Raw genomic sequence first — 71,887 nt, 5'->3', positions numbered from 1 at the left:
TTTCCCTTTTGCTTAACCTAGATGGTAATGAAATTATTTCAAAAGACTAGATAAGTCACAAGAGGGAAGGTTTCCTATATGCCGGCTAGCCCTTGTGCCACTCATCGCTCTGTAGTATCTGAGTTCATCTTCACCTAGTCCAATAAGGTAGGCACTATTTCCCTCTCACCTTTCAATGGATCAAGAAGCAAATCAAAGTGGATTAAATCATTTGTGCTGGGTCACTGCCGCAAGGAAACTGAGAATCAAACCCAGGATGCTTCAGGCCCACCACCCCTGCCAGATCAGGTGGATGTGAGCCACAAGGGAGAGGCAGGAGCCATGGTAGCTGCTGGCAGGTGACTCCAGTGAGGGGAAGGGGAAAGAGGGTTTTGAGAGGGTGCTCCCCCACTCTAGCTCTCCAGTGACCAACGATCAGAAGACCATGGTTGTGAGGGTCCCAAGTCTCTCTAGGGAGTGTAGGGTGGGGGGGTGGTATCCCAGAGATCCTCTCCAGGTGTCTGAGCCCAGGTGTCTGTTCTTAGCCCCTACCCTTACTCTTCCTGTGATACCCAGGAGTCTTGGGGAATTCACACAGAAGCCTTCTGGTTTTTGTTTGTTTGTTTGTTTGTTTGTTTGTTTTTACAGATTTACACAGAGGAGAGACATAAAGATCTTCTGTCTGCTGGTTCACTCTCCAAGTGGCCACCATGGCCAGGAGCTGAGCCAATCTGAAGCCAGGAGCTTCTTCTTGGTTTCCCACACAGGTGCAGGGTCTCAAGGCTTTGGGCCATCCTCTACTGCCTTCCCAGGCCACAAGGAGGGAACTGGATGGGAAGTAGAGCAGCCAGGACATGGACCAGCACTCATATGGGATCATGACTCTTGCAAGGCACGGATTCAGCCACTGAGCCATAGCATGGCACAAAACTTTCTGTCTTGACTTCTGTGATCCACATTGTGCGCCTTATACTTTACTCCAGCACCTAGCTGAGCACCACATGAATAACTAAGCTGTAGAAATATTCGCTAAAATGGACATATGTTCATAGGAATACCCCCAAAGCCTCTTACATGGAGTCTTGTCCTCTTACACGTTCAAAGGTTTTAAAAGTAGTCAAAACCTTGCTGGTGCTAAAGGGTGAATATTCCCAGTCCAAGGAGTCCCATTGCCAGACATCGTTGAATATAATTTCTTCCACCCATGGCACTGGTATCCCATAAGGATATCAGTTCGAATCCTGGCTGCCCCACTTCTGATCCAGCTCCCTGCTGATGGTCTGGGAAGGCAGTAGAGAATGGCCCAATGTCCTTATTAGGTGGGGGAAAGAGACTAAAGCAAAGCAAAGGGAAAAAAAAAACCTCTGCACCTCATGGTGGCATAGGGGGACATCCCTAACATTCCTGGTGCTCCTAGCCCACTTCAAGCAGTTTGGGTTCTGGGCCTGCAATAGAAAGAACTGCTTGCTCAGTGTTCTCATTGAGTTGACCCCATCCATGCTGCTGAGGACTTCTGCTTCTTTAAACCCATCATCAGCTTGGAGCATGCTCCAGCTTGCATCCCACCATGTCCTGTCAGCTCCAGCACCTGCCACCACAGGCCCCTGCTTTTCTCCATTCCTCTGCCCAGCAGGACCCTTTCAGAAAGTCACATCTACGCTGAAGCTCTCCCAGCCTCCCCCAGGCTCCTCTCTTTGCCTTGGGAGTTACAGCTGCCTGGAGATGAAGGAGCCTACCCTTAATTCTCCTACTTTCCCTGGGTTCAGAAGCCCAGAAGTTGCATGGCTGTCCTTCAGGCCCTCAGCACTCCATATGGTCAGAGGGCCTGTGCTCACTGCTCAGGGGCAGGCTGAGGACCATATTGTAACCCTGGAGGGACAGCTAGGACTCAGCAAGCATGGACAAGCCATTGTGTTGCCTTCTTTCCTCTCTCCTTCCTGCATGGGAAGTTCAAGGTGCAGGAGACATGATTAGCAGTGTCCTCCTGCAACTCCTCCCTCTTGCTGTCCTTGAGTTCCGCAGGTTGGATGAACGGATGTCAGTCAAAACTGTAGAAAAGCAATCCAAACCACACTACTAGCATGGGTCTATCTCTCTCCCCCCAGAGAAGAAAATTCCCAGGTTCTGAGTGTTTTGTTCTTTTACCAAATAAATAAATTAATGAAAAAGAAGAGAACAACAAAATGTGCATTGTCCTTATTATTAATACAGTTTCTCTCTGTCCCCCACAGAGGACATTCTGCACAAGAAACATAAAGTGTCACATTTGGGAAGAATAAATAGGCAGTTCCGAAGAAAAAATTTATGCCAACAATGATTGAAAGAACAAAATCTGAAAAGTGTGCGTGTGTGCGTGTGTGTGTGTGCGCGTGTGCACATTGGTCTCGTTTTTAAAGATGAAACAACCCCAAGGTCTTTGGCTACCTATTGTCGTAGGATTCTTGTCCTTCGAGGACCAAAAAAATAAAAGCAGACACAGGCTTGTGCTGTACAGCCATCCATCGCATGCAGAATGTCCACAAACTTCAACTTACTCCCTGTGACTCAGATTCCTCCCTGCCTCATGCAGATTTCCCACGCTGGATGGGAAATGATTACACCTACCACTTCTTCTAGTCAGTAGTGCCCACTACAGCCCCCCAGAGTCAGGTGCTGAGGAGGGAGAGAGCAGGAGAGCTGCCGGGCCGGGAGCTAAGAGTTGCCAGGGACTAAAGCTCAACAGGGAAGAGGGAAAGACATTCCTCTGATCCACGTTGGATCTGTCAACCTGGGGACCTTGCACAGGTCTCTTTACCTCTTAGTGTCTCAGAAGCTATAGGATAAAATGAGTCACCCAAGGAACATCAGAGATTTACCCCAAGGATCAACCAGTGTGTACTGAAATCACTTCCTCCACTCAGTGGACTCTCCCCATGTGATTCAACAGTTGCTCTCCTTGGTACTTAGTCCAGTGATCTGAAAACACACATCGACACAAAAAACCTGAAGATGAATGTCTATTGCAGCTTTATTCTTTTTTTTAACCAAAGTTTGGAAGCAACCATATTATCCTTGAGGAGCTGAATGGGTAATAAGCCGTGGTAATACAGACACAGGATATTGTTCAGCATCGTAAAGAAACGACGTCTCAAGCCGTGAAAAGCCGCAGAGGAACCTTTGATGCATATTTTTAAACAAAGGAAGTCAGTCCAGAACGGCTTCATGCTGCATGATTCTGCCAACATTCCGCAAAAGTGCAATTGTGGGAACAATAAAAAGATACATGACTTCCAGGGACCAAAAGAGGGATGAAGGAACAAGCACACAGGATGTATGCAGCTGTGACTGCTGAGTGACCCTATGAAGGGGCATACGTGTGTAACACGTTTATCCAGACCCAGAGGGTGCACAGCAGCGAAGTACAGACTTCAGTGATAAGTGCACAGGCCCTACAATGCACCATGTATGTACCAGCGGCGGGGTGCTCGTGATGGCAGGAGGCTGTGTGTGCGACGGGGAGGGAAGACATCGAAATCTCTGTAATTACCATTTCATTTTTGCTATGAACCTAAAGCTGTTCTTTAAAAAAAAAGGCTTCTCAGTTTTCTAAAAGCCCATGTTTTAAACTTTAAGGTCTAAAAATAATCTGGTAGCATGATTTTTTATTTCGATTGCTCCTGAGTGATGGTCTTGGTGGTAGATTCTGGCCAGTATGGCCTGATTGAATCTGAACACATAAATGTACCATTTTCTTTCTGCCAAAGCTTTGCAAGCGAATAGCAGTGTCTACAGAAATAAGTGACAGCTATAGCGTTCCACAGGCTGGACTGAAGATAACAATATAGAAGCTACTTTAAACAAAGCTTCCATTCACAGCTCTTGAGTCCCCTATGCCAACAGAAGACGCATGAATGTGAAGACCGCAGCCAGTTTCCTTGAATGACCCAGGCAGGATCATGGTCAATGCAAGCATGGTGGAAACACAGAGGATGCCGTGGAAACTACAGTGGGGTCTAGAACGGTTCAAATGGAGGAGACAGCCTGCAGTTCCATTCTTTAGTCCTGATCCCCAAGACCTCTCCAGCCACAGCATGCACAACTCCTATGGCTTAGGTTAAGTCTACAGATAAACTTGAGCTTCTGTCACTCCCTTTCCCCACCCCCATCCAGAAAGTCTGAGGTCTCTTCTTGCCGTACACCACATCTTGGTCCCTTTTTCCTTGCCCCTCCCTATCTTTGCCTGTCTCAATCCAGGGTGGTAGGCTGAACATTTTCATTGCAAGGGAGAGAAGCACAGCTCAGGCCTGATTGAGCCAAGAGGAGACTGTGGGAAGAAAGGGCAGAACTGACCCTGGGCCTCAGGAGCCCCAAGCAGCAGGCACTGCGATGCCAGCAAAGGGCTTCCCGTGCCTGCCTCAGCTTCTACCATGCTTCCCTCCTCTTACAGACTGTCGTATCTAGTTTGGAAAAGATTTATTGTTTTTACTGAAAGATAGATTCACAGAAAGATCTTCCATCCACTGGTTCATGTCTCCAATGACTGCAATGGCAGGAGCTGGTCCTGTTTGAAGCCAGGAGCCAGGAATTTCTTCTGGGTCACCAAGGTGGGTACAGGGACCAAAGCAGTAGGGTCAATGAAGAAACAGAGAGGGTAAAGGCCTTATCCAAAGACACAGAAGTTAAGGGACAGTCAGGCTTTGAGTCGGGATAGTGTGACTTCAGAGTGAAGCTGAGATGGATGAGGGTATATGGTCCTGATGGGACAGAAATTAAGCTAGCCTGAGGAAAGGGGTGCTGGGCAGACAATCCCACTAAATCAGGGCATGACCGCAGCCGTGTTACAGAAGTAGAACCCAGCCTGCAAGTGGGCAAAACCCAAGCTCACATGCAGAATGCTGCAGTTGCATAGCAAGAAACCAGGTTTCAAAAGAACAGCAAAGTCAGGTTAAGTGAAGAATGCCAGGTTGGCTCAATGGCTCAATTGGCTAATCCTCCACCTCCAAGTGCCAGCATTCCATATGGGCATTGGCTCATGACCTGGCTATTTTATTTATGTTAAAAAAACATAAAATTGAAAACTACAAAAAATGTGACAGGAAGTGTAATAAACTTTTGCATACCTTCTAATAAGAGTCACCAGAGTTGGTACGCTTCTTCAATCTCTTTTCATTTGTAATTGCCCCACTTCTCCTTTTTGTAAACAAAGCAAAACAAAAACAAACAAGCAAAACATTCATTTTAGGATAAAATTGGGTCATTTGCTCTATAGAATTTCCTATGTAGTTCATATATTTCTGATTAAGGAGTTGCATGGTTATTTAATGTATTTCTCTATGGCCCATATTTCCTGTGGACTGGGAGTCAGATCTAGTTTTATTACATTTGAGGTCTCTGGGGTTTTTTTTTAGGGGAGGGAAGAACAAGGAAGAATGATTAATGGGACCAGGCAAGACTCTACAGGTGCCACTGTGTCTTCCTGCCGCATCACATGAAGAGACACAGCACACCTGACTCATTTCACCTTGATCTTTGGGTTCAGGCAGTGCCAACGTCATCCATACATTATAGAAACCCTCAGTGGTTTTCATCCTAAAAGCTTTAACAGCCATGGGTGACTCCAACCTAGAACTGCTATCTCTTTAGGGATTTTCAAGCTGATGATTTCCAAAAGTTACCGTATTTACCAGTTGTTTCTTCTACTGAGCAACTATCTGATTGCCATTAGGTATTGTTACTCTGGGGAAGCAGGGTAATTATTTAATTCTTTATCTACCAGCTTTCAGAATAAGAAGTCAGTACCTTAGTGACTTCTGGAGATGACCATTGTGGAGTCACCTGCTTGGGGCTGTGGGTCAGCGGTGAACCTGGAATCTCTGATGTGCTCGATGGTTGTCATACCACTGCGGTGATTTTTTTTTAGTGTTCTCAATGTCTCAGCTTTGGTCAATGGGAGCCTTCATGTTGACCACTGCATCATCCTGTGAGCACAGTAATTTTGACAGCTTCCTCGCTTTTAAGCGTGACAAGATGTTCCAGCTCAAGAAGTCCGTGTTCCTTTGAGTGGGAAATGGCATCTAGCGACTACAATTTGGGAACTAGCGGTGTTTGTTGTTATTAAGTTATTGTGTCTTCTAAATCTTTCCCATTGACATACCTAAGAAATATCCATTTTTTTTAGAAGAAGAAACACAAAGCATGAGTCGATGTTTTCAATTTAAGGGAACAGTTGCAGAATTTTATTTAAACTTTCTGAGTGTATTATTTTAATTTCTATACTCTATCTCCTTTTATTCAAAGTCTCGGTTCCTATCTAATACTGAACACATGTATTTGCTTTCCACTCTTTTCAGACTGCAAAATAATGGCATCAGGGACCAGCACTGTGGCACAGTAGGGCAAACCACGGGCTGTGGTGCCAGCATCCCGTATGAGCACCAATTCAAGTACTGGCTACTCTGTTCCCTGTCCAGCTCCCTGTGAATGCACCTGGAAAAGCAGCAAAAAGATGACCCAAGGACTTGGGCCCTGCCACCCACATAGCAGACTAGGACAGATTTTAGGCTCCTGGCTTTGGCCAGGTGCAGACCTATTTGTTGTGGCCTTTTAGATGAGAATCAATATATGAAAGAATATGAAAGATTTCTCTCTCTCTCTCTCTCTCTCTCTCTCTCTCTCTCTCTCTTTCTCTTTCCACTCTGTCTTTCGGATATATTGAAACAAAAACTACCAGAAATAAGCCTGACATGTATTGGGATACCAGCAACCAGATCTGTAAATACAAATTTATCTCCTCTAAACGTCCCCTGCCTTTTTTCAGTTTGTTTTCTACTTCTAGGGAATCATTTGTATTTCATTAAAAACTGAATAAAAATATTACTGGCTCCACAATGGAGTTAAGAACAAGATGCCTGCAAAGAGTTCTGGTTTCCCTACCTCTCCATTCCTCCTTCCTCTCTTCCTCCTGCACCGTGAACTGGTTTTGAAAGTGTGTCTGTAAGAACATTGACCTGAAGCGTAGCCAGTCCTTCAGAAATCCAATAAAACTAAAGAATAAGTCCTATGTCTAGGAGACAGCCCAAGTAGGTCTGACTTGGGCCTTTCTGCATCGTCTCCATGGAGGCATTAGCTTCCCAACTCATTCACCTCTTTGGCATAAGGCTCTTGGGATACAGCGATAAATAAGCACCAGCCCCTGATCCCCAAGTCAGAGCTGGGTCTGGAGAGGTGGATCCCTTGGATGCAATGTGTTAAGGACGCTAACAGGTCATGATGTTTGAGGCTGTCAGGGTAGAACTAAGGGGCCTAACCCAGACCTGGAGAAGGTCTCCATCTGGAGGTAACACCAAGGCAGAGTCTTATGGACAAGGAGGAGTGGTCTGGGCTGAGGTTAGGAAAGGTAGGCAGTGACAGCCCATGCGGGGACCAGAGCAATATGAGGTCAGAACCACCTGCGTGAAGCAGCAGGGAATCTGCAGCTGGTTTGCTGTTTGGGGCTCGAGAAGAAACAGAAGAGGCGTGCCTGGGAGGGCCGTTACTGGGGAGATCTCAGAGGGTTCTGTGAGGGGCATGGTCTGTTCCAGATGTAGAGCCTGGTTCCTCTGACATATCCAGTTCTCAAAGACGGGCTCTGGATGTGCTCAAGTGGTGCTATGGAGGACCATAGCGCCAGTCCAGGGATTCACCCTAGGCCTGGTGATTTATTCCGTGCATCGCACAGAGCAGCCAAAATGCCAGGGTGTCCTGGGCCAGCCACCCTGAGTGTGCTGTTCTGTAGGGGCATAGGGGCAGGCCCGTTTTAGTGTCATCCAGTGTCAGTTACAAACCAAGAAGTAAGATTGGGATCAAACAGAACAATAAAAACAAAGACAACCACAAAAGACAGTGCTAGCTCAGTGTTTAGCAAACCTTTACATCCAGAAAGAAATACATATTGCATGACAAGCTTGTTCATACATCTCATTCACAATAATATATAAAAATAAAATGGATGTAATGAAGTAATACTTGCTCCTGCTATGAACAATACATTCTGATCTTTTGTACTTCACTCTGTTTCCTGAGGGGCAGGTGTTTGGCCTGGAGGTTAAGATGCTGCCTGAGACGCCCACATTCTATGTCAGAGTGTCCTGGCTCTGCTCTCAATCCCATTTTCCTGTTAATGAGCAACTTTAGAGGCAGTGATGATAGTTGGGTCTAATAATTGGTCGCTGTTACCCAAATGGGAGGCCTAGACTGAATTCCCAGTATCTGATATTTAAAAAGTGAACCAGAGGATGGAATCTCTCTCTCTCTCTCTCTCTCTCTCTCTCTCTCTTTCTCTGTGTGAAACTTTGCCTTCCAAATTCAAAATAAATGAATCTCTTTTTTTAAAGATTTACTTATTTTTATTTGAAAGGCAGCTTTTACAGAGACAAAGAGGGAGAGGGTCTTTCATCCGCTGGTTCACTCCCCAGAGCTGGGCTGGTCTGAAGATAGGTGCCAGGAACTTCTTCCAGGTTTCCCACATAAGGTGCAGTATCCTGAGGATTTAGGCCATCCTCTGCTGCTTTCCCAGGCCTTAATCAGAGAGCTGGATTGGAAGTAGAGCATCCAGGATACAAATCAGTGTCTATATAGGATGCTGGTACCACAAGGGAGGAGGATTAGCCTGTTGAGCCACCTCACCAGCCCCAATTATATCATTTTAAAGCCAAATGTTTGATGCTGCTTTATCCTTAGGACAGCTTCAACAGGAAGGTACCTCCATTGTCTCTGTGACAGATAAAGGGCAAGGGGTGTCCAGGCACAGCAAAGTTGCATAATTTGCCTAAAGGTAGCTCATATGTGGAGTGGGTAAGGATTTGAGTCCAGGCTCTCAGCTCTGAAATCAAAGCTCTTCAATAGCACATTCTACTTTCTGGCTCTGCTATAACTGGAAACTAATAAACATCTACTGTCTGTGGCCACAATGGTGCTGTATAAAAAGCAAAATACCTACAAAACTTCACTGGAGTACTATAAATAGTCGTAGAACTTGTAAGTCTGCAGGGTACTGCTCATACCACCTAGGCTTGCTGCTACACCTGCAGTTAGCTAGGGTTTCAAGACAACTTGGCTGAGCTTGGCTGCACTCACTGACACTGCTTGGGAGATTGGTTAGCTGTGAGCCTGGATAAATGGGGCCGGCGGGGGCACTTGGCTTTACATCTTTTGCCTTTTTTATGTATTCCATTTTCAGAGATTTGTTTATTTGTTTGAAAGGCAGAGTTATGGGCAGAAAGGGAGACATGATACATGACAGGGGCGGAGAAAGAGATCTTTAACTGAGGTCCTAGAGGTCAGCATTAGTCCCTGTCACCTTGCACTGCCCAGCCATGAATACCAATGCCCAGAGGCTTAAGCCTCTCCTGCACCCTAGCCTGTGGAGACAGGCAAAGCTGCCAGGAGCCTCAGTGGGCCAAGGCAACCTGTAGAAGTCATGTGGCACTTGTGTGAGCATTGAGCTATTGTTTTTCTTCCTTCCTTCCTGTCCTTGTCTCTAGGCACCTTTTTCTGATCAAAGTCTTGGTCCTGCCTGAAACATCCAGTTCTCCCTGCTCTTCCAGAACCTGTTCCTCTTCAGTCCCCATTCCTCTCCTGTGTCTGATCAGCACCTTGCAGTGACCTAGACAGGAAGTACCAGGCCAGAGATGTGCCCTCTCACCTCTAATCACAGAAGCTGGTCTCAGGGTGCAGGTGGGAGTGACTTCACTGGGCTGCTTGTCAATGAATGGTCTTTGGCAGCAGTTTCTAAGCTCTCAGGTTTGGGGTGTGCTTGTTCCCAGTGATGCTCAGAACCAACTCAGCCACAGTATTTCAGCCAAAGACTAGTGGGGAATGCTGGGCAGGGGGTGAGTAGCAAAGTCGTATCTGAAAAAGCCATTGCCTCATGGTATCTACAGGTCTTAGGGTGGTAGGCAGGCAGATTTCTTTCAATATGCTGGCATAGGGTGGCTCTGGCTCCTGTGAACCATGACCACATCTGGTTTACCTCCTCTGGCTTGATGGTGATTTTCAAGGCTTTGGAATCAAACATGGTCCAGATTGTCACAACTTTCTATTCCAAGTTGCCCGGCTGCAGCTGTGGCATCCATTTGGGAGAGTGAACCAGAAAATGAGTCTGTCTCAAAACCTTTCATATGTACGCACAAGACCTGGCATAGGGAGAGGTTCTGAAGGAGGAGCTTGGGAAACTCCTCTGTCGGAACACAGCCTCTACAGGTGAGCACAAGAACCACGATATGGAGCAACCCAGACCAGGCAGAGGAAGATACTCAAAATCAAACATATGGCATAGGTAGGGGGCAGACCAGGCTGAACCCATTCACATCAATCGCTGGCGAATCCGAGCACCAGAATAGAGTGTGGGTCAGGCCAGTTTCAGTTGCAATGCATACCAGTGCACATTAAGGAATGCCAAGGCGAGGTGAGCCATGCCAGATGTGGTTGCAGAGCCCAAACAGCACACGTGAGAACCAGGGAAGCAGGAGGCAAAGCCAGCAGGGCAATGTGGGCTCCCCTACTGGACAGCCACTCCCACTGGAGAGTGTGGGTGGGGATGGGGGCAAACCAGACCAGGCAAGGGTACAACACCTGTGGGCCTCATGTGAGCTAGATTGGGGAAGGGCCAGACTGAGCTGACTGTTCCGAATGGTGCAAGTTAAAATTAGAGTGGGCCAGGGTTGGTAGGGCTTTGCCACATCATCAGATGACAGAGGCTGGCACTGGGGACTTAATCTGTCAAGTTAAATGCCAAAACCACCTGAAGAGTGCAGAATCCAGAAGTTGGAGTAGCCTAGTAGGGAGATAGTGGGCACCTCCCTCTTGGGTAACCACTCCCATTGGAGAGCATGAAAACCAGGACAGGGGCAGGGATTGCTAAACAGAAAAGCACCTGCCAGTATGTGTGTGGGCTGGATAGTAGGCTGGTTGGGTTGAACTAGGCTTCAATGCCCACTGACAAGTACCAGAGCTAAATGGGATGTGGGGTAGACGGAATAAGCCTGTGGTGCATACAGGCATGCATGGCACCAGGGTAGGGAGCAGGCCTGGTGAGGGCTATGGGTAGTCGCCCCAACTAGGCTGAAGCTCCTACTGGTTTGCGTGAGGACCAAGTATGAAGTGGGTAGGATCAAGCTGGTTCAAGGGGATGACAGGGCTGGAAACAGAACTGACCTGGGAGTTGCAACGACCAGCATGTGCATAAGCTGACTGGGGCAAAGGATTGGCAAATTCACACAAGAATCAGGTTTGGGATCATCTCAGATGAAGTTTCTTTGGAGATCCCGCCAACTGAACTACTGATCTCAGAGCCCCAACCATGAAGAGACTATGTCAGCCAGTGGATTCTGAATAGGTTTCATCGTGCTTGGAACAGCGAGATTGGCAGCAATTCAGACCTGTTGATCTATCAAAACTGTTTGAGAAGGACCCTCAGAGCATGCCTCACATTGGGGACCTGGGATGGGTGGGAGACTGGGTGGGGCTTTTCCCTTTGTTTCTCCCCTGACCCCAGATACAGGGAAAAAAATGATTAGTGTGGAAACAATGGTATTACCCACTTTCCTGTAGCCCTTGACCTTTTGTACCCTAATCAACTAAGATTATTTTAAAAAATTAATAAATAAGAAAAATAAATAAATTTAATAATAAAAAATTAAATGTAAAGGAACAGTTACTAAGACCTCAATGGCTTCATATGCCATACTTGAGTTTATTTCAGGTTCATGCAAAGACCAGTGGGGATCTAGTCACCTGCCTTCCACCAGGTGACTTCTCAGTACAAGTAGTTTGGGTCTTGTACTTTAGAACGCCAAGCTTTCCAGGCACAAGAGGAGAGGAAATGCATAGCAGGCTCCCACTGCCTCAGCTCAGAAGTGACCCATGTGGCTGCCACTCATACTTCACGGACCAGAACATGTCTGCAGCCACACTCCCCACAAAGGAAGTGTGAAGTGTAGGTTCTTGTGGACTCAGAAAAGAAAGAAGAACCAGATAGGGTTAAATAAGAGGAATGCTTACTCCAGGCCCTGATGCTCCAGGAACCCTGTGTCCCCTCACTAGTTCTGTATGTGCCTTTGCACACACTCTCTGGTGTACCTCTCTCCTTCCTCTCCTTCCTACCTCTCTTAGCCTTTCTTCCTCTGCAAAAACGCATTTCCTAGGAAACTCAGTTCTGCAGAGTCTTAGTTCCGGAGGCTCTGAAGTCTTCCATAACATTTCCATTCAGTGTCACATTACCCCTGGGACACAGACAAGCTGTTGATATGCTTTGTTTGACATAGCCATTCCTTGTGTTTTCTTATACCCCAAGATCTTGATGCAGACCCTGGCATGTAGAGTTGCCCAGTATATGCATATGGGGTGAAAATGAACCGGTGGATATGTCCTTGGCTAAGACAGGCTTGGGTCTTCATGATGGGTCTTTCCTTCCAGAGTCAGGGAGGCTGGCACCAGGAACCAGGTCAAGAGTGGACCATCATCAGCTCTCCAAAATCTCCCCAAGTTGTGTCAGATAGGCCTGTCCACTGCTTGGACCCAGCATGCTCTGCTAGGAACACACAAGAGAAGAATCCTAAGAATCTTCCTACTTGTACTTGCTGCCAGATCCAGAGTTGACACAAGGAAGGAGCTGCTAATAAGAAGAGAAAGAGCTTAGGAGAAAGGAAGAGAAGGTACAGAGTGGCTAGTCCCTCTTGGCATTATCACCTTGCATGTGTGTGTATGTACATATGTGTGTATAGACATATATATTTATTTAGTTATTTTTATTGGAAAGGCAGATTTGCAGAAAGAAGAGACAGAGAAAGATCTTTCATCTGTTGGTTCACTCCCCAAGTGACTGCAATGGCTGGACCTGAGCTGATGCAAAGCCAGGAGCCAGGAGCTTCTTCTGGGTCTCCCACATGGGGACAGGGTTCCAAACACTTGAACCATCCTCAACTGGTTTCCAAGGCCACAGGAGGGAGCTTGGATGGGAAGTGCAGCAGCCAGGACAGGAACCAGTGCCCATAGGGGATGCCATGCTTGGAAGTGGAGTATTAGCCAGTTGAGTCATTGTACCAGCCCCAAAGATCACCTGTGTTAACACTGATCTCTGTCAAACAAGACCTTAGTAACCCTTTTTCCTGAGACCTTTAGGGACAGGGGGCCAACACCAATTCTGCTTCTCCTGATTGGCCTCCCAACTGCTCCTACTAAGGCAGAGTGCTTCAATTGGCCCTTACTTCTCACGAAACACGCCTGAACTCAATCACTCCTATTCATTAAATACAATTTCCAGTCAGCCTGGCTTCCTCTTTCTTGCTTTTGAAAACTAATTTTGTGATTAAGTCTGCAGCCTTCCCTGTAGACACTGCCTGTGCTGAGGGCTGGGCTAGCTCAGTGCCCTTGCCGAGCTCCTATGGCAGCCATTGATGTTTACTCCTTCCTATCATCTTTCCAGTAATTTGTGCACCTAGGCTATTTCCCCCTCACATTGCCATTCTCTGCCATCACAATCCATTGGGTTTTTCCCATTCCACGTACTTCAAAGCCCAGAATGAGGTGGTAGGGCATCTGTGTTCTCCCTGGTGAATGATGCCATCCAGGTTAGTATCCACAGTAGATTTAAATAGCACAATATTTGCCTCTGCTTCTTGCTCATTAATAAAGATCTCACAGCAGAGCACAGCTACCTGATAGCCCTCCTGAGCCACAGCCAGGTGTAGGACTACAAGAAGAAGTCGTTTGATTGTTGCTGTGCTAATTGACATAATGATGTGCTCATAATCATTTCCCCAAAGGTTCAGCAGCATTCTGGTTGTCAGACAATCATTAGAGTTACTATCATAGTGACATTTTAAATCAATTAAGCACTTAGAGTTAAAAAAAAAAAATTCTGTGCGCATGCCTGCTTATTGATCCAGAGTCCCTAAAACTGAAGGACAGGAAAACGACAAAGTAAAAGGCACAGAACAACAGAACTAGAAGGAAAAAGAAGAGGGACTGGGCCAGTGATGTGGTGTAGCAAGCTAAACGTCCCCTGCAGTGCTGGCATCCTATATGGGCAGCGGTTCAAGTACCACTTTTGATCCAGTTCCTTGCCGAAGCAGCAGCAGATGGCTCAAACACTTTGACCCTTGCATCCATGTGGAGATATGGAAGAAGCTTGGAGCTCCTGATTTCAGCTTTTGCAAAATCCTGGTTGTTGTGGCCATTTGGGGAGTGAACTAGTGGTTGGAAAATTCTCTGTCTCTCCTCTGTTCTCTATAACTTTGCCTTTAAAACAAATAAAACATAAATCTTTAAAAATGAACATGAGGGATGATGAACACATCTTCCTCAGGGTCATTTGTCATCTTGGATTGGAACTCATGAATTGAAAGCTAGGCAAACGGGCCCAGGAAAATAGACGTTTTGGGCTGTACACTGATCTTATCATATGAACCAAATGGAACTCATGTTTGAGTAGGGACAATTTTTTAAAATTTTACTTAATTTTATTTTTATTGTAAAGTCAGATATATATAGAGAGAGGAGGAGAGCCAGAGAGGAAGATCTTCTATTTGACAATTTGCTCCCCAAGTGACAGCCATGGCTGGAGTTGCGCCAATCCAAAGCCAGGAACCTGGAGCCTCTTCCAGGTCTCCCATGTGGGTGAAGGGTCCAAAGGCTTTAGACTATCTTGAATGCTTTCCCAGGCCACAAGCAGGGAGCTTAATGGGAAGCAGGGCTGCCGGGATTAGAACTGGCGCCCATATGGGATCCTGGTGCGTTCAAGGTGAGGACTTTAGCTGCTAGGCCATCATACCAGGCCCAAGTAGGGACAATTTATAAACTAACTCTGAGATGATCCTACCTGCGACCCTACCATGGTCCCTTCAGTTGTCAAGTCTACAGCTTCATGGGTGTTCAAGCCAAAGACTGTCCTATTTGAGTTATCACTGTCGGGGGCACAGGATGTCTCTCTTCCTCCCCATCAGGCTGAGTGCTGTCTTCTCTTGGAGAGCTTTGCCTGAGACAGCTACAAAGAGATGAAAATTGGCAGTGACCTCAAGAGTGCGGTTAACTGGGGCTCTGGGTTTAGTGGGTCAGGGCTGAAGTTCTGGGACATGGATTTTGAGAAAGTTCTTTTTGGTACCTCATTTGCATGGACACCTTTAGGGAAATCACCAACAGTACCTCAGGGTATTGTGTCCAAAGCACTTTCCATTTCACTAACCCTGACCCTAATCTGAGGAGACTACCTTCATGGCATAGAACTTAGGATCTTTTTTTTTCTCTTACCTGCCATGGCCTCTTGGTTGTCCAATCCTGCAACAGGGCTTAGGGGACCTCATCCTCTTCTGCTTTTCCTCTGCCCTTAGTGACTGCTGCTCCACAGTGTCGTCTGCTGCATCCTCTTCCTCAAACTCCATTTCTAAAGATGAGGGAGACCCAGGACCCACCATTGCATCGTTGCCTCTCTTCACGTGAGCTTACTTGCTCCGCATGGCTGCCAACCCCTTCCTAGGCTGGCAGTCTCCCATTTCCATCTGTGGCTCTGATCTGCCTCCAGAATGTTAGACTGTAGAAATAATAGTCTAGGTGCTATCTCTCTTTGGACAGCTAAGAGATAGTGCCAACCCAGAATGTTTTAGGTGGAACTCTTGATTCCCCCAAATCTGCTTCTCCCCTAGGTTTCTTCATTTCATTCAGACACCTGCTCAAGCCAAAAACTCTGGCCTCTAACCCCTGATTCCCACCCCACTTTCACCCCAGCCTGTCCATCAGCAAGACTCATCGATGAGATTTGCAAAACAGAACCAGAACCTGTCTGCCTCTGCCCTCTCCTCACCCCCTGGCACCAGCCTGGACCAGGGCAGCAATCCCCCAACTTTTTTGTTTGTATCTAATTTAGAGTCCTTTGAGGGACCATAGAACTCTTAAAAAATATATATGAATCAAATCACAACACCCTGCTCCTATTAACAAATACTCCCATGAAGCTCCGTCTCAGAATGAAATCCCAACTCATTCTGTAGATTGCAAAATGTTGTAGAAGTTGGCCCTACCTCCCTCTCCCCTTCCCTTCCCATGTCTCACCTCTCTCAGCCATGCCACTCTTCTTTCCTTACTCAGACACCCCACATTAATTAAGAGAGTCTCAAAGATGGGTCTTTGCACTCCATGTTCCTTCTGCCATTGCTCTCCCCTTCACTCTTATTTTTGCATGCTGGAGGCCTCTAGGCATTCAGATCTCAGATTCACAAGATCCCTTCCCTAGAGCTAGCTCCCATACAAGGCAGATGTCAGCCCTCCTTTTCACACTCCCCTGTCAATTCACCTGAATATTGTGTCTCCTCATTTATTATTTTCTTCACACTTTTACATATGTTAAAATGACACACATGAAATGGCTGTAAATTAGTTTCATCTTCATTTGAAACATCCCAGCTCTACACAACTACTGAAGGAATGAATCAATGTCATTCATTGCCTCAACCTGTCAGCAAAGGAGGCCTGGCCATCCTTTGTCCTAAAGAAGAAAAATGTTGTCCAGTTGGACCAAATGACTTGCCCAAGGTCACATTGCCAGATCGGAGCAGGTCAAGTCTTCTGAGACTAACTCCAGGACCCTTTCCCTTTAATTTCAAGGCTTCCTCTACACAGAGAGAATTCTACCTGGGACAGATGTCTTCAGCTTCCCATAAGAAATGAAAGGTCCTGTAGACTCATGCAAAGTAGAGAATGGGTGTTGACCCATGCATGGGTCTCATGCAAGGAGACAATTTCTCCTGAGTCCTACAGCTTGGTGGCTCATGCTAACAAATTTCTGCTGACCACATGTGATGTGGCTTCCAGAAGGGAACATAGCAGAACATATCCATGTGAATCTGGAGTCTGTGGGATGATGTTAATGAGTCTGTACACTTCATGCCTTACCTTCGGGTCCTTTGTGTTGGGAGTGAGTCCCTCTCAGGATAAGTCACAGCCACTGGGATGCCTTCCCTCAACCAGCACCTCCTTCAGCAAGCATCGTACCCCTAGAAAACCAACTGAGAAGAGAGTATCACAGGGCAGGGTCTGCAGGTGCCCCCACAATCATAATAGGATTACTAATTTGTATTCTAGTCTGTCTCCGGTGGGTGACCAGCTGGCCACTCTTCCTCCTGTTGAACCAGTGTAAGTCCATGCATCAGCAGTGACAGCATTCACTCAGGCCTGTGGGTTTCAGATGATGTGTAGAAAATTGTTCCTATAGCAACAGGAGGATAGCAGTTCAAGTTGGCTACTCCTGCTGGATGGCAAAAGGCAGCGGCTAGCCCTTGCTTCTCAGACATGAAGCGCCCATCAAAAGGGAAAAATGATTATGCAGCCTCAGGGCCATGTGTCCCAGCTCCTGCCAGGTGTCCAAAGACTAGAGGCACAAAGCCTGCTGACTTTGAGTCTCTTCCTATGGGTTTTCTGGACAGATCTGCTTTGCTTGCCAGTTAATTGCAAGTGTGAGTACCTGGACTGGGCGTCTCGGCTATCACAGCCCCCAGTTCCATGACTTTTCAAGGTTGGGCCCTGGAGGACTGTCACTGAGAGCTGTGAAGATTAACATGTTCCTGTGTGGGGGACAGGGGAAGTCACCAGGGGGGGTTTGACCAGCTGTGTGACAGCACACAAATAAATCCCTTAATCTCCCCAAGTTTTAGCATTCTCTTTTCTAAAATAGGATTTGTAGACGTTATGGGATTATTATAAATATTTACTGCAGCCAAGGTAGAGAAACACCTCCCAGCATTCCCTCCTGCACTGGCACTCCATAGATGCTAGCTTCCTGCCCCACAGTCCCTACTCCTGTGGTCTCTGCAGGTCCCTGATGGGGTCACCACATGTCTTGCTGCCAGGAATAGTGAAGAGGTTGGGATGTGCATAGAGGCCAAGGCGGGTAATTGATTCGACATTTTGCTTCCTAATTCTACTTGTAACCTGTCCACCTTTGATCACAGACTTGAGAAAGCTGTTTACTTTTTTTTTTTTTTTAAAAATTACTTAATACAGAACATGTTCTTTCCTAAATCATTAGCAGCAAAACGATGGCACATGGCTTACTTGCTCCTTTTTTCCCAGAGACTTCCAGCTCCCAAATAAGAGGCTAAAAAGTAGAATATTCGGAAGAAGAAGAAATTGTCCAGACAACCCACACTAAAACCAGTACATCTATCCATGTGGAACTTTCTCCTGCAATCCACGTATTTTTCATGTTAGAAAGTGGGGACATGGGAAGCAATGGAAGGTGAAGGTTGCCACTTAGGAAGGTCCTGCTTTGACAGAGGAGCCAGACACCCCACAGAAGTCCTGTAGAATCCCTGGCCATTGCCTGGTCAATGCTCTTACAGAGATGATGGCCACAGGGAGGCATAAAACCCAGGTGGAAAGGTCTAGAACCTTGAGAGAGAAACAAACATGGCTTGTTGCCTAGCAACCACCCCTGGACTTCTGCAGGTTCGGTCAGTGATGACAGCAGACACATGAGGTCCTGGGCACTGCTGGCACTGACTCAGCTCCCTCTGTCCAGGGAGACCTACTTGACTGTGCAGCAAGATTCTCCAGGTACCAGAGCTGGAGTGAGAGAGGGCCATCTGTGTCTTCAACAGCTCAGAGGTCAGGCTGAGAAGATGCAGAAACTGCCTGCTCCCTGCAAAAGTGGGAAGAACATCGGTCTGCCCTGGGCTGCAGCTTTCTGGACCTATGGGTCTCCAGCCCCAGACCTGCAGCATGACTGTGAGACACGGAGTTTGGTGGAAGATGGGTGATGCAGCTGGAGGCCAAGGGCCTAGCACTGCAGTCTTCTTGCCAGGGGCAAGAGGGGCCCTGGAGGCCCCATTCCAGGGCTTGGTTCACAGCTGCTTCAGCCCCAGAAATGCCGGGTTGTTGTGCCTATTCTCTAGGCAGGGGCGATTTCAGGAGACACAATGTCCTCACGCTCAGTTGTATTTATCATTGTTGGTTGTGACTGTTGTCAATGCTCACATTGACTTTTGTCAATTAATCTCTGTCCTCCAAGATTTTCCATGTTAGAAAAAGGATAAAATGGCAATATCCAGTCTCCTGTTCTCCCTGGCTCCTGCCAGCCACACCATTCCTGAACCCCAGCGTGGTGTACTCGCAGGGTAGAAGGAAATTGGCACAGCACAAAGATGATGAATCTAGTGTGGATTCAGCACCTAACTCAACTACCAACTAGTTAAATGATCCAGAACACATCACTGAGCTGTTCTAGTGGTCTGTGGAACTTTCAAAAACAGGATGTCTCCCTTATTGAAAAAATTTTGAACATTTATTTTGTTGATTTGAAGAGAAAGAAAAAGATAAGAGATAGATTACCTGTCTGTTGATTCACTCCCCAAATGTTCACAACAGTCAGGGTTGGGCTAGGTAGAATCCAGGAGCCAGGAACTTATTCTAGGTCTCCCACATGGGTGCCAGGGACCCAAGTACTTAAGCTATGAGCTGCTTGCTGCTACTTGAACCCAGGCATTCCAATATGGGATGCGAGTATCCCCAAGAGGCATCTTAAGTGCCACTTCAAATGCCCACCTTCCCTCATTTTATGATGAAGTTGAACAACATGTGTGATCTCTGTGTGCACTGGGCACAGGCTGTTGTGAGTGTGGTGTCACTATTATCACTGCTAGCTCATACATGACAAATAGGTCTTTGTCTAAAGCATGCTTGGGTCCACATTTTGCTTCTGGCCTGGTTGTTAAGTGTGTAACCTTAGACGTGTTCTTGAGCCTCTGTTAGCTTCCACTCCCTCCTCTGGAAAGAGGAAATCCCTTCTGGAATAAAAGGGCAGTCACCTCCCACAAAAGTCACACCCACAAACAATCCAGCAATGCTGGGGATGCAGGTGCTGGGTCGCCTGCCAAGCCCTCCTGTTCCCCGAAGTCCAGCTCAAATAGGACCTCTTCCTCAACACCATGCAAGGCCCACAGAAGCAAGGATTGTCTCCCCTCCATTTTCATGGCTCCTGTGGAGTTTTGATGGAGCTCAAGCTCTGACAGAGGCTGGTCAAGGTGTCCAGTGCAGCCAAGCACAGCCAAGAAGGAGAAATGGGTTTGGGCTATTTGCACATAGCCATTTCCACTCCGGGACAGACTCAGAAATGGCCTCATCACATGGAATGTCACTCTCATGAAAGAAAGACAATACATGATGCTGAATTTCATTAAAAAAAAAAAAAACTCTTCCTGTTCCCAGAATTGCCAAGGGCTCTTCACAACACTCACTCTTCCATTCACGCATTCTATGAGCACTGCGTGCCAGGTGCTGAGCCGGCACCTGGGGAAGCAGATGCATTCTCTGATCTTGGAGGGTAGAGTCCAATCGAGGAGAGAAGTGTTAATGCAGCCTGGCTAGGTTTTTAACGGGTGTGGGAAGACACACAGACATGCGGGAGAAAATGTCTGGATGCACAAAGCCATGACATAGAAAGGCAAAGGGCTGCTGGGAACTCACTTGCACTAGACAGGAGATGGATGGAAGGGAACAAAATCTGGGTAAGAGCTTTTCTTCTGTAAGTTTCCTCAGAAGGAGCAGGTGAGGCAGGTAGGCAGCTCAGCATGCACGGTTTGAATAACTTCAGTGGGTCCTGGGGTTTAGAGGTTGTCTCTAGCTAGCTGGCACCTATTTCTGGGGGGTGCTTAGGGCAGAAGAATAGGGACCCTAGAGTGCAACAGTCCAGGATAGAGAGCTTTGGGGGCTCTGCATTAGTTTGCATGGAAGAAACATGCTTACAAGTGCTCTGTGGACTTAATTTCTGGGAGGTAGCTAACCCTGGGAGGCCAAGAGTCAAAGCATGGTTGTCTCAACAAAGGTTCCTTCAAAGATGTTTTTGGAAAAATCCGGTGACACTCTGGGGGTGCCAGAGACTGTGTAAATGGTGTTCCTGGCCCAGGGTGGAGATTAGAAGCACCCTGGGAGAGCAGTGCGGGGAATACAGAGTTCATTGCTGGCGCCCAGGGGAGGGGCTTCCTTGTCTGCACAGGAATCACCTGCCCCCACGCATGGTGCCCACTCCAGGACAGGTCCAGCTCCCACGGGACTGGTCTAGGGGGGGGATCTTGGTAAAGGCTCCTGCCCCAAGTACCATCATCAGCCTTGGTTCACTTTGTGGGCACGTGACTTGGCAACTTTGGCCACTAACCATCATAGCCTGGGTAGGAGCCATCCCCAAGAAAGGATCAATTACCAGGTCACTTTGTGAGCCCTGTTTGCCTGAAGAACCCTCTCTTCTGATAAAGAGAAAATCCCGAGGGAAAATGAGCAGAGAATACGGAACAGAAACTAGGAAATGCTAGACTCAGCTCTCAGAATGAAGAGAGACCTCTCTTTCAGACCTTGCAGGACTCCTTGGCCCTGCCTACCCAGCATTTGAGGTGTGTACAGTTTCCAGGAGCCTGTGTGTGCCAGAAGCGTGCCCAGCCCGTGTGGGGTGCTAGAGATGAGTAAAAACAAGGCCAGACCCAGTGACTGGGCAAAAAAGACCTAATGGGGCCTGCAGGATGCAGGAAACACGTCTATGACTCACGAAAGGAGAAGGACCCACGTGTGCTGGGAGGAGCTGGAATGGGCTGCAGCGAGGAAGTGGGGTTTCCAGGTTGACAATGAGGCCGGGAGATGGGAGGTGGTGGGAACAGCTGGACAGAAGCCCAGAGGCAGGAAATCACCCGGTTAGCCCGCACGCTGAAGCGGTGAAGGGGCAGGGCAAGAAAGAGAGACAGTGGGAAAGAATGCTGGGGAGATGATAGGGAGGTGAGGGGATCGGGCTGTCACAGACTTTAGGTACCGTTATTTCAAGAATTTTGAGGGGAAAAATAAAAAGGATTTATATAATTAGGTTGGCCCTGTAGCGATAGGTCTTTGATAAAACATAGAGGCAGGGAATCCTAAAGAAAGGTGATTTTAAAAATCGACACAAGAATTGAGGGGTGGGGTGGACCCAGGTGCTGGCAACAGGACACAGAAGGAAAACATGATATTGGTGCTATAGTATAGTAGGTTAAATCTCTGCCTGTGGTGCCACGTGTCATAGGGGTGCCAGTTCAAGCCCTCGCTGCTCTGCTTCTGATGCAATTCCTTGCTAATGCATCTGGGAAAGCAGCAAAGGATGGCCCAGTTCCTTGGGAGCCTATACCCACATGGGAGACCCAGAGGGAGCTGTTGGTCTGACTTCAGTTCAACTCATCCCTAACTGTCTTGGCCATTTGGAGAGTGAACCAGCAGATGGAAGATCTCCTTCTCTGTCTCTCCTTCTTTCCCTGTAAACCTGTATTTCAAATAAAAACAAAGAGAGAGGAAAAAAGGCATTGGACAAGTTGTTGACCCTCTCAGTGTCACAATTGTGAAATGGAGATTAAAAATAGTGCTTGCTACATGGCATTGTTGTGATGGCAAATCCAAACAACCAAAGAAACAATGAAGCCTTTATAAGGTCAGGACTGAATGTGTGAAAGTCTCAGCAATGTGCCTTCTAGCACTGTGAACTCTTGGGCATCTTCTCTCAGTTCTTGTACCCAACCACTAGTCACTGCAGGCCTCACGCCTTCTTACCCAGCACCTTCCTGCAGGCAGTAGTCCAGGGCCCCTGTGCACCCCTCCCCAGACGTTCCTCTCCCTCAGGACCCTCCAACTCTGATCTCTTCTTCTCTCCACCTGGTGAGATTCCACTTGGCTTCCACTCTCTCACACCCAGGACCAAAACACCTGAGTGGGAAGCAGAACAAGGATGGGCAGTAGTTCACTATTTCATAGTCCTGTCCAATTGTCTATTGTTTGTCTCCCATGTGAGAGACTTGGGTTGGGTTCTGTCAAAGCTGGGGGTAAGATTTCTAGCCTGAGTGCCGCAGCAGGGAGGTGTTACTAACCCAAAGAAATGATGAGAAAAGGTCATTCAGGTCCCCTTTGTGCTGAATAGCATTTGTCACAAGGTAAGGGCACTAGCTGTGTGATTTTCTTTCTCTTTCATCCCATACTAATTGACTATGACAAACGCAGCAACATTACACCTAAGCATAATAAAACTCTTGAAATCAATAATAAGGAGAAAACTTTAAAAACAGCCATTAGAAAAATTCATTATCTATGGGGTAAAAATGATAAAAAAAAAAAAAAGCACTGATGGCCAGAAAGATGATGGAAAGTCTGAGTTTGTAGGAAAGTGAAATCAGAGAAACAGATTTCAGCAAAACTGTGCTAAAGGAGTGCTTCAGGCCAAAAGGCAACATGAGAATGGGAAAAGAGAATGCAGATCTGCAAGGAGGCATGAAAATCCAGACATCACAAAGATGTGGGTAAATGCAGAAGACCACCCTGGCTATTTTGTGAAATTCTTTTGAAAGACAATTGATTACTTAAAGCAAAATTAATCACTTTCCTATGATTGATACTGCATATAAGATACATGATAAAATATTTAGAACAGCAGGAGTAAACTAATATTTTGCTACAAATGTTTTCATTTGAACTCTTAACTCTACACTATTTGTGACAAGTTACAAATGCATTTTTAAAACCACCAAACAACCATCAAGAAAAAAATACAAAGGGTTCATGTTCTGGAGCATGTGCTGCTAGCATCCTGTATCAGAGTGCTTGTTTGAGTCCCAGCTATTCCACTTCCAATCCAGCCTGTTGCTAATGTGCCTGGGAAGGAGCGGGAAGAAGGTCCAAGCATCTTAAGCCCCTGTCATCCATGCAGAAGACCTGTGTGGAGTTCTGGCTTTGGCCTTGCCTAGACACGACTGTTGGGACCACTTGAGAAGTAAATCAGGGAGTGGAAGATGTATCTCTATCTATCTATATAATATTTTATATAATATTATATGTCCTATATTAATAATATATGATAATATTCAATGTATAATATGGCATAATATATTGTATGTTGTACAATAAATATTATATAAATTATTATTCCTGATAAAACATATGGCATTATATAGATAATTATAGATAACAATTATGCATTATATAGTATATAATGTCTAATATCGAATGTATAATGTATACTATAGATATATAGCTATAGATATCACTCTCTCTGATTTTCAAATTATTCGATCATTTTAAAAAATAATTTTGAAAAGAATATAAGAAAATATAGTTTAGATACCAATAGACAAAATAAAATGGATTACTAAAAAAAAAATTCAAGCAACTCAAAAGGAGGCAGAGAACACAAGTCAGTGAGGACATGAAACGTTTACAAAGCAAAATATCACAATTAAGAGTCAGAGATGATCAGGATGGGATAAAAAGCAACCCAAATCCAAAATGCTTACTGATTATAGAGGTACACTCCAAATTTAAAAACCGTGATAGGCTGAAAATGAAGTGATATAAAAAGCTATAGGATGCAAATAGTAAGATTAAGAAAGGTGGTGAGGCTCTATTAATACCAACCAGAATAGGTCTTAAGACAGGTGTGCAAAAACAGAAATACTTCATGATGAACAAAGCTTTAATTAGCCAATAAGACATAATTCTCAATGAGTATGTACCAAATAACACAGCTTAAGCTACATAAAAGGTATCTCCAAATACTTGGAGACCAAGTAATACACCTCTAAAGAATTTGCTGCTTCCCTCAAAGGAGAAATCAGAAGAGATTTCAAATCTGATGACAATGAAAACACAACATAAAAAAATTTGTGGGATACAATTAAAACAGCACTTAGAAATTGATATTGCTAAGAACTTGCACTAAAAAGAGTTGAAAATCGATAATCTAACCATAACCTAAGATGCCATTAAAAATTCAGACATGGAAAGGAAAATTAAATCTCAAATAAGAAGTAGATGGAAATAATAGCAAGAGAACAAGCAACTAGAAAATAGACCCATTATTTCAAGAATGTCATTGAAGTGAAAAGATGACTTCCTGCAGTGGACTTTTGGTCTGGTGGTTAAGGTGTTGGTTGGGATATCCACAACCCACATCACAGTGGCTGGTTGGATTCCCAGCTCCATTCCTAGTTCCAGCTTCCTGTTAATGGGTACCCCAGGGGTGGGGGTAGGAGTTGGAGGTGCACGTGGATGGGGGCAACAGATCATGGCTCAAGTGGTTGGGGAACTAAGACTCAAGACCCGGATTACATTCCCACCTCCACTGAGACCATCGCAGGCTTGGGCGGTGAACCTTTCTCTCTTCAAGCAAGTAACAAGACTTTAATTTAGAAAATTTTAAAAGATCATCCTTTGACAAGTTTAATAAAATAAATAAAATCCCAAAATACTGACAGTGAGGTGAAGTACAGAAACACAAATTATCTGTATCGGGAATAAGAGAAGATAACACTGAAGACTCTAAATATATTAAGAAGACAATAAGGAAATTTTATGAGCAATTTTATGTCATTAAATTTGACAGCTTAAATGGAAAATTTCTTTACATAAGACAATTTTTCCAAAATGAAAAAAGAACAAATAGAAAACTCCTACATTAAAGAAATTGATTCACAATGAGAACCATTTCCAAAAAGAAAAAAAAACTTCAGGACCAGTTGATCTATTTGGCAAGTTCTATAAATATCATGAATATAACACAAAATCCAGCAGAAATGGAAAGAAGCACCTCCCAAATCTGAGACCTCCATAATCCTAATACAAAACAAAAATTCTTCTGGCTGGCATGGGCAGGCTTGAGGGGGTCTGGGGGTGCGGGCTTGCAGGGGACCTGGGGAATGTCTCCAGTGGGAAGGGGCTTGCACTTAGGTAAACTGGAGTGATGAGCCTAGGGGTTTTCACACATGCTTGATCCTGAGCCAGGTGGCAGGGGTGGGGAGGGAGGGGTTGGGAGAGTCCTAAGTTAGCATGCTGGCATGGTGTGCTGTGGTCTGGGGCTTGGGGAACTGTGAACATATTTGGATTTCAGGTGGAGGGGTAGGGTCCCAGGCTAGCATATATGCCAGGAGCTTGGGACCATAGTAGGCAGCCCTAACTTCAAGCTAGCATGCCATCCCACCAGAAGGCTAGGCTTGAGAAGACCAGGCTGGGAAACATGTGCTCCCAGGCATAGGGACTGTGGATTGCTCAGGGAAGGGGGTATGGGAATGTGTGGGAGGGAGGACAGCTGAGGGAATAGGTTGCAATTGAGGAATAACTTCCACCAACAGGGCCACTGTACTTGGCAGGTAAGTGAGGAACTGTAATATTTGCTGGTTCACACAAGAGCAGGGGGTAGTGATGGGCTAAAGTAGCCATGACCATGGAAATCCCCAACACTCATAAGTCCTGGGGTTGGGATCAGGCTGGACTGGCTCAGGCTGCAGCACTTCAAGACCACCCAAGAATAGGGGCCGGCTGGGCCACAGTTTATACAAAAGCCAGAATGGAGGGAGTAGACTATATTGGCGAAGAGCCTAGTACCTGCTGGCACACGTGACATCTGGGTCTGGGAATGGCCTGGTGGGGGAACTTGGGGAACTCCCCTGACGGGTCATAGCTCCTGCTGGTAAGCAACAGTGTCTCAGAACTATCCAAACCACTTGAGCAGAACCCTCAGAGACTGCTCCACATCTGGGACCCTGGGATGATATTAGGTGGCCATTCCCCACGCCCGGGTACTGATGCAGTTAGGATGCTGGGTGTAACTTTTCCCCTTCTTTCCCTCTTCCCTCAGTTACAGGAAGAAAAAAAAAAAGAAATTTGGAACAATAGTTTCATCCACTTCCCCCTAAAAAATTTCCCCCCCAAAAAATTCTTGTAAGGACATAAGAAAATAAGAAAATTACAGATCAGTATTTCTCATGAACAAACTCAAAAATTCATAGAACAAACTATTTAAAATAAATGTACAAACATACAAAAATATTCATTATTACCAAGTGGGGCTTATTAAAATCAAAGTAATCCATCACATTCACAAAATAAAGGAGAAAATTATGACATTGTAATAGATGTGGTGGAATCTCTTGCAAAACTTAACATCCATTCAATGATCAAAAAATTTACTGAAATCTAGGAAAATAATGAAACTTCTTTAATTTGGTAAATATGAAAAGATAATAACATGCTTAAATGAAGATGGAGAAATATTGGATATATTTCCATAATCTTAAAACAAACATAATGGGCACTTTTATTTCAGCAATTCAACACTTCTGTACAGGTCTAATCCAAGATAATAAGAAAAATTTATTAATTCAGTAGAAATTAAAAAGGAAGAAATAAAATGTTATTCAAAGACAACACAATTGTGTTTAAAATAATGCTCTAAAACCCTGGGAAAAAAGCATTAGCACTAATAAAAAGAATGTAGCAAAGCAGCAAAAGGCAAGATCAACAACTCAAAATCCACTATTCTCTTATATTCCAGGCAAAACATGGCAAATGACAAGTTTGAGTACAATTTAAAATAAAATCAAAGCCTTAAGATCTTTAGGACTAACTAAAACAAAAAGTCTGCTATTTGAAAGCTTTCAAATTTGTAGAAACAATTTAAAGAAGACCTAAACAGAGAAATAGGTCATTGTGTTTTTTATACAGAAAAATAAACATACATGCCATTCACTAGAATATATACATTTATTTTATATGTAAATTTAGAAGATTTAATACCATGAAAATGTCAGTTCCCTGCAATGGATCAACAGAGTCAGCACAATCCCAGTTTAATTCCCACCAGCTTTTAATGTAAAAAAATGAACAGGTTTACTTTAAAAATCTTTGCAGAAAGATAAGAAACTTAAAATAGAATGAATTGAGAAAAAGAACAGTTAAAGTACTTTACAGGCCTGCTAACAAGACTTTATGTTAAGACAACAGTAACCAAGACAATGTGATATTGGCATCAAGACAGGCATATTGATAAATGGAAATGAACAGAGAGTCCAGAAAAAAATACCCACACATTTAAATCATATTTAACAAAGACACTGATGTAATCCACTGGGGAAAGGGAGGACTAGCCCTTGCAATAAATGGAGCTGGAAGAACTATTGGAAGCATAAAAAAAAAGCTATAAAACCAAACCTCAGTTCCAAATCATATCATCACAAACATTAATTCAAAAGAATTTAAGATCTTCCTGGGAGGGAAAAGTGGGTTCCCCCTTCTTGGGTCACTATTCCCGTGGGAGGGCATGAAAACTAGGATGGGGGCTGGGATGGCTAGATAGAGAGGCACTCAACAACATCTGTGAGGGCTGTAGGGTTGAGTTGGTTAGATAGAACTAAGCTTTAATACCCATTGACAAGTACCAGAGCCAAATGGGATGGGGGACAGACTGGTCTTCTGCCACACATACTGGCAAACCAGGGTGGGGGGCGGGCTTGGTGGGGGTTATTGTGGGTCGCCCCGACTAGGCTGCAGCTCCCACTGGTTGATGTAACGGCCGAACCAGACTGGACTGCAACACCCATTGGTTCCAGTGCAACTCGGGACTGAAAACAGAACCAACACAGCAATTGCAACCACCAGCTGATTGGGGTGATGGAATGTGCCGGGCCCTGTGCTTGCTAGAACATACAAGAATCTAATCTGGGAATACCTCAAAGTATCTTTGGAGATCTCCCCAATCGAACTGCTGGACTCAAAACTCTAACCAGGAGAAGACAGAAGACAGAACAGGACAATCATCTCAGCTATATGTTGGCAGCAAATTATGGGGCAAACGGAGACTTTATGATGGACCATATCAATCGGTGGACGACCTCATCAAGCGAAACTGGCAGCGATTCATAACTGGAGAACTATTAACACCACTTGAGCACATATCTCAGAGCATGCCCCACATCCGGGACTTGGGGTGGGCGGGAAACCGGGTGGGGCTTCTCCCTCAATATCCCCCTTTACCTCAGATACATGATGGAAACAATATGAACATAACAGCATTGCCCACTTTCCTATCCCCCTGAACCTTTTTTTTTCTTTCTTTCTTTCTTTTTTTTTTCTTCTTTTTCCTTTTGAAAGACCCCCGAAATGGGTGTCCCTCCTTTGGAGAGGCCCCTCCCAAGGAACAACGAGACCACTAGTACGGATGCAAACAGCAAGAGGTTTATTCAGATACACAGGTACCTGGGGCAACAAAGTCTCTTGGAAGACTTGCGCGCCTCAGGTTGGGGTCTAGGGGTTTTTATAGGGTTCAGGAGCAGAAGCGCAGTTACAGAAGCAAGAAGCATAGTTACAGGACTCTGATTGGTGGATTCCTATAAGGCCAGGGTCATGGTGACGGCAACTTTATTTTAGTACCGGGGATTTTTAATAATGACTGATTTAGCCTTGAGTTGGTTCCCTATCTCTGATAACAGCTGAGTTGGCGCTGAGTTAGCTCTCTTTCCTAATATTTCTGCCTTATTTGGGGGCCAGATGTTTGACCACGGATATGAGGCAAGCTTGCCCTGTCCTTGTCCACTTCCTTCCCAGAGATCCTGTTATTCTTAGTTCTAAGCCTTGCAAAATGGCGTTGCTGCTGCTAAAGCTCATGATTTTTGGTGAGGGTCTTTCATTCCCCCCTTTTTCTTCTAACTCCGAATGAAATCTTTCATTCGGCTAGGTGGTAGTGGTTTCTATTTCTAGGATATCTGGATCATCTTGTTCAATTGCACGGTACCGGGATCGGGCGACCTGGTATGGTACAGAATGTAAGGTTACTACTAAAGTTTGAATAAGTGCAAATCTGTTATTAATAAGTGCAACTAATTTCTTGAAAATACAGGGTCCAAAAAACAAAATTAAGAGAAAAATAATTAGGGGTCCCATTATTGAGGATACTAGGGTAGTGAACCAAGGTGACCGGTTAAACCAATTCTCGAACCAATCTCGTTCTGATTCTAGTAAGTGTTGTCTTTGTTTGAGTCTTTCTCTGAGTTTAGCCATGTTATCTCGCACTAATCCCGTATGATCTGCATAAAAGCAGCATTCTTCTTGGAGTGCCACACACAGTCCTCCCTGTTGTAAGAATAGAATATCTAATCCTCTTCTATTTTGCAGTACTACTTCTGAGAGAGAGGTTAAAGACTTTTCAAGGGCACTAACTGATTCTTCTAATGTTTTTATATCATTGTGCATAGCATTTTGGAGTTGTTTAAATTGACCGGTTTGTATGAGAGCGGTGGTTCCTGTCCCTATTCCTGTCGCAATCCCTCCTACAGTTATGCCCCCGAGCAATAAAGCCAGAGTGAGGGACACTGGCTCTCTCTTGGTTCGAAATCTATTCTCAAAATGGTCAAAAATATATTCGGAACCATGATAAATAATCTTAGGCCATAATTCTATTAAAACACAATAATCAGAAGTCATATTAAGTATTACAGAAGAAATGCATGGAGTCAAACCAGTATTGCATGCCCAATAGGTCCCATTGGGAGCCACCAAATTATAGTTTCCTTTAGTTAATGATTTGATTTGACTGCATAATGCCTGATGGGTCGTGGGAATAGTTCCTATACAAAGACCTTGTCCGGATACCTCAGACAGGGTTAATTTATGTTGGGGAACAGTAGTACAGTTAATGGGTGTAGAGGTGTGATTAGTATAATTTCCTATAATGGCGGTTCCTTCATAATAGGGAGGTCTAGAGATCAAACATAGCCAACAGTCTTGAGTCCGATCTGGGTCCGTGAGATTAAGGGTTGAATAGGCTCCTTGTAATAAATCGAATAATCTGTCCCCTGTTGTGGTAGTCGCAACGCGGTTACTAATCTGCGGAGATAATGTGGTAACATTTTGGAACATATTACGAACCTGTGGGACTTGGGGTTCCAATAAAGAGGGTTTTCTCTGTCTAGGAAGGACAGGGTTGGGACCAATAAGTTTTGAGGGGCCCTGGTCCAGACGTAATCTGAGAGTGAAAATGAATCCTTGATCTGTTCCTGACATATAAAATCTCAGACCCCATGTCCTTCCCTTAATCCATTCTGGCAGATCACTTATTTTCCTTCCTTCAGGGGTAAAGGAAATGTTAAGTGGATTACAAGAGAAATCTTCACAATCTCCACCTTTCCACCATTTTTTTCCAGCGTTAAAAAAACAAGTGCCGGGTCCTGAGCTGGTCGGAGTATGTTTACTCCGGCTGACCTGTATCCAATCCTTTTTGTTGGGTTTCCAATAGACTGTCCCAGATGTCTCACAACCCCATGTAGCACAAAAATAAGCATCTATTCCCCCACAAGTGTGTATCTGCGTTTTATCTCTTCCAGTTCCTGGACAAACATAAAATGGAAGTTTTTGCAGCTCTACTCGAAAGCGGGGATGGGAGCATCCTGGTATCTTATAAGGTGCCCGATGGCATGGACATAAGCCATATTTGGACTTAGGGACACATTTAGGTCTTTCTTTTGCAGGATCTATTGAGGGGATGTCCCAATTATTAAGACCGGCAACTAAATCACACACATCAGGGGTTAAATCAGGCCACCAGGTCCCAGGGGGGGCGATTTGGGAGGTTGACCACACAACATCCCCAGTTTGTGAGAGAACTTCCCAAGCCATTGACCGGGAGATATGGGGACTGCTGTGAACTAAGCTAGAATTTAACATGATTCCTATAATAATCAGGGAGCCCCACGGGTTAGTCTTATCTTTAGAGGATTTTGAGTGCGTTGGACTTTCCATGTTGTCGTGGCGTTGCTTTCTTCCTCTGAAGAGTGGGCAGCCTTGACGTGGGAGGCGTGGATCCAGGATGAGATGCCGTCTACTTTGAGTGCTGTTGGTGTGGTCAAAAGGACGGTGTAAGGACCCTTCCACCGAGGTTCCAGGTTCTTAGTCTGGTGTCTGCGGACCCACACAGAGTCTCCTATCTGGAAGGGGTGGGGTACCACTGGTTGATCCGTCTGGTCCTTGTAGGCAGCTGCAAGTGGTTTCCAGATTTCCCGCTGTACAAGTTGTAGGGCCTGCAAATGAGCTTTTAAAGAAGGATTATTGGCAAAATAAGGAATTAAATTTGAGCTAGAAAGACTAACGGGGGACGGAGGTGCACCGTACAAGATTTCAAAAGGAGTGAGACCATGTGGTCCTGGAGTATTTCTAATTCGGTAAAGGGCTACCGGAAGGAGGAGCACCCAGTCTCTAGAGCCAGTTGCAAGCGTAAATTTGGTTAAAGTCTCCTTAATGGTTCTATTCATTCGTTCTACCTGTCCTGAACTCTGGGGTCGGTAAGCACAATGTAATTTCCAATCGATCCCCAGTAACTTAGACACTGATTGACTTATCTGAGAAACAAAAGCAGGCCCATTATCTGTTCCTAATACCTGAGGCATACCATACCTTGGGAAGATTTCTTCTAACAGTTTCTTGGTCACAACGTTTGCAGTCTCGTGCTTAGTGGGGAAAGCCTCTACCCATCCTGAGAAGTTATCCACAAATACTAGAAGATATTTATAACCATATTGTCCAGGCTTTACCTCGGTGAAATCAATTTCCCAGTGAGTCCCAGGGCGGTGTCCTCGCACTCGAGTTCCTTGTCCTACTTTGGTTTTTCCCGCATTAACTTGTGCACACGCCGTACATTCATCTACTACAGTTTGTAAGATTTTATTTTTCCCTAGTAGGAAATAAGGGCTCTCTTCTCTGTCCAGAAGGATTTTCATTTTTCTACTGCTGAGATGGGTTAATTTATGTAAGCAGGTGATTAATTCACGAGTTTGCTTTTGGGGCATTACAGGTTTACCATGAAATATCCAATGTCCTTTTTCAGCATCATGTTGTGCCCCTAATTCTTGTAAGATTCTCATATCTCCAAGGCCATACTCAAAAGAGGTATCCAGAGTGGACCGCATTTCCTGCGTAGTTAAAGAAAGGGCTCGGGGCGGAGTTTTGCTCTCCAGAGCCACTTTCCGGGCAGCAGTGTCCGCCAGTCGATTGCCCCGAGCTTCTGGGCTCTGTCCTTTTTGGTGTCCTAAGCAATGGATGATACTCAACTTTCGAGGCAAAAACAGGGCCTTAAGTAAAGCCAAGATTTCAGACTTATTTTTAATGTCTTTGCCCTCTGAAGTCAGTAACCCTCGCCTTCGGTATATTTCTCCATGAATATGTGCCGTGGCGAAAGCATAACGGCTATCAGTATAAACGTTAAGCCTCTTACCTTTTGCCATTTGGAGCGCCTGGATCAAGGCGATGAGTTCAGCCTTCTGGGCTGAAGTCCCGGATGGAAGGGCCTTAGCCCAGATTACCTCGGTCTCTGTGGTTACTGCTGCTCCGGCTTTCCGTTTTCCATTATCTATGAAGCTGCTCCCATCCGTATACCAGGTGAAGTCTGCGTCCTGGAGGGGCTGATCCGTTAGGTCTGGTCGTGTCCCGTGTACTTCTGCGAGGATCTGTAGGCAGTCATGCTGCTCTATATCCTCCGGTTGGGGAAGCAGAGTTGCTGGGTTTAAGGCAACAACCGGTCCAAAATGTATCCGGCCCGTGTCTAGGAGCATAGCTTGATAATGGGTCATACGGGCATTGGAGAGCCAGCGATCTGGCGGTTGTTTGATTAGAGCCTCAACTGCATGAGGTGCCAAAATAGTCAATGATTGTCCCAAAGTTAATTTGCCAGCATCCTTAGTTAAAACGGCTATAGCTGCCACCACCCGCAAACAAGGTGGCCAGCCAGAGGCAACAGTATCCAGTTTCTTAGAGAGGTAGGCTACAGGTCGCTTCCAGGGCCCCAATCTTTGGGTCAGGACTCCCTTTGCATAGCCCTGCTTTTCATCCACAAACAATTCAAAGGGCTTCGTGACATCGGGAAGGCCCAAAGCGGGAGAGGTCAGAAGAGCCTGCTTGATATCATCAAAGGCCTGTTGCTGCTCAGACCCCCAATTAAACGTTGCTCCCTGTTTTGTAAGGGGGTAAAGGGGGGCTGCCATTTCAGCAAACCCAGGAATCCATAGGCGGCAGAAACCCGCGGTCCCCAGGAATTCTCGTATTTGACGAGAATTCCTTGGGGCGGGAATGTTGGTCACCGCCTGCTTGCGGGCGGCAGTTAGCCACCTCTGTCCATCTTTTAACTGATATCCCAGATATGTGACCTGGGTTTGGCAGAGCTGTGCTTTCTTTGCAGAGGCTCTGTAGCCTAACTGTCCCAAAGTTTGTAACAGGGACTCAGTGCCCTGTCGACAATCTGTTTCGGTGGTTGCTGCCAATAGGAGGTCATCCACATACTGTAGAAGTATTAGAGTCGGATTCTGGACTCTGAAATCCGCGAGGTCCTGATGGAGAGCCTCATCAAACAATGTGGGACTATTTTTGAAGCCTTGAGGTAACCTGGTCCAGGTCAGTTGACCTGAGAGTCCCAAGTCCGGGTCCTTCCATTCAAAAGCAAACAAAGATTGGCTTTGGGGACTAAGTCTGAGACAAAAGAAGGCATCCTTCAAATCTAAAACTGTATACCAAATATGTGTAGGTGGAAGTGTGCTAAGTAAGTTATAGGGATTAGGCACAGTGGGATGAATATCTTCCACTCTTTTATTAACTTCCCTTAAATCTTGTACAGGTCTATAGTCCTCTGTTCCCGGCTTCTTTACTGGAAGAAGCGGGGTATTCCAAGGTGATCGGCAAGGAACTAAAATGCCTTGATCCAGAAGTCTCTTGATATGTGGTCTGATACCCTGATAAGCTTCTTGGGACATTGGGTACTGTTTTATAGAGACCGGAGTCGCAGTGGCTTTCAGTTCAATGACCAGAGGCGGCTGCCGGAGCGCAAGGCCCATTCCTCCGGTTTCAGCCCAAACCATAGGAAATCTTTTTATCCAAGAATCTAATTTTAAATTCTTTATCTCTGTATTATTTGACTCCAGAATCTCATATAACTTATATTCGTCTTCTAATTGGAGGGTGAGGACCTGAAGAGGCGCTCCCTTTGGATCAGTTATTCGAATCCTATTATTCTCAAAATGTATATGCGCCCTTAATTTGGTAAGCAGATCCCGTCCCAATAAAGGATAGGGGCAATCAGGAACATGTAGAAAAGAATGAGTCACTTTACCAGTTGCCAGCTGCACTTTTCGGTCAGTCGTCCAATGGTATCTTTTTCCTCCGGTCGCTCCTTGGACCCAAGCCGATCTATCGCTCAAGGGTCCCGGGGCATGGGTCAACACCGAGTGCTGTGCCCCTTTATCCACCAGGAAGGTGACAGGTTGCCCCCCAACATTAAGAGTTATCCTGGGCTCAGGGGGGGGCTCCTGGCCCTGACCTCTCTAATCTTCTAGAGTCAGTATGGGAGTCTGGTGCCCTGGTCTTTTAAGTCTCTTTGGGTTCTTAGGGCAATCTCTGGCCCAATGTCCTCTTTCCTTGCAATAGGCACATTGATCTTTATCTACTTGGGGGCTCCTCCGATCCCCTCCTCGTCTCTCCTGAGTTTGTCCTGACACTATGGTGGCTAATAGTCTACTTATCTCCTTGTTTCTTCTGCGATCTCTGACATTCTCTCTCTCTTCGGCTTCACGTCTCAACCTTTCATCACGTTCTTCTGTTTCCTTTTTAAGTCTCTCATCTCTTTCTTCCTGAGTTTCACGCTTATTAAAAATACGTTCTGCCTCTTTAAGTAAACCCTGAATAGAGCTTTCTCTGAGATTATCAAGTCTCTCAAGTTTCTTTCTAATGTCTGGAGCTGATTGCCAGATGAAGGACATGGCCACATTGGTGGCTTGCCCTGGATCTTCTGGGTTATATGGGGTGTATATACGGTAGGCCTCTTTTAGCCGCTCAAGAAATGCCGAGGGAGTTTCCTCGGACCCCTGTATTACCTGCTTGATCTGAGCCAAATTGGTGGGGCGCCGTGCCGCCCCATGGAGACCCGCTATGAGCAACTGGTGATAGAGACGCAGGTGGTTCCTATCTTCATCCGTAGTGAAATCCCAATTGGGCCACTCCAGGGGAAAGGCTGCATCAATCTCATTGGGTAGTTGAGTGGGGCAGCCATTGTCTCCTAGAACATTTTTCCTGGCCTCCAGGAAAACCCGTTGTTTTTCCTCAGTCGTCAGTAATGTCTGTAGTAACTGTTGACAATCATCCCAAGTGGGCTGGTGTGTCACTAAAATAGACTCAATCAAAGAGGTTAGCATAGAGGGGTCCTTGCTAAAGGGGGGATTGTTATGTTTCCAATTGTATAAATCAGAGGCAGAAAACGGCCAGTACTGGAGCCGATCATTGGGACCGGCCCGCAGGGGGAGGGCACGGGAAGTAGAGTCAGGAGGTTGTTCCCGACGCCCTCGTAGCCGCCCTGCCATCGGGGAAGGTGCAGGATCGGCGGCTGGGGTCTCTTCCGGTTCAGCTTCTGCCGCTTGTTGATCTCGATATGGTGGGGGTTCCTCAGCCAGCAGGTCCATTACAAGATCTTCTCCTGGGGGTAAGACCTTAACTTTGGGTGGTTTCTTCTTTGCATTTTGGATCTGTGTGGGTTTGACAAGGGTTGGGTAGAGTGAAGACTGAGAGGGGCGCCCAAGGGTTGGAATGGGAGGAGGAGCAGAGGGGATAGGGGTAGAGGGTGGTTTAAGAGTAACAAAAGGCCTGACCCACAGAGGTGGAGCATGAATGAGGGCCTCCCAGGTCATTATATAGGCCACTTGGTCGGGATGACCATGAGGACCAGGATCCATCACTTTGTGTTTGACCTGTGAAATAATGTTAAGATTAAAGGTTCCATCTCTTGGCCAGCCAACGTTGAAGGTTGGCCACTCTGAGGAGCAGAGGGTAATCCATTTTTTCTTGCGGATATCTACTGACTGATTATTAGCTATGTCCTGGACATCTCGCCAATGCTGTAAAGTGAGGCTAAGTGGGGTGGTAATAGATTGTCCCATTATCTCGACAGACAAAACACTGAACACAAAGACCACAAACAATAGGCCGGCACTGAAACAAAACAACTTCGCAGCGCGGCTTTGGTGCCAAACCGAAAGCAAAAACTCAAATGGAGATCGTGATGAGAGTCCGGATCTCTCGTCTCCCAAACGAACCGCGTACCCTTCTGACAGTGGGGGAGCCCCAAAGAGTCCTATTCGGGTCAGGTTCACAAAATTCAAATGAGCCAGAAACCTGACTCCAAATGTCCCCGGAACGTCTTCCAGGGTTGCGGTCGGGAGCCCGAGCCCGTCGGCTCCTCCACGGATCCGCCAAGTACAAGGCGACACGGCCGGGTCGTACAAACGCAAGCGCGAGATTTCAACACAAACACAGAGACAAGGACATAAGCAAATTTCAAGCGCTGGCCAGCTTACCTCCTGGAGGTGGGTCGGTGGTCCTTGGGCAGGGGTCTCTGATCCCGGACGAGCCCCCAAATGAAAGACCCCCGAAATGGGTGTCCCTCCTTTGGAGAGGCCCCTCCCAAGGAACAACGAGACCACTAGTACGGATGCAAACAGCAAGAGGTTTATTCAGATACACAGGTACCTGGGGCAACAAAGTCTCTTGGAAGACTTGCGCGCCTCAGGTTGGGGTCTAGGGGTTTTTATAGGGTTCAGGAGCAGAAGCGCAGTTACAGAAGCAAGAAGCATAGTTACAGGACTCTGATTGGTGGATTCCTATAAGGCCAGGGTCATGGTGACGGCAACTTTATTTTAGTACCGGGGATTTTTAATAATGACTGATTTAGCCTTGAGTTGGTTCCCTATCTCTGATAACAGCTGAGTTGGCGCTGAGTTAGCTCTCTTTCCTAATATTTCTGCCTTATTTGGGGGCCAGATGTTTGACCACGGATATGAGGCAAGCTTGCCCTGTCCTTGTCCACTTCCTTCCCAGAGATCCTGTTATTCTTAGTTCTAAGCCTTGCAAAATGGCGTTGCTGCTGCTAAAGCTCATGATTTTTGGTGAGGGTCTTTCACTTTAACTGTAATTAACTATGTAAAGATTGTCAACAACAATACAATAAAAAGAAAAAAAAAGAAAAAAAAAGAATTTAAGATCTTAAATGTAAAACATATTAAAGATTGAGAAAAAACTGTAAGAGGAAAAAGTCTCTAAAAATTTGGGATAGGCCAAAATTTCTTAGGACTCAAAAGGCACTAACTATAAATGATAAAGGGGATAAAATGAACTTCATTAGAATTAATTTCTTTCCTTTAAAAAACAGTTATAGAAAATAAATCACATCACAGATGGGGACAAAATTACTTGTGAAAAAATATGTCTGACAGATCACTTCACTTAGAGAATGCCAAAAAATTACAACTCAATATTAAGAAGACAAACAACTCAGTTTAAGAATAAACAAAATATCTGAACTGGCATTGTGGCAAAGTTGCTTAAGCTGCCACTTGCAGTACTGGCATCCCACACTGGAGAACTGGTTCCTGACCCAGATGCCCCACCTCTGAACCAACTCCCTGCTGCTTATGCACCTGGGCAAGTGACGAAACCTGGGTAGGGTACTTGGGTCGCTGCCACCCACGCAGGACACCAGGATGCAGGTGCAAGCTCCTGGCTTCAGCTTGTTCCAGTTCCAACTATTGTGGTTACTTAGGGAGTGAAACAGTGGATGAAAGGTCTCTGTCTCTCACCAAAAACAGCCAGTCAGTGAGAGAATGACTAGATACATTTGAACAGACATTTCACAAAGGAAAATTCACAAATGGCAATATAAGAACATTAAAAAGATGCTCCACATTACTGACCACATAGAGATTTCACTTCATGCTCATCAGGATGACTGAAATCAACTAAATGTTAGTGAAGGTGAGAACAAATTGAAGCCCTCATATACTAAATTGACAATTTCTTGTAAAGTTAGACACACATTTATTTACCCCATGATCTAGTCATCCACTCCTAAGAAAAATTAGAAGCATCCAGAAGACTTATACACAATTATTTCCATTAGTTTTATGTATAATTGCCCCCAGACTCTTAATAAACCAAATGTCTATCGACAGATGAACATATAAATGACAATGCAGCCATTGGTTATTCAGCAATTAAAAAAGGAATAGATGACTAACTTAAGAGAGAACATGGATAAATCGCAAAACCAAGATGGTGAGTGCAAGAAGCCAGACATGTGGGCCAAGCACAATGGCTCAGTTGACTAATCCTTCACCTCCAAGCACTGGGATCCCATATGGGCAACAGTTCATGCACTACTACTCCACTTCCAATCCAGCTTTTTGCTTGTTGGCTCAAGTCCTTGGGACCCTACACTCACATGGGAGACCCAGAAGAAGCTCCTGGCTCTTGGCTTCAGATTGACTCAGCTCTGGCCTTTTGAGGGAGGAATGAACCAGGGGATGGAAGATCCTCTCTGTCTCTCCTTCTTCTCTATAAATCTTTCAAATAAAATTAATCAATCAAAAATAATTGTAAAGGAAAACTGAAACCAACGGAAAACAACAAGCAATTTTTTCCAGTTAAAAAGAGGAGTGCTTCCTGCAATGCCTCAGAAAGCCTGCTGTAACAGCTAAAAGATGAGGTGGGGGTAATGCTAAGATGGAAGGGTGTGCCTTTCCTGCGGTGATGACCTCCCCATGTGAACATGCCTCTCACCAAGGATATCCCCCATCCCTCTCCAAGGAGTGGAAGAGGCAACACAAGAAGATGCATCTGGCGCACAGCCACAGGACCTGCTTCATGGCTGTGAAGGGTCCAGGCTGCTACCACATCACCATGGTTTTTAGCCATACACAGTTGTTTTTTGTGTCGGTTGCTCCACTGTCCCCTGCAGGCCCACGAGAAGCAAAGCAAGGCTCACAGAAAGATGTTCCTTCTGAAGGAAGCAGCATAACAGGACCCTGAATCAAGATGAGTGGGAGACCTTCCCAAGAAACACATTTTGGGTACAAAAAGAGAGAGAGAGAGAGAGAGAGAGAGAGACTCAGTCTCTGTTAGTGTCAGGTGCAGAAGACACCCCAGTGAATAATGCAGCACTCTGTCTTCAGGGAGAAAACAATTTGCAGAGAAAGAACAGATTTAGTTACACAAATAATGACGAGCAAGTAGGGAAAATGTAATGAGAGGAGAAGCTCAGGATGCCTGGAGGTTAGAAGTGGGGGACTCATCTGGTTGAGGAACAAGGAAGGAGCCCCAAGGATCCTGCACTTGATCTGAGACCCCGGTGGGTGGACACACTAGGGAGGTGGGAAGTTGGAGGAGAGGCTCCACTGAGAGACTACAGCTGAGCAGACTCTGGGGAGGGAGGGGGCGTGGCTCAGGGGCCCTGAGTGTTGGATGGCAGAGCGAAGCTCAACGCTGTAGCAGCAGATCCCAGTTCTCACAGAGCCTGAAGTCAACAGGAAGAGTTTCATGTTAGCAGTAGCTGGAAGTGATTGAAGAGGATAAGCATGATGGCAATGTAGTTAACTTTGTCCTTATAAAGATCACTTTAGGCGTAGTCTTAAATGGTGTATCCAGCATTAGCCAATAAAAAAACAGTCTGAGGCTGCAAGTCATGGATGCAACCTCAAATGTTCTAGTTGTACATTTACAAAGTATAGAAAGGGGCGACATTATGGCATGGACACTAGTTCAAGGCCAGCTCCCAGCTAACATACCTGGGAAAGCTGCAGAAGATTGCCCAAGTGTTTCAACTCCTTCATCCATGTGGGAGACCCAGAAGGAGTTCCAAGCTCCCAGCTTCAGACTAGCCGATTTCCAGGCATTGCAGTCATTTGAGAGAGTGAACCAGTGGAAGGATGCTCTCTTTATCTCTCTTGTCTCTCTCTTTATTTATAACTTTGCTTTTTAAATAAATAAATCTATTAAAAGTTTAGAAAGATAAAAGATCCAGGAGTAACTCACCTTTAACATATTTTGTTTGACTCGAAATTCCCAATGTATTATCATTTCAGCATGAGTCAACATAAGCATTGATGAGAGTTTTATGTCCTGATTTTGCATTCTAAGTTCAGTGTACATGAGGACTCACAGCCCCTCTCAGAGCAGCCACATTTTCAGGTGCTCAATAGCCAGGTACAACCAGTGGCTCCCAATAGCAGAAGCACTGTCTAGGATGAGGACACCAATAGACTAAGGACCATCTAAAGGGCTGTACAGATTGGAGGGCACAGACGATGGTAGCCTGAAACCACAGGGTGAGCAGCAGGAGCTGATTTGAGAAATAATTTGGAGAAAGAACGTACTGCTCTTGGCGCCTGACTGGGGAGTCTCAGATGAGCTGCTTCCTCCTAACACTCATGTCTCCTGCTTTGCTCTATTAGACTGAGCATCCCCATGGGATGCAAGGAGCATCCCCCTAGTGAGAAAGCCTGTACTCACCTTCAAGGCCGCCTCATTGCCCTGATTTTCTTCCCACCGCACTGGCTGCTCCTTCTCAGTCTGCCTTTGCTGTTTCTTCCTCTTGTTTTTCTCTGCTGTTTCACATGGAACAGCTCTTGGGTGAAAGCTGCTCTTAGTCCCTGTCTACACTCGCTGCCCCAGAGATCACATGTAGCCCCATGGCTTTAAATACCTTCTGTAAGCTGGTGCCTCCAGCTTCGCTCTCTTCCCCTGAATTCTGGCCTTGAACTCCATGTTGTGTGGGTGGCTGGGGGGCATCTTTAATTTGCCCTGTCCAAAACCATATCCCTCATCTTCCCCTGCAAGCCAGTTCCTCTCAGGTTTTCCCCATCTCACAGAGTGGCATCTCAATATTTCCAATGGCCTTGGGGTTGTCCTTGGCATTCTCTCTCTCTCTCTCTCTCTCTCATAGGCTACATCCCTCAAAGCACACATCCAGACTCCTGACTCCATTGAAGCAGCTGAGGCTGAACCCTCATCTATTGTATGGGTTGGTACGATAAACTTTCTGTCTCTGTTTTCCTTCTCAATACAAGAACTGAGTGATCCTATTAAAATTATACATAGATCCCTTCTCTTTCAAAAGTTTGAGACAGTCCTCCCACCTCACTAAAGGTCAAAGCAAAAATCTCCACTGAGAGGGGGAATTTATTATTTTTTTCTGTATTTGGTTCTAGAGGAGTCCTTGGGACACACTAGGTAAGCAACGTTGATGAGTGAATGATTGACATGGGTTGGGATAGACTGAGATGTAGTAAGAAGGCAGAAATCAAACTTAACTCCCAACTTCTTCACCTCTGATGCATAACAGAGTTGCGTGGCTTGAGAGCATTTTCAAAATACACTTCAGAGAGTCACTCAGGGGTCATGAGACGCTGATGGCTACCACGGCCACATGTGAGTGGACTCCTGTGCCCAATACTGCCCATAGTGCACAAAAACCCTTAGTCATCAGTCGCTCTCTGGCTGTGGCGCACAGTGTAGGCATCAGCAGCTTTGGTCCTGAGAGATAAGCATGTCAGACAGCTGATGTGTAATGCACCACTCACAGCTGGTGCTGCCTTTTGGAGCAGTCAGGACCTTCCTCAGAGACAAAATGGGAAAATGTTCTCAAAACTCCAGCAGGCCGTTTCTGCCAAGCGGCCATGGCAGTGACATGGGGCTTTGTGGGCTCCTTGCTCTTCTTTGAGAGCCCCCTCCCCAGCAGGGCCTTCCAGCTTCCTGCTTCCATCCTGGGCATGCCAGTCACAACCTTGGCCACTCTGCAGCCACTGTCCTGGACTCCCTTATGTGGCATCTGTGCTGACCCTGAGCCATCTGGGCCTCTAGAAGGCAAGCTCCCTTTCACGATTAGCTGATTTTCCCTAGGCCTGTCTCAGAAGTGATTCAGTAGGGAATCACCCACCTTGCCAATGAGCCACTCTTATACTCCATCTCTCCTGTGTCTCTTTTACATCCCTGGACAAGCTGGGATGCAACACACTCCTTCCCCATTTCAATTTACCCTTAGTGGGTGACCCACCTGCAAGGCACTCACTCCAGATAACTCCTATAGAAGACCAGACTCCATGCTCCAATCCCTGCACTGACTGATGTGGAATCCTCTTCCTGCTGCTACCCAGGCCAGGCTGGAGTCTCCACAAGTATGAGCGTGAGAGGCTCCTTCATGAACATCAACAGAGCTGAATCCACATCACATGTCACGTCCGTTCCCCTTGGCTCATGTGTCCACACGTCATGTCCGTTCCCCTTAGTTCATGTGTCGGCAGAATACATGCTTAACATTATATTTTTTCACAGTTTTTTTTATTGTTTCCTTAATATATCTGATGTAAAAGGGGATTTTAAGGGTGAAGCCCCACCCAGTCTCCCACCCACCCCAGGTCCCGGATGTGGGGCATGCTCCGAGGGTCTTGCTCAAGTGGTTTTGATAGTTCAACAGCTCTGAATTGCTGCTACTCTTACCACTCCAAGAATGATGAGGTCGTTGGAGAATCCACTGATTGACATAGTCCATCATAGAGTCTCCGTTTGCCCAGTTTTTCACTGCCAACATACAGCTGAGGTGGTTGATTGACCTGTTCTGTCTTCTGTCTTTTCTTGGTTAGGGTCCTGAGTCCGGAAGCTCGACTGGGGGATCCCCAAAGAAACTTTGTCTGAGGTGTTCCCAGACCAGATTCTTGTATGTTCTAGCAAGCACAGGGCCCGGCACAGTCCATTGCCCCAATCAGCTGGTGGTTGCAATTGCTGGGTTGGTTCTGTTTTCAGCCCCGACTTCCCCTGGAACCAATGGGTGTTGCAGTCCAGCCTGGTTCTGCCCAGCACACACTCAGCCCTTGCATAAACCAGTGGGAGCTGCAGCCTAGTCGGAGTGACCCACAATAACCCCCACCAGGCGCGCCCCTACCCTGGTTTGCCAGTATGTGTGGTAGACTAGTCCAGTCTGTCCCACATCCCGTTCGGCTCTCATACATGTCAATGAGTATTAAAACCTTATTCCATCTAATCAGCTCAACTGTCCAGCCTTCACGGATATTGTTGGGTGTCTCTCAACCTACCCCAGCCTTTGTCCTAGTTTTTGTGCCCTCCCGTGAAAGTGGTAACCCAAGAGGCAGGAGCCCACTATTTCCCTCCCAGGCCACTCCCACTCCCGGATTATGCACTCTCCAGGTAGTTCTGTGGTTTGACTTGACAGAACTAGCCCCCAGTGCCAGCTTCTGCCAGCTGATGCTGTGGCTAAGCCCAAACAATCCTCACCCACTCTAATTGTAGCCTGCACCAGTAGCAATAATCAGCCCAGCCTGGCTTTTCCCTGATCTGGTCCACATGAGGCACACAGGTGTTGTAGCCCTGCCCAGTCTGGTCTGTCCCCATCCCAGCTCATGCTCTCCAGTGGGAGTAGCTGTCCAGCAAAGGAACCACCCCTTATTCCCCTGCCGGCTCTTCCCCCTCCCTTCCTGGTTCTCACATGTGCTGGTTGGGTGCTGCAGTCACATGTGGCACAGGCAACCTCACCTTGGCTTTCTGTGTTGTGTACTGCTTTTGTCACGACCGAACCTGGCTCAACCCATACTCTGTTCTGGTGCTTGGATGTGCCAGTGGATGACGTGAAGTGATTCAGCCTGGTCTTCCCCTGACCCATGCCAAATGTATGCCACTGGGAAACTTTCCATGGCTATTCTGGGCTGTTTCCTATCATGTTTCTTGTGCTTACCTGCTGGGTCTGTGTCCTGCCAGAGGAGTTGCCCAGGCTCCTCCATCAGAACCCCTCCCAATGCCAGATTTTGCACATACCAGTGGGTCCATGAGCCAGCCCTACTCAGTTCACCTGCTGTCTTAGCAGGAACAGTGGCTTTTCCTGACTGGCCTTCAACCCATTCTGGTTCTTGTTGTTGGATGTTTCAGCCCAGCCATGGCTTGTCCATACCCACATATGGCTCTCACCTGGCTCAGTAGGAGTTGAGACCTAGCCTAGTCCGTCCCACATCTACCCTGGTCCTCCAGAACACCAGAAGGTGTTGGAGTCTGGCCCGGCCTGGTGTGTCTAGTCCCAGTCCACACTTGTGCCAAGGGAGACTACAACCGTTTCCTGATCAGAATGCAGACCCCATTCCAGGCCACGCGCCCCTTAGTGGGAACTTCCACCCAGCTATGGTTGTCCCCTTAGCTCCCCAATTGGGCCTGTTCCAAGCCGTAGATCATGCACATGCCAATGGTTGCTCTGACTCAGCTTGGCATAGCCCCTCACCTATGCCAACGTCTGCCTTAGACACTGTGGCTTAGCATTCCTGGCTCATGCAGACCAGTTGGTGCAAGAACCTAGTTGGGCATGTCTTGTGCTCCGTCCTAGTCTCTAGGCTAAGGTTTTCTCAGTCCTGCCTGGTGCGCCCGTTCCATCACCATTTCATACACTGATGAGCCATTGGAGCTATTTTGCCCAGCTTGTCCGACCCCCAGGTCTGGACCACATGTTCACCAGTGGGAGCTATGACTCACCAAGGGAGTTTCCCAAGATCCTCCACTTGATCCACTCCCAGACCTAGTTCTCATACATGCCATTGGGTTTAGGCCAGCGCCCAGCATAGTCTGGCCTCCCATTTGGCCTTGTATGAGCTGGTGAATGTTGCAGCCCAGCCCACCCCACACCCTACTCAGGATGCACATTTGGGTGCTGCTGCCTTGACCAGTCCAGACTGTGGTCGGTTCCTTTACCTGTGATTGATGGCAGGCTCCTTGGTCACACCTAGTTTAGTCCATCACCACTCCATCTCTTGAAGTAACCTGTGGGGCTAGAATTTCCACAGGGTTTGGCCCACACATCCCTCACAGAATCTTCTCCTGGATATGGTTCTCTAGAGTGTTTGTTAATATTATGGCCCTGCTTAATGTGACCGGTCTCTGCTGGGTCTTTTCTGTTTCCAACCCTATCATCCACTTGGACCAACTTGATCCTACCCACTTCATACTCAGTCCTCATGCAAACCAGTAGGAGCTGCAACCTAGTTGGGGCGACTACCCATAATGCCCCACCAGGCCTGCTCCCTTCCCTAATTCCATGCATGCCAGTATGTACCACAGGCTTATTCCGTCTACCCCACATCCCATTTAGCTCTGGTACTTGTCAATGGGCATTGAAGCCTAGTTCAACCCAACCAGCCTACTATCCAGCCCACACACATACTGGCAGGTGCCTTTCTGTTTAGCAACCCCTGCCCCTGTCCTGGTTTTCGTGCTCTCCAGTGGGAGTGGTTACCCAAGAGGGAGGTGCCCACTATCTCCCTACTAGGCTACTCCAACTTCTGGATTCTGCACTCTCCAGGTGGTTTTGGCATTTAACTTGACAGATTAAGTCCCCAGTGCCAGCCTCTGTCATCTGATGATGTGGCAAAGCCCTACCAACCCTGGCCCACTCTAACTTTGCTTGCACCATTCGGAACAGTCAGCCCAATCAGGCCCTTCCCCGATCTAGCTCACATGAGGCCCACAGGTATTCCCCTCACCTGTCTCAGCCTTTGCCTTCAATGCTGTGGCATAGTATCCCTGCCTCCTGTAGATCAGTTATTGTAAGAGCCTGCGTTGGAATGACACGTGCTCCATCCTGATTTCTATTCTTTTTTGTGAGTTGAAATTTGTTTGGTCCTGCCCAGTCTGCTCCCTTCCAGTTGCAGCTCAGCCCACTCCACATTCTGTTTTAGGATGCTCCTTCGGGTGATGCTGCCTTGACCTGCCCAGAATGCCATTGGTTCCTTTACCTGTAAGTGATGGCAGGTGCCATGGTCACTCCTAGCTTAGCCCCTCGCCACCCCAGCTCACAAGATAACCTGTGGGACTTGTATTTCCACAGGGTTAGGCCCACACTTCCCCCATAGAGTTTACCCCCGGACCAAATTCTCTCGCGTGCTGGTAAGTGTCTTGATCCTGCCAAATGTGACCAGTCCACTGTTCCACCACCCAGTCAAGTAATGGTTCCCAGCTAGACAGGCCCCCATCCATAGCTTTGGTGTGTGGCAGTCAGTGATGCTCAATGCTAATAGCCCTTCTCAGGATTCCTAATTTGGCTGGTGATTCCGTCTGGCTCAAATAGATCTTATGGGCACTCCGCTCCAAACCATCAGGTCCCAGTTCCCACGCTTACCCAAAAGTTTCAGGACCCTGTAACCGGGAATCGCCCAGAATTCATCTCTCACGTACACTAAAGCTGGCCTTATTCATAGTAGTCCCTAAACAGCAATTTCATATCCTAGAAACCCCAGAGCTCGCTGCTGGGCAGCCAGCAAGCAGAGCCTGGCATCATTTGGTGCACTGGCCGCCCCAAGCCAAGGACTCAGTCACTGCCTTTCAGCAGTGGTCTTGGCCTGCTAAGCCCCCAGCCTCGGATCTTGCCTGGCAGGGGTGGCCCCCACAGTTGCCACACTGTGGGGGGCTGCCATCTGCCTCCAACCCCAAGACCTCAAATCCTCCCAGACTCGTCCCCGTCGCTGGCTTTTGGCAGCATGGCAGAGCTAGGACTATAATCCCATTCCCAAGAGTCCTTCATGGTGCGCTTACCCTGAGAGAAGGTTCCTCTTGGGCCTGGGAAATGCCAAGGACTCAGTCACTGCCTTTCAGCAGTGGTCTTGGCCTGCTGAGCCCCCAGCCTCGGATCTTGCCTGTCAGGGGCGCCCCCCACAGTTGCCACATTGTGGGGGCCTGCCATCTGCCTCCAACCCCAAGACCCCAAATCCTCCCAGACTCGTCCCCGTCGCTGGCTTTTGGCGGCAGGGCAGAGCTAGGACTATAATCCCATTCCCAAGGTTCCCTCGTGGTACGAGGTGGTGCCTTTCGGCAGTGGTCTTACCACTTTCGGCAGAGGCCCCAGCCCTAGATCCAGCCCGGTAGGGGCACTCCCAACATTATTTTTCAAAAGCTTTCAATGGGGCAGGCATTTGGCACAATGGTAAGATGTTCACATGGTATATCAGAGTGCTCAGGCTTAACTCCCAGACCCACTGCCAAGTCTAGCTCATGTGCAAACTAGGAAACTGCAGAGGAGAGTTCAAGCGCATGTTCCCCTGCCACTCACTCACATGGGAGACCTAGAATGAATTCCTGGATCCTGACTGTCACCTGGCCCAGCCCAGGTTAGGGCAGGTGTTTGGGAGAGCAAAGCAGTGAATGGAAGATCCTCTCTCTCCATCTCTGTGAAATAGTGAAAATGCATACATAGTTTTTAAAGGCTTATCAATAAGTAACAAAAAGAGTCACCAGATGTTCCAACAATTTGAAGATAATGATGATTGCAAATGAGTGGACTACCTTCCCACACCCAGAGGGAAATTTATGATCAGAGGCAGCTTTAACATTTTTATTTATTTTGTTTTTTTAAATTTTTAAATTTTTTTTTATTTTATTTATTTGAAAGCCTTAGAAAGAGATCTTCCATCTGCTGGTTCACACCCCAGGTGGCCACAACTGCTGGGGCTGTTCCAGGCCAAAGCCAGGAGCCTAGAATTCCATCCAGGTCTTCCATGTAGGTGACAGGGGTCCTAGTACTTGAACCATCCTCTGCTGCTTTCCCAGGTTCCTTAATAGGGAGCTGGGCTGGGAATGGAGTAACCAGAGTTCAAACAGGTGCTCTGATAAATACAGGCAGCAGCTTAGCTTACTGTTCCACAATGCCAGCCTGGGCAACACTAATCTGAATGGGTGTGATACTCCGGATAGTGCCCCCCAGACACCTTGGTTCCCATTCCCATGTTGCCTTAAAGTTGGTCATGAAGATGAAGCATCCAGGAGCCCAAGAACATGGAAGACTCTAGACACTGGAAGAAACCAGGAGTGGATTCCCTGCTAGAACTCCTGAGGAACACAGCCCAACCATCACATTGATGTGAGCCCAGAGAGACCCGTGTGCAACTTCCAACTGCAAGACAATAAACACCCCATCTCCGACAGGAAACAGCATGGAAGCAGAGCTCTCTGCCACTCCATCTACCCCACAGTAGGTCTGGTGGGACACCAGGAGGGTTATGCTAGCCTTGGCCACATACCCAGAGGTGGTCTGGTGAGAGAGTAAAGGATGAGAAACCTAGAGATGCTCAAGGGACTGTCCCAGGTTCCCACCCATCCCTGACACTGTCAAAAAGCCACTGGGTGAAAGAGAAGTCTGCCTGAAGGTCTTCCAGGGCCGCATGTCCATTTCTGATCACCCCTTTGCCAACCCTGTGACTTCTAGCAGGGGCATGGATTGTTCCTTTGCAGAGTTCATGACCCAGCTTGCTGGCAGGTTTGCAGCAGTGCATGGCAGTGAAATCGTTGCCTAGGCAGCACTGAGCTGCCAAGCTCAAGCACAGCTCCAAAGGCAGGGGCTATGAGGAAAACCATTCTGGAAAAATGGAGAGCAAGGCTCAAGGGAATGACCTCCCTTCCCTTCATGTAGATAACAAAGCAGTACACACCTTCATGAGCACCTAAGGTGTATCGAATGCATGCTAGCCTGACTTGTCCTCCCTTGTTTAAGGAAGACTGTGTGAGTAAGCCAACCTGGTACCTGCCGGCAGCTTCTTCATCTTTGGATGTATGTCTCTAACAGGGTTCAGATGCAACTTGAGGCTGTGATGCAACCTCTTTTTCTGCTCAGGGCAAAAGAGCAGAGATTAAAATCAGAAGAGATTCTAACTTGGGTTAGAGGAAGACACAGAGAGAGAGAGAGAGAGAGAGAGAGAGAGAGAGAGAGAGAGAGAGAGAGAGCCACTTGCAACCAAGCACCATTAGTTCTACTTTTCTGTCTCCCATCCACCCAGGCCCCCAGCTGATTGGCTGGTGCCCACCCAGACTGGGTGGAGCTTCCCCATTGGACATATCCACCTCATGCCAATCTTCTCTGGAATCACCCTTAGAGACACACCCAGGAGCCAAACATCTTGAATCATCTGGCCACCTCAATCCAGTCCCATAATGCCTACCATGGACCACCTCAGTGGCAACGTTGATTGAGCTGGCGCAGCAGACCTCAGTGGAATGCTGAATGAGAAAAACTTGAAGAGAGAGAAGGAATTGGTGGGGATGCCTCTGAAAGGGCGATCCTGGCAACAGGAGCAGCCAGGCCCCCACAGCAGGAGCCTGCAGTTGTGATGTGCTGGAGGAAGAGAGACTAAAGTGATAGAGTAGCAGGAGGGAAAGAGAAAGCAGAGGAAAGAGGGGACGGGAGCTTTGGACAGTGAGGAATAGCTGAGCAGCAGGTAAGAGGCAAAAGTTGCTGCCTGTCAGCAGCAAAGCCAGGTGCAGAGCCAGGTGCAGAGCAGGAATGGGGTGAAGGCAGTCCTGGTTCAGCCCTGCACAAGACAGCCTGGGCTATTTCTGATTTTCTTTAGAAAGTAGAGCCCCTAGGCCCTGTATTATGTTGTAGCAAGTAAAGCTGTTTGTGGCACTGGCATTCCATCTAGATTCATCCCAATTGCTCCACTTTTAATGCAGCTCTCTGCTAATGTGCCTGGCAAAGCAGCAGAAGATGGCCCAAGTACTTGGCTTCCTGCACTCATGTGTGGGAGATCCAAATGGAGCTCCTGGCTCTTGGCTTCAGCCTGGCCTATCTGGCCCATTGTGACCATTTGGGGAGTGAAGCTGCAGGTGGAAGAAGATGGAAGATGGACCTTTCTCTCTCTCATCAATCCCTCATCCCGGACTATTTCAAATAAATATGAGTCTCCAAAATAAATCAATGAACCACCCTTTTCCACCTGACTCCTGTGAGGTCTGGGCTGCACATATTCAGGCAGGGGCAGAATCTAAGAGTGCTAACTGCCTGTGTGCAGGACCCAAATGGACACTTTTGTATTCGTGTGACCTTGTGCCAGCAACTGGAATCCCTCACTGGGTTAGGTGTGTGATAGCCATCCTTGGATGCCATGCTTGCTACCCAGACAGGTTCCCAGAGGTGATCCTAAACCACCAGAAGAGACATTGGATTCTGGAAAATCTCCCAATACTCACCCTGACGGCTCCCTCCACATCCCAAGATGGCAGGGTGTATCTCCAAATGTGCGTTCAAAAGTGCCACCCAGGGAGCACCCTGGTTGTCCCTTACCACTATCTAGAAACACAGCTGGGCATGTCAGGATCTCAAGCACAGCAAGTATTCACAGGTCAGCAGGGCCCTGTGCAGCTTGCAATACCTGTGTGCACACAGGTGACCTTCAGGTAGCGCCACACATAGGTCTTTTCCCTTTCCCAGGGGATCATTAATCTACACCTGCCTGGGAGTACTACCTACCAGCAAACAAAAGACCATGGATCCCTGATAGGGACAAGCTGGTGACATGAGAAGCTGGGTGATACTTTCACAACCACGTGTGGGATAGCAAAAAGTCATCACTGCTTCATGGACACCTGGTTTTCCTCATTGGATGCCTTCCTTTTATTTTTTTAAGAATTCCTTATGTTTCAAGATAAATTTTCCTTTAAAGAGTAAGTGAAGATTCAGTCTGATGATTCAGTGACTAAACCCTTACCTTGCAAGTGCCAGGATCCCATATAGGCACTAGTTTGTATCCCAGCTGCTCAGCTTCCCACCCACCCCTCTGGGAAAGCAGAGGAGAATAGCCCAGGGCCTTGGTCCCATACACCCACATGGGAGACTCATGAAGCATCCTCTGCTGCTTTCCCAGGCCATTAGCACAAAGTTGGATCAGAAGTGTAGCTTCTGGCATTTGAATCAGTGTCCAGTCCCATGAATGCTTTGATGGTGATACATAGACAACTATACTAAAAGAAAAAGAAAGAAGGAAGGAAGGAAGGAAGGAAGGAAGGAAGGAAAGAAAGAAAAAAAGAAAAGAAAGAAAATGAAGGAAGAAGGAAAAACTGAAAGAGAAAAGTCTAACCTGAGGCGACCCATTACTATTGAAATTGGCATGTTATAGAAGTTTCTGGAATCACTGACTTGCTGGATGCACCATTCAGATTGAGGGTAGCGGTAGAACAGAGAAGAAAGCAATTCCACACCAAGCAAAAGTTGGGAGGGGTTGTTGATGTCCTGCTAAAAGGGCAGGCACCTGGCTCAAAGGATGCACAAGAGCAGGTAGACACTTGTGAGATTGCAGGTGTAGAACCCTGGGGGCCGAGGGAGGGGGTCTCACCGCTACGTAGAGGAAGGAAGTGAGCTGGAAGTAGAGAACACAAACCCAGCTGGCTCCCTCCCCATTGCCATCCCAAGTGCTGCTGGCTGGAGAACTGAGATTGTGATATTTTGGGAAAATCATTTGATGGGCTCTGTTGTTGTCATACTTAGGGCTTTATTCCCCTAGCAACTTCTCCTAGGATTTAGATCCCTCTTTAAAAATCAGGGGATTACATTTCAGATAAGTATCCTCGGTGGTGACTTCTCTCAGCAGCAACTCTAGAAATATCAGCTCCTGCTGGCTCTCATTTAACAGGCCTGATTTATTCCCTGGGTACCCACAGGTGTGCTCACAGAGAACAGCTCTCTTCTTACCACTCTCCTCTGCCTCCTGAACTCAAATAAGCTCGGGCTCCTCTCGCATGGAATCCCAACACCACTACCAGGCTGGGAGCACCCTGTGATAGCTGCACTACATGCACCTGCTCTCTGCTGTTCCCCAATACTCACCCATCACCCTGACACCTCAGGTCCCCTTCCCAGAGCTGGGAACTATTGAAAGGAATCCAGACTTCAAGAACCAAAGGATTCTGTTATGAACTGTGTAGTCTGTGGAACCTGTTACCAGGCTAATCCTCTGTCTGCAGCACCAACACCCCAGCTGCTCTGCTTCTGATACAGCTCCCTGTTAATGACCTGATAAAGCAATGGAGAATGGCTTAAGTCCTTGAGTCCCTGCATCCATGCAGGCGAACTAATGCTCCTGGCACCTGGCTTTGAATTGGACCTTCTCCTGTCATTACAGCTATTTGGGGGGAGTGGATCAGCAGATGAAAGATATCTCTTTTTCTCCTCTCTCTCTCTGCTCCCTTCTCTCTGCAACTCTGCCTTTCAAATAAAAATAAAATAAATATTTTTGTTAAAAATCAAGAAGATAACAGCAATGAAACAATAACTGTGATCCCCAGGGGCACGGGTAGTTAAATGGGATAGTGTGTACCGTGTGTGTGTGTGTGTGTGTGTGTGTGTGTGTTTATAATGGCTTCATTGTGCACAACAAAGAGCACAGTAAGCATGACTCTCTCCCCTCTCTATTGTCGGTTTTCCCTATTTAGGACCTGTTTTTGACTCAATGTTTGCCACAGATGTGTCCCATCTAGACACTACCTGCTTCAGGCTGGTCTTCACCTTGCTTTCCCCTGGGCTGGGATGTCTAGTTGCCCAGAGTCTAAGGCCTCTGGCAGCTCTGGTGTGTATTCCTGGCTTTGCTGGGCACTTCTTGGCCTCCAGTGCAACCTGAGGACTCTGCTGGCCTCATGTGACATCATTTGACTAAATCTTCCAGGCTTGGCACTCTCAAAGGAATTCTGCAGCCTGCTCTGGGACCCTCCAAGAGCTTTTTATCTCCAAGATTCCTGTCCTCTTTCTTCTGTAATGAGAGGGAAAAAATAATTGAAAGCCATGTACAAGAAAGTTCACAGGAAATTGAATTTAAAGATGCATTCATTTTGATGCAAAACAAAAAAATGGGGACAGTGGGGGTGGTATAACAAGCGAATCTTCCACCTGTGGCACTGGCATCCCATAAAGACATTGGTTTGTGTTCTGGCTGCACCACGTCTGATCAGTTTTCTGCTAGTGACCCAGAAAAGCAGTGGAGAATGGCCCAAAGCCTTGGGACCCTGCATCCATGTGGAAGACCCAGAAGAATCTCCTGGCTTCTGGCTTCGATCAGCTCAGTTCCAGCTATTGTGGCCATTTGCGGAGTAAGCCAGTGGACAGAAGGTCTCTCTTTGTGCCTCTCCCTCCCTGTGTAAATATGTCTTTTAAACAAAAATAAACAAATCTTTCTTAAAAATTGAAATATCTGCGTATAAGGGGCCTTTATAGAAAATGTGTGTCATGAAAAACTAATGGCTGGATATCAAAATTTTTCTGCACCAAAATAAATTGGCCCATTTGCTCCAGTTTTCCACAAAATTGGCTTAAGAAACAGAGACAGAGGACAGACAAGCAGAATTTCTATCCACTGGTTTGCTACTCAAATGCCTACAGCAGCCAGTGAGAGGCCAGCAATTCAACCCAGGAGTTGTGGGTGGCCTGAGGAACCCAAATCAATGAGCCCTCTCAGCTGCCTCCCCAGGTCTGCACTGGTCAAAGGCTAGAGTCAGGAGACCAAGCCTGCACTCCGACGCAGAGAACTGAGTTTCCAACCGTGAGTTCCCACATGGGAACCATGAGTTTCCAACTGCCAGATCAAAGCCTGCCTCTCATGGACTTCCAAAAATGCCCTCTTTCTGAGGCTAAATGCCTCATTGTACACATCTGTTACCTTTTTTTTTAAAAAAAAAGAAAGAACTATTTATTTTGTTGGAAAGGTAGATTTACAGAGAGGAGATAGAGAGAGAAAGATCTTGTTTGCTGGTTCACTCCCTAAATGGTTGAAACAACCAGAGTTGAGCTGATCCAAAGCCAGGAACCAGCAGTTTCTTCCAGGTCTCCCATTCTGGTGCATCCTCTAATACTTTATCAGGCCCTAAGCAGGGAGATGTTGGGAAATGAAGCAGCCAGGACACAAACCAGCACCAATATAGGATGCCAGCACTTAGAGAAGGAGGATTACCCAGTTGAACCATTCTGTCAGCCCCACATCTGTTATCTTTAAAAATGCAATTTAGGGTCTCAGGACTGGGCATCTCATGCCTGGATCCCAGACACCAGCCACCACGTGCACGTGGTGAGCTGTCTCCGAGGCTGCCTGGGCTCCGGGGGCTGCTCCCCTTCAGGGTGAGTACACTGAGGGGGGAGGTCTCCATGACTGGGCAGGTCCGGGGACCACCAGCCGCTGTCATTGGGTGGTGAATGGTATTGGGGAGGGGCAATCCTTGGGCCTGGGAGTTTAAACTTCCAGCAGCCTCCTGGCTGCTGGTGGGTCTCAGGATGGAGCGTCTCAGGCCTGGATCCCAGATGCCAGCCACCACGTGCACATGGTGTACTGTCCCCGGGTGGCCAGTGAGCCATTTGGTGCCAGGCTCCGCCTGATAGCTGCTCAGTCAGGAGCTCTGGGGTTTTACTTCTTTGAATCACTTCTCAGGTAGCTCCAGGTTGAACCCACTGAGCTTCTAGGACATAAACCAATCCTAAAGATTCCCAATGACAGTAACTCTTCCTTTGAAAACTTGTAATCACTGAACAAGGCTGATAGCTATGTCAATGCAATAGCTATGGCTCAGGGCTTGTCCAGCAGAATCATATCCTTTTACCTGACATGATGATGGATCAGGAGAAGGGTCACAACCATGGCCATTACATTAACACTCTAGAGAACCATATCCAGGAGAAGATTCTGTGAGGGATGTGTGGGCCAAACCCTGTGGAAATTCTAGCCCCACAGGTTACTTCAAGATGGAGTGGTGATGGACTAAGCTAGGTGTGACCAAGGAGCCTGCCATCAATCACAGGTAAAGGAACCGACCACAGTCTGGACTGGTCAAGGCAGCAGCACCCAAATGTGCATCCTGAGTAGGGTGTGGGGTGGGCTGGGCTGCAACATTCACCAGCTCATACAAGGCCAAATGGGAGGCCAGACTATGCTGGGCGCTGGCCTAAACCCAATGGCATGTATGAGAACTAGGTCTGGGAGTGGATCAAGTGGAGGATCTTGGGAAACTCCCTTGGTGAGTCATAGCTCCCACTGGTGAACATGTGGTCCAGACCTGGGGGTCGGACAAGCTGGGCAAAATAGCTCCAACAGCTGGGTGATGTGTCAATTGGTAATGGAACAGGGTGGACCGGGCAGTACTGAGCAAACCTTAGCCCACAAGCGAAACTAGAGACCAGGATGGAGCACAGGTCATGCCGAGCCAGGCTCTTGTACCTACTGGTCTGCATGAGCCAGGAATGCTAAGCCACAGTGTCTAAGGCAGACGTTGGCATAGGTGAGGGGCTATGCCAAGCTGAGTCAGAGCAACCATTGACATGTGCATGATCTACGGCTTGGAACAGGCCCAATTGGGGAGCTAAGGGGACAACCATAGCTGGGTGGAAGTTCCCACTAAGGGGCGCGTGGCCTGGAATGGGGTCTGCATTCTGATCAGGAAACGGTTGTAGTCTCCCTTGGCACAAGTGTGGACTGGGACTAGACACACCAGGCCGGGCCAGACTCCAACACCTTCTGGTGTTCTGGAGGACCAGGGTAGATGTGGGACGGACTAGGCTAGGTCTCAACTCCTACTGAGCCAGGTGAGAGCCATATGTGAGTATGGACGAGCCATGGCTGGGCTGAAACATCCAACAACAAGAACCAGAATGGGTTGAAGGCCAGTCAGGAAAAGCCACTGTTCCTGCTAAGACAGCAGGTGAACTGAGTAGGGCTGGCTCATGGACCCACTGGTATGTGCAAAATCTGGCATTGGGAGGGGTTCTGATGGAGGAGCCTGGGCAACTCCTCTGGCAGGACACAGACCCAGCAGGTAAGCACAAGAAACATGATAGGAAACAGCCCAGAATAGCCATGGAAAGTTTCCCAGTGGCATACATTTGGCATGGGTCAGGGGAAGACCAGGCTGAATCACTTCACGTCATTCACTGGCACATCCAAGCACCAGAACAGAGTATGGGTTGAGCCAGGTTCGGTCGTGACAAAAGCAGTACACAACACAGAAAGCCAAGGTGAGGTTGCCTGTGCCACATGTGACTGCAGCACCCAACCAGCACATGTGAGAACCAGGAAGGGAGGGGGAAGAGCCGGCAGGGGAATAAGGGGTGGTTCCTTTGCTGGACAGCTACTCCCACTGGAGAGCATGAGCTGGGATGGGGACAGACCAGACTGGGCAGGGCTACAACACCTGTGTGCCTCATGTGGACCAGATCAGGGAAAAGCCAGGCTGGGCTGATTATTGCTACTGGTGCAGGCTACAATTAGAGTGGGTGAGGGTTGTTTGGGCTTAGCCACAGCATCAGCTGGCAGAAGCTGGCACTAGGGGCTAGTTCTGTCAAGTCAAACCACAGAACTACCTGGAGAATGCATAATCCGGGAGTGGGAGTGGCCTGGGAGGGAAATAGTGGGCTCCTGCCTCTTGGGTTACCACTTTCACGGGAGGGCACAAAAACTAGGACAAAGGCTGGGGTGGCTAGGCAGATACTCAACAGCATCTGTGTGGGCTGTATAGTCAAGCCAGTTAGATGGTACTAAGCTTTAATACCCATTGACATGTATGAGAGCTGAATGGGATGTGGGACAGACTGGACTACTGCTACACATACTGGCAAACCAGGGTAGGGGCGAGCCTAGTCGGGGTTATTGCCAGTCGCTCCTACTAAGCTGCAGCTCCCACTGGTTTATGCGAGGGCCGAGTATGAAGTGGGCAAAACCAGGCTGGACTGCAACACCCATTGGTTCCAGTGGAAATCGGGGCTGAAAACAGAATCAACCCAGCAATTGCAACCACCAGCTGATCATGGTGATGGACTGTGCCGGGCCCTGTGCTTGCTAGAACATACAAGAATCTGGTCTTGGAACACCTCAGACCAAGTTTCTTGAGGGATCTCCCCAATCGAAATGCTGGACTCAAAACCCTAACCAAGAAAAGACAGAAGACAGAACAGGTCAATTAACCACCTCAGCTATATGTTGGCAGCGAAAAACTGGGCAAACGGAGATTCTATGATGGACTATGTCAATCAGTGGATTCTTCAAAGACCTCATTGTGCTTGGAGTGGCAAGATTGGCAGCGATTCATAACTGGTGAACCATCAAAACCACTTGAGCAAGTATCTCAGAGCAAGACCTACATCAGGGACCTGGGAGTGTGGGAAACTGGGTGGGCCTTCTCCCTTAATACCCGCCTTTAAACATGAAGGAAACAATATGGAAATAATAATCTTACCCTCTTTCCTATACCCCTTGAACCTTTTTTACCCTAATTAACCATGTAAATATTGTCAAAAATATAATAAAAAAAAGATTAAAAAAAAGAATTGTAAAATCTAAAAAAAATTTTTTAAAATAAAAATGCAATTTAAATTAAGGCAAGAAAGGGAGAGAAAAAAGGAAGAATCTCCCGCAGACTTGATAGATAAAAGATTATGTGCTCCAGATGGTGAAGTCTCAAAAGAGGTAAAGAACTCAGCATTGAAATCTAAGGACAAATTTTCCAGTGAAAAGGACAAATAGTTAATGTTATTGGTAACTCATTGAATATAACTGAAATTTTTATGAGGTGTCACATGTGGGAGAATTGGATCAGAGGAGGATTTTAAAATCGTAAAACAGAGTGCTCTAAATGCTGCTGAGAGACTGGCAGGCTCTTGGGGAGCTGCTGGCTTGGAACGTAATCGCAGTCACTTAGAAAAGCAATTTGATGGTGCCTTTCAAGACCCAGGACTACACGTCTGCCCTCCAGCTCACAATTTTCAAGTCTGGATAATCAGACAAAATAAAAAATATGTACACTCATGAATCTGTCACTGTAGGGCTAACTACAGTGACAAAAACATAAACAAACCCCAAGGCCAGCAATAGGGGATGGGGAATTGGAAATCGCCCCGGGGCCCTCAGTGATAATTGTGCAGCCATCAGAATGACAGACACCTCTATGGATCCTCCTACTATTTTTACTTGACGTCTTTACCCCCAAACTGCACCAGGATTTGGAAAGCAATGCCCCACTTCCTGGCTCCCCTCCTGCAGTTCCCCGTGGCCACACCTTCCCACCCCTGCCTCTCAGATTTTTCTCTCTGCTCTCTGTAACCTGGTTCCCTAACATCTCACCCCCTCCAAGTGTGGTTCTTCATGAACTTGATCTTAGTCTGCCTGCCCCTCCTTAGGTCTTCTGCTTCTTATGGAAAAGCTCTCCCTTGTGCTCACACCTCCATCCAGCTGCTGCCCTGATGTGCTCTTCCCTCTCAAGCAACTCTTTCGGGAGAAAGTCTGCACTTACCTTCCTGGCCCTTCATCCTCAGCCCTGTTTCAAGCTCACCGACCCTCTCCACCTTTGCAGCAGAATCCTCAGCAACACCCTAATTGCTAAGCCCAGAGAATGCTGCTTGGCTTTGATCTTTCCTTACTGAGACCTCCCAGGGTCCCTTCTCCAGATCTTCTGCAGGAAATACTTGGATTTCCAAGCCCCACCCCTCCCCACCACTCTCTCCTCTGGGACCAAGGCTGTGTTTCCGCCCTCCTCACTCCTCTTAACTCCCTCTTTCTTCTTCCATGCCCCCTGTGATGTTGGTACCCATGTGTCCTTGGACCCCAGGACAACCCTCCGGTGGTCTTCATTTAGGTTCGTCAACTCTCTTTAACCGGAGTCATGCAAATAGACTTTGTATTCTGATTTTCTCCATTTCCAACCATGTGACAAAGTTATTCCACCTCTGAAGCCTTAGTGTTGTCTTCTGTAAACTGGGAAAAGTAGCAGGACTTAGCCCAGAGGGTAATGAGTACATAGTATACATTCCATAGATGGTAGTTGTTACTGCTGCCCTTGGTATTCTGTGACACTAATCTAGGTTACTAGGCTGCTCTGTTGAACTCTAGAACAACTCTTTGTTCAACATCCTACTAGAGCCCTTTACCTAACTTTCCTTCCTCAAATCCCCTACATCCACAATTGCATGTACTGCTTCGTTCCTTCCCCCCTCCCATTCCTGCTCACACCTAAAAATTGGAGTCATTCTTGATAACTTCTCTCTGACTGTATCTATCTTTCTATTCCCAGACATGCCACGTAAAACACTCCAGGGAGAATTCCACAACCTCATACTCCAAACACCAGGGTGGTAAAAAGCTAATGCAGCAAATATGGGAAACCCTGAGATCCTAGAACAGGGTGTAAGTTTCCCTGGGCTGACCAAGTGAAGGCTGCCTGCCATTTCAGAAGGTCTGTTTTCAATTTTGTGCAAGAAATAATGCCTTAGTACTTTTCCTCAGCAATATTTGAAGGACTACCTTTCACAGAAACTAGAGCTATGTTAATTCTTTTCTTGTCCCACCTACCATCAATGACTCCAGTTCTTGATGTGGTTATGCAACAAGATGCCTTTTTTTTTTCTCCAAGTGGATCCCTGCATAGCCAGCTTATCTGACCCTCTCTTGCATTTCTCTAGTCTGTTCCCCAGAAAGTTGTTGGTAGCACAATGTCTAGTAATGTGCTTGCTATTCAAGCACTGTTGATTGAGTGAAGGAATGAATGAATCACTAGGCAAAAGCATGAAAACACAATTATAATGGAATTTTAAAAAATGGAGGGGCTGTGGTGGTGGGTCAACTGGCTAATCCTTTACCTGCAAGCACTACCATCCTGTATGGACATCATTTCCTGTCCCAGATGCTCCACTTCCCGTCCCAGATGCTCCATGTCCCATCCAGCTCCTTGCTTATGGCCTGGGAAAGCAGTAGAGGATGGCCCAAAGCCTTGGGACCCTGCACCTGTGTGGGCAACTCAGAAGAAGCTCCTGGCTCCTGGCTTTGGATAAGCTCAGTTCCAACAGTTGTGGCCATTTGGAGAGTGAACCAGTGAATGAAAGCTTTTTCTCTCTCTCCTTCCCTCTGAAAATCACATTCATTAATAAGTGAAAATTTAAGTTGTTAACTAAATGTATGCTACACTGCATAAAGTACCTTTATTGTGCCACATCACACAATGGAATCAGTTCATTCTTTCAACAGGTTTATAGTCTGGGGTCAGAGGAGAGGGGCCATACTGTTAGTTCCTTGGAATATTGGTAAATAATTTTTTAAAACATTCCCTTACACCTTTTAGATTTGATTGTTTGTTTGAAAGTTAGAAGAACAAAGAAAGAGGGAGAGACAGAAAGAGAGCTCTTTCCATCTGCTGGTTTATTCCCCAAATGGTCACAATGGCCCAGGGCTAGGTCAGGATGAAGCCAGGAGCTTTTTCTGGGTATGTTGCATGGGTTAAAGGGCCCAAGCACTTGGGTCATCTTTTGCTGTTTTCCCAGGCCATCAGCAGGGAACTGGACTACAAGTGGAGCAGCCAGGTGTTCATGCCTCCTCCTTTCTCCCTCTCCTTTTCCACACCCACCATTTTTCCTTGTATTACCACAATATTATAGTCCATCAGTACAAGTTACTGCTTTTGTTGAAACGTATCATGACATGACAAATACAGACAAAAGTAGAAAACTTAGTATCATATTTTAGAGGTCTATTTAAAAGTTTCACTGGGAGTCCTACTTTTACTTAGAAATAGAGATGCATACTGCATAGTTCCTTTACTTTCCAGGATGCTAGTCTCTCCTGCAGAATTAATTTATTGTTTACATGAATGTATATTGTGAGCCCAGTGTCACAGTTCAATAGATAAATTCACATCTTGCAAGTGCCGGCATCCTATATAGGTGCTGGTTCATCTCCTAGATGCTCCACTTCCCATCATATTCCCTGCTTGTGACCTGAAAAAGCAATAGAGGACAGCCCAAGACCTTGGGACTCTACACCTGTGTGAGAGAGACCCGGAATACACTCTTGCATCCTGGCTTTGGATCAGCTCAGTTCTGGCCATTATGGCTACTTGGGAAGTGAACAACTGGATGGAAGGTTTTTTCTCTGTATCTCTTTTTCTCTCCATGAATCTGATCTGCCTTTCTAATAAACATAAATCTCTAAAAATTAAAAAAGAAAGTACATTGTACTTTGCATGTTGGTTTACTTCTATCATATGATATTTGTTGATTTGGAACTGCCTTATTTCACTAAGCATAATGGATTCCAGCTGGGATCATTTTGCTGCCAACAGCAAGATGTCATTCCTGCTTATGCCTCAGTAGTACTCCATCAAGTAAATGTACCACATTTCTTTTTTTTTTTTAAAGATTTATTTATTTTTATTGCAAAGTCGGATAGATATATATATAGAGAGAGAGGAGGAGGAGAGACAGAGAGGAAGATCTTCTATCCAATGATTCACTCCCCAAGTGAACGCAACAGCCAGAGCTGAGCCAATCCAAAGCCAGGAGCCAGGAACTCTTCCATATCTCCCACATGGGTGAAGGAACCCAGGACTTTGGGCCATCCTCGACTGCTTTCTCAGACCACAAGCAGAGATCTGGATGGGAAGTGGGGCCACCAGGATTAGAACCTGTGCCCATATGGGATCCCGGCACATTCAAGGTGAGGGCTTTAAACACTAGGCCACCGCACCAGGCCCCAATGTACCACAATTTCCTTATCTACTCCTCTGTTGACAACATTTGCATTGAAACTATGTCTTCACTAGTGTGAATTGTGCTGGTATAAATGCAGGGTTGCAGGTCTCTCTCTAGAATGCAGATTTGATTTTCATTATATATATATATTCCCAGGACTGAGATGGCTGAGTTATATAGATTAATTCTCATTTGCCTGCTCTCTCCATACTGACTTCCAAAGTGCTTGTGCTAGTTTACATTCCACCAAGAGGAACCCTTTTGTCCACATCCTCACCAACAATTATTATTTTCTGATGTCTGAATATAAACAATTCTCTTGGAGTTAGGTGAAACATTTTTGTAGTTTTAATTTTCCTAACACACATACAAGAATCTGGTCTGGAAACACCTCAGACAAAGTTTCTTTGGGGGTCTTTTCAATTGAAATGCTGGACTCAGAACCCTAACCAAGAAAAGACAGAAGGGGCCCGGCGGCGTGGCCTGGCGGCTAAAGTCCTCGCCTTGAACGCACTGGGATCCCATATGGACGCCGGTTCTAATCCCGGCAGCTCCACTTCCCATCCAGCTCCCTGCTTGTGGCCTGGGAAAGCAGTCGAGGATGGCCCAATGCCTTGGGACCCTGCACCCGTGCAGGAGACCTGGAAGAGGTTGCTGGTTCCCGGCTTCGGATCGGCGCAGCACCGGCCCGTTGCGGCTCAGTTGGGGAGTGAATCATCGGACGGAAGATCTTCCTCTCTTTCTCTCCTCCTCTTTGTATATCTGACTTTGTAATGAAAATAAATAAATCTTAAAAAAAAAAAGAAAAGACAGAAGACAGAACAGGTCAATTAACCACCTCAGCTATATGTTGGCAGCGAAATATGGGGCAAATGGAGACTCTATGATGGACTATGTCAATCAGTGGATTCTTCAATGACCTCATTGTGCTTGGAGTGGCAAGATTGGCAGCGATTCATAACTGGTGAACTATCAAAACCACTTGAGCAAGAAACCTACATCGGGGACCTGGGGAGGGTGGGAGGCTGGGTGGGGCTTCTCCCTCAATATCCCCCTTTACCTCAGATACATGAAGGAAACAATATGGAAATAATAGTCTTACCCTCTTTCCTATACCCCTTGAACCTTTTTACCCAAATTAACTATGTAAAGATTGTCAAAATAAAATAAAAAATGGAAAAAAAGTCCCTAATAACAAGGGAACCTGAGCATTTTTCATGTGGCTATTAGCCTTTTGAATTTCATCTTCTGAGAAATATTTCTTCAAAACATTTACCCATTTCTTAATAGGGCTATTTGTTTTGCTACTGTGGAGTTTCTGGAGCTCTTTGTAGATCCTGGATATTAGTCCCCTGTATCTATTCCGCGGTGTGTGAAGATTTTCTCTCATTCTGTTGGTTACTTCCTTACTTTATTGACTACTTCCCTTACGTACAGAAGCTTCTTAGTTTGAGGTAGTTCCATTTGTTTATTTGGACTTGAACTGCCTGTGCTTTTGGTGTCTTTTCCCAGAAGTCTTTGCCTGCAACTGTGTGTTGTATAGAGTGTTCTGTTGTTTTCCTCCAATGATTTGATGCTGTCTGGGTGTAGGTTTTGATCCTGATTCATTTAAAACTGCTTTTTCTGTAAAGTGAAAAGTAGGGGGATCTTGCTTCTTACTCTAGAACAGGCTGTCTTTCCATGCCATCAAGGAACGCTCGAGTGAGCTAGGGAAGGAAGCAACTGTGCTGGAAGTGGGAGCCTGTTTTGACTCTTCGTGGGGCTCCCACTCACCTGATCATCCAGTTAGCATTAAGGAAACAGAAAATGAGGGTTGTGAGAGGGGGAGCTCCTTCCTCAACACATAAGAAGGCCCTGAACACAGCGCCCAGTAACCTGGAGGCCAGAGATGATGACGATGCTATTCTCTTTGGATGACTCATCGGGCCTCACTGGCCCTCATGGCCCAGAGAGAGAGAGACAGAAGGTGGATCTGTGCTTGAGGTGTGAGCCTCCAGGCAGGGAAAGAGAAATGAGAGATGCATCCTTTTATTTCTGCCAACAGCAGCCCTTAATAAATGCAGCATGGAATGAAATGAGCCCATTCTTGATTCAAGTCTCCTGCTGGTGTGCTGGATACCTCAGACAATGCACTTCACCTCTCTGAATCTCACTTTCCTCATCAGCAGAAATAATAATCCCAAACTTTGAGTAATTATTTCGAAGAATAAAAGGATAGCATGACTGTGAACTCCTGGAGTTTCAGAGCACTCGGAAATGTACAACGCAGCAGGTGGAAGACTGTCTCTGTGTTCATTTTCAAATACACTCATAAATACAACTTACTCACAGATGTTCTCTTATGCATCAAAGTAGGTAATACAAGCACAAGCTGACACATTTCTCCATGAAACTCAATAAGGTTATTTTTACCATTTATGAAAAAAAGACAAAAACACTCTTAAAAACTTTCACTTCCCTGATTTGTTTCTCATGCAAATAGGATTATATTGTTGTCCAAAGGAATAAGACTTAAAATCTCAACAGTCCTGTAAACACTCTGTGTCATGACTTTTGTCCCTGATCAACTCAGTGGCCCTATGAGAGAGGAGTAAATTCTGGCTGCCATCCAAGTGGTCCTAGTCCTTCTATTCTGTTGGGGATTCCTCTATCTCAGCATTTGTCTCTTTTCTTCATTCTAGTGTCATGGAAATGCAATGATCAGGACAGATCAGGGTCTGGTGGGACATTGCGTGATGCTGTCTTCACAGGACACCAGTCCTTTGCAGTGAAGGTTGCTCGCCAGCCCGGAAGCAGAAACAGCCCGATTTGTTTTGGAAATACTGAGGGTGTAGCTTTCCTTGGACATTATAATCTGCTACTGATGCCCAAGAATGATGGAAAGCTCGGGGAAAGCAGAAGAAGACATTGGAGTAGAATCCATTTACCCAAGTGTGTGTCCCCAGAAATGACATTGTATCCAGTACTCTGGATCTGGACAAAGAATTTAGTGTTCATGATTTCTGCATCTTCAGCACAGCTCTTTCTTCACAACCAACTTCACACACTTCAAAAAACACCTGCTCTTATCCAGAGCCAGCAGCACACGTATCTGTGTACTAATAGAGAGACTTTTGCTTCTCAGGAGAAAACCACATTATTTGCCTATAAGAACAAAGTAGAGAAAGTATATGTGTGTGTGTGGATGGGGTGATGCTTATAAGGAGAGCAGAGGAGAGAAAAGGAAAGGAGAGGAGAGGAGAGGAGAGGGAGAAAGAATTATTGGTATGAGTCTTTGACATACTTAGAGGGTTTTATCAGAGTCTAAACAGTTTGACTACAACTATGATTGCATAAAAATTGATCTGCAAAGATCTGGGCTAAGAGAAAACACACTTGGAAAGTCACAAGACAGAGAATAAAGACAGATATTGAAATATCTTGAAATCTACAGTAAAATAGAGGGTCTAGGGCAACTATGCCTTAGTACTCCCTGATAATGCCAATAGGTGCAGCAGGGAATAGAGAAAATTAAGTGTCAGCCCCACATCAGGAGACAGGAAAGGGGTTGTGTGAATGTGGAAAATGACAGGTTTGCAGAGGAAGCCTGAGTAGTGTCTTAAATCTGAAATATCCCTGCCTGGCCAGGAGGTGGATTGTACTAGCGTTCCCTTACTGCAATGATTTCAAACCACAGCCCATTGTTTCTGGAGTTTGGCTACACACTAAACGAACAGTAAGACTGGACGATTGCTTGGATGAGGGTCTCTACCTCGGTTTTTCTTCATTGCAGTTAGAAAATACAACTCATGAGTCTTACTCCAGATCCAATGGATCATAGTCACTGGGTGAGAGAGGATGGGATGGGTATCCTTAAAAAACTTCTAGATTGTTCTAATGTGCAGTCAATATTGAGAACCTCTGGCAAAGTCTGAAATAGAAAAGAGTTATACTAAAGATAGCCAGAGTAAGAGAAGTGGTTGGTAAGTTATGATTTCCAGGCTCAAGCTCAGACAAGGAAAGTATCCTCACAATTATGTTGGATAGGGTAAAACAAATCAAGGCACCAGAGAATATGATGAGCTTGTCCCCGAAGCGGCCATTATGGGCTCATCTTGTGACTACTAGTCAGAAACTACGAAGACTCAAAACATAACCAGGACTAACAAGCTAGTGGATGAACTACATGTATAGTCATGTGTTTTGGATAAATATGAAAGATTTCACGGACTAGCAACTCTCCAGTTTAAGTCAAGATTAGGAGGGTTAAAATAGAGACAAAGGATCCAGTGGAAATGGTAGCTTCAATGTGTCGCAGTATCTTAGCTCTCAGTGCCAGCAGTCAGACATAAGTCTGTTAAAGTCAACCCCTTCATTTGCTCTCCACCACTGATCCTCTATACACATCTGCTTCCCTTTTCCATTGCAACTGGATTCACCTGATGGCTCATTTCACACAAAGTCAAAAGTGAGGGCTGCATCCTTAACTCACCACTATCTTTCAGGCCCAGAAACCAACACTGACTGTTAGGGTGTCTCTTAGTTCATCTGTCCAATAGGCAACATTCTGGCCACTAGTCCAGCAAAGGGTGTTTTACTCAGTCTATCATTAAGCCTCCTCCCCTAAATTAGGCTGGAGGTGAAATTGTCAAGTAGTTCAGAGACTGAGTATTCCAGGAGATTCTGGAAGGGCAGGCACTTGTGTAGAATCCATATGCAAAGCAGACAATGGCAACCACATGCCTTGATTTCATCCCATCATTTTCCCAAAAAAGCTTTATTAATTAATTTATGTATTTATCTATTTATTCAAAAGGCAGAGTAACAGAAAGAAGGAAAGAGGGAAGAAAAGTTTGATGGAAGGTGTGAGAGAGAGAGAGACATCTTCCATCTGCTGATTCCTATTCTAAAAAACCTGCCATGGCCAGGGCTGGACTAGACTGAAGCCAAGAACCTAGAACTCCATCTGGCTGTCTGCATGGGTGGCAGGGGCCAAGCACTTGAACCATCTTCCACTTCTTTCTTAGGCACACTAACAGGAATGCTGCACAGAAAGTGGAGCAGCTGGGTCTCAAAACAGTGCTCATATGGGATTCCTGCCTTGCAGGTGGGAGCTTACCATGCTGTACAAAATGCCAACCCTTCTTTTCCCATCTTCCACCTTATAAGAGGTGGGTGAAAAGGAAGCAAAAAAAGGGAAGTTTCAAAGACTGCATCCCCACTCACTCTCACGACCAAGTCTAGCGTCTGAGAGACAGGCGTGAGTTGACAGTCTACAAATTCTCCACCCTATTTATATGCAAGATTATGCATGCCTGGTTTCCCCTAGAAAAGCAACAACAAAATACTGCTGAGAAGTCCCTTCCTGGCAATGGCAGAAGCATAAGGATGTCCAAACAGAGATCCCGCAATGGGTTCAGTTTTAATCATCCCTCCCCCTTCTCAGCCACGTGTCAGAGCAGAGCATATTTCGACACCAAGGAGGAAAGATGATAATTTGGGAAGTTTTCAGTTAACATGCTGTTACAGCTTTGACAGCTCTCTTGACAAATCCAAAATAGCATTCTTGATTCTTGGATGACAGTCTTGCACTGAAACACAAAATGGTTCTTTTTAGAAACTTACAACTTCAGCCAAGTTTTGGGTGCATGAAAATGGTGGCATGTGAATTCTTTTTAATTTCCCAAACGGAGAAAGTGTGTGCAAACTCATGTTCCGGAACAACGTCGTCAATTGCCACAAAAAACTGAACTCTCCCATTTTCCTTGTGCCTCCTTCTAGGAAGGTGCAGCTCTGTGAAGGCAGAGACCATAAAAGTGAGGGTCTCATTGGTTAAAGAAAGCCACTCTGGATTTTCCACCCTGCAGAATTGTGAACAGTCTGTGCATCTTTTTCCTTCTTCTTGGTGACTCTGGGGTAAAAGAAAAAGTAAAAGCAAATGAGAGAAGAGGTTGCACAGGAAGAAGTGGGAATGAAAAATGTCTCTTTCCCCTTTACCCAGACCAAGCGGTACGTGAAAACCACAGCTGTGGTCTCAGCACAACTCTGATGCTCATGCGCAGTCATGCCCTTTAGAACTTTACCAACAGCAACTGCTTTAGTTCACCTAACTACAGTTACGGAAGGTTTCAGCTGATTGGAAAAAAGAAAAGACAAATACTTGCATTCTCCTGAAGAAACAAAACACCTTTCAGCGAAAAACGTGATTTATCAGGGCTGAAAACAAAACTCTTATCTTACTGGAGTATCCTGCGGCTGAGTTCCCACTATTTTGGTCCTGATTTGTTTTATAGGGTACTAATTAATGGGGCAAAGTCTGCTGCCAGGAAAGGAAATCACATTTTGCGGATTTTTTTTTTTTTTCGTTTCTAGCAAGGTACAGACCCGGACTTTAATAAAAGAGCAAGTGTAAAGGCACACAGTGTCCACTACTGAAACCAGGAAACCTTCGGTAGCGTTCTGTTGTGTAGAATGCCAGAAGGAAAAGAAAAAATCATGGGGAGGAGAGATTGCACAAGTGACCTCCCAAAGAAAACAGAGTGTCTCCCTCGAAAACGCACCCGCCACCCTCCCATCCATCTTTCCTGCTCCCACAGCTCAATTCTCCAACTGGCTGCACTACTACCAGACTCCTTTTCCAAGAGCTCTTTATTTTACCAATCCTCAAGCAGCTCTGATTTTTAAGGTAGCTCGGCTTTCCTCCCTCCTACCCCTTCTCCGGTGTCGGGGGAGGGAGTGGGCTGGTACTCCTCCCTATGATCTCTGACCCTGGCTTTTGCGAACCTCTCACATCTGCTCCCTGCTCAACTTCTCCGCCCTCCCTTCTTCCTCCCTCACTTTCTTCTTCCCTCCCGTTTTTCTATTGATTCCTAAGCGTTCCTTCCCCTCCTGGAAGCCTCTGGACTCTCCCTGGAGGCAGGCTGTGCGGACGACGGGCTGGGCAGAGCGAGCGCCTGGCTCACACCCGGGAGCAGGGCCCTGACGTCACCACACCCTGCCTGTCAATCAGCAGCGGGCGCGCTGCTGGAGGCAGCCTGTGCCGCCCAAGACCAAATCTCACTCGCCTAGCACAGCTACAAAGCGCCCGCGCTCCCTACTCGCCCGCCTGGCTGCCTGCTGCAGCAGCTGCGCGGGGAGCGCAGCCCGGCGCCCGCCCAAGGCACCCATGACCAGTGATCTACTGAAGGCCTGATTGCCCAGGTGAGCGACCGGCCTCTGGGAGCCGATGGTGGTGGAAGGGGGCTTGCAGTGGTTGCGGGAGTGGAGGAATGAAGGCAAGACCCAGGACAGGGTTCTTCCCTGAAGCCGAAGAAACGGGGCCAAGCTTGACTGCTCATCCTAGACCCACACGCGTGAGCATACACACCCAATTTCCCCGCTCCCAAATGCCTTCCCCAGGGTCGGTGCGTGGATCGCGGAAACTTCAGTTTTCAGCACCGTGGACAGCGGCGCTGCTGCCCAGGGGTGGGGACTGCCCATCTGAGCCGGTCACTTTCCACGGCTGTCAGTCCTTGTTCGGGGTCCTGGGGTGCGTGTACAAACACAAGCACACTAATAGGACCACCCTGAGCAAGTGTGTGAGTACACGACCTCTGTGCACATCTGCGCAAAAACTCTGAATTGGTGCGCTTGGTTCGCACTCAACAGGTCTTTGAGGTTCGCTCTGAACCGCTGCTTGCGCGCTCTGCACCACGGGGTTGCTGGGAGCCTCCAGAAGCAGAATTCATCCATGGGCAGTGGGCTCGGGGAAGTTCTCTGGCAACCTGAAGAGCGCCCCTGATGTCTGCTCTCCCTCTCTTTGCAGGGTGCAGCACCTGGCCGCGATGAACGCCAGCACCGGCTCGCTCAATGAGTCCCAGGTGGTGGCCGTGGCGGCCGAGGGAGCCGCTGCTGCTGCTGCTGCGGCCACCGCCGCCGGGGCCCCGGACACGGGGGAATGGGGTCCGCCCGCGGCAGCCGCGGCGCTGGGAGGAGGTGCTGGAGCTAACGCGACCCTGGAGCTGTCTTCGCAGCTGCAGTCAGGACCGTCTCTGCTGCTGTCTGCAGTGAATCCCTGGGACGTGCTGCTGTGCGTTTCCGGAACGGTGATCGCAGGCGAGAACGCGCTGGTAGTGGCACTCATCGCGTCCACCCCGGCCCTGCGCACTCCTATGTTCGTGCTGGTGGGCAGCCTGGCCACCGCCGACCTGCTGGCCGGCTGCGGCCTCATCCTGCACTTCGTGTTCCAGTACTTGGTGCCCTCGGAGACTGTGAGCCTGCTTACCGTGGGCTTCCTCGTGGCCTCCTTTGCCGCCTCGGTGAGCAGCCTGCTAGCCATTACGGTGGACCGATACCTGTCACTGTACAACGCGCTCACCTATTACTCGCGGCGGACCCTGTTGGGCGTGCACCTTCTGCTTGCAGCCACCTGGACCGTGTCCCTAGGCCTTGGGCTCTTGCCGGTTCTCGGCTGGAACTGCCTGGGCGAGCGAGCTACCTGCAGCGTGGTGCGCCCGCTGACGCGCAGCCACGTGGCGCTACTCTCAGCAGCCTTCTTTGCGGTCTTTGGGATCATGCTGCACCTGTACGTGCGCATCTGCCAGGTGGTGTGGCGCCACGCTCACCAGATCGCGCTGCAGCAGCACTGCCTGGCCCCACCCCACCTCGCCGCCACCAGAAAGGGTGTGGGTACACTGGCCGTGGTGCTGGGCACTTTCGGGGTCAGCTGGCTGCCCTTTGCCATCTATTGCGTGGTAGGCAGCCAAGAGGACCCAGCCATCTACACCTATGCCACTCTGTTGCCCGCCACCTACAACTCCATGATCAATCCCATCATCTATGCCTTCCGCAACCAGGAGATCCAGCGCGCCCTGTGGCTCCTGTTCTGTGGCTGTTTCCAGTCCAATGTGCCCTTCCGCTCCAGGTCCCCCAGCGAGGTCTGAAGGGCTAATCCGCGCCTCCTCTCGCCAGCACTAGACACACTCAACCAAACAGCCTTCGGGGAGTCTCTCCTTGCCAGCTGATGAACTCTGAGATCCCGGTAGTGTGAACCTGAATTTGGTAGGAAAAGAGGAAATTAACTCCAGTGCAACAAACTCACAGGGACAAAGAGGCTTGTTGGCACTTTACATATACAGTGTATACATGTGTACATATATATACAAATATTTGTATCCTCTGGAGGTGTTGGCAATATAGCGCTTCCCGGTCTGTGTGAAAAACTAACACAAAGATGTGATTGTGTACTCAAACTGTACATCACATTTGTCAAGTGAAGACATTCCAATACTGCTTAATTATAGCACTTTATTTTAGCTGCTGAACTGCCGAAACAGTGTTGCCATTTTCAGGGCGGGGAAATCGAGCAAATGGCATATTTTTTTTGAAGTATGTGATAGAATATTTTGCTGCCTTGGGTCAACAAATGACAACATATTTTGTACACAAATAAACATGTTATAAAAAACATAATTTGCAATACGTGGCTGACTGCAGAATTACTGGTGAGCTGAGCTGTGAGTGCATTTGCTTTAAAGGTTTATTATGTAACATCTGCCTCCTGAGATCATCTTAATGTAAAAAAATCATATGCAGTATTGCCACATTGTGCATACATTTTCACTGAGCTATCTAATTTGGATGATTGCAGTGGGTGGGAAGGGAATACATGCTCATGTAATTGTTCTCAAAGGGTTTGAAAGGATGATTAGTGCTACCAGTACCAGCTCATTCACTCCGTTGGCTTCTGGGCCTGAAAGAGCAGCTCCCAAGGGTGTCTGGAACCATTCCTTGCCATTACCACAGGTGCACTTGTGATTCCTGCAGCCAGTACCTTCCAGTTGGAGCTGATCCAGGATTGACTCAGTACCTGACTGCCAGTCAGATCTTGTAGCAAAATGCACAGTCTCCTAAACTCTTCCAAAACAGGAGTCCAAGGTGCAGGTATTTTCCTTCTATCTTCATGGACTAAAGGAGGGCATGTCTGACAACCCTTTTTATCTTCATCACAGGATCTTATGGTCCTCAAGCACT

The 71,887-nt window shown here is 46.9% G+C and overlaps 2 protein-coding genes and 1 pseudogene across 2 annotated transcripts; 2 read left to right on the top strand and 1 right to left on the bottom strand.

Annotated features, from left to right (window-relative positions):
* Window positions 1-31,484: 31,484 nt before the first annotated feature.
* LOC131481253 (uncharacterized) lies at window positions 31,485-36,713 on the bottom strand. The gene is given in 1 exon segment (XM_058669304.1): window positions 31,485-36,713. A coding segment is annotated over 1 exon segment (5,229 nt).
* A 2,663-nt stretch (window positions 36,714-39,376) lies between these two features.
* Window positions 39,377-40,703, top strand: LOC131481251 (small ribosomal subunit protein eS27-like; annotated as a pseudogene).
* A 28,655-nt stretch (window positions 40,704-69,358) lies between these two features.
* Window positions 69,359-71,320, top strand: GPR6 (G protein-coupled receptor 6). The gene has a single exon (XM_004580328.3). The coding sequence runs from the start codon at window positions 69,700-69,702 to the stop codon at window positions 70,795-70,797; it is 1,098 nt and encodes a 365-aa protein (XP_004580385.2). The 5' UTR covers window positions 69,359-69,699; the 3' UTR covers window positions 70,798-71,320.
* Window positions 71,321-71,887: the final 567 nt, after the last annotated feature.

The sequence above is a fragment of the Ochotona princeps genome, chromosome 1 (genome assembly GCF_030435755.1).
Source record: "Ochotona princeps isolate mOchPri1 chromosome 1, mOchPri1.hap1, whole genome shotgun sequence".
NCBI classification, from domain to species: domain Eukaryota; kingdom Metazoa; phylum Chordata; class Mammalia; order Lagomorpha; family Ochotonidae; genus Ochotona; species Ochotona princeps.
The sequence above is the reverse complement of the archived record's forward strand: the minus strand, read 5'-3'. Positions and strand labels throughout refer to the sequence as shown.

Coding starts and splice junctions, on each gene's coding strand:
- GPR6 (XM_004580328.3), top strand. CDS start 69,700: ATGAACGCCAGCACCGGCTCGCTCAATGAGTCCCAGGTGGTGGCCGTG.